Raw genomic sequence first — 60,948 nt, forward strand, 5'->3', positions numbered from 1 at the left:
TGGCAGGGCTTGGGCTTGGTTGTTCAATGGTATGCTAGGAGCTCTGTCCCGCTGGACAGCTTGCCTCCCATGGCAGCTTCTGGTATCCATTTGCGTTACAGTGTTGATTTGTTACTTTGTTATCGTTAGCGGTGCTTTGTAGTTACAATGATGTTTGCGTTATGATTTCAGAACCAAACATCACCTTAGTCCGCTTTGTGGAGGATTAGGGCTACCAACAATTCTCAACTTCGTTAGTGCCCCAATAACTAAATGTTTAACCTCATTACCAGTCATATGACATATCAACAATGTTATGTTTGTGAATGGTCATGATGTTAGAGCAATATAATACCATGTTCAAGCCTCAGTGTTTTTACTACTAGCGCTGCCACCATCTCGGGCTCTGGTGGTCTCCGACACTGCCGTTGCCCATCCCCACCGATTGCTCATTCACCTTTCTCCCCGAGCCCTCCTAAACTACTCTAATTTTGCCACATACAATTAGCATAAACCAATTCAAATTTTGCATATTTTGCAAGTGTGTGGATGGATGACTGCTTTCTTTCCGTTTGATTGCAAAGTGATCCATTTCATGGAATATGAATGGGTCAAGCATGCATATTTTGTTCACATTACTAAAAGCTCTCGACATTCTCAAAAGGGGTGCCACGCTTGAGCATGCCACCTCCCGTGTGAAAGAAACCGAATTTCATCTCTACTATAATGGACCAAACAAAATTATACTAGGTCCCCTCGAAAAATGTCCCCCGCTGAGAGCTTCCAACCATTAGGCACCTAGGAAAATACACACAGGAACTCATCTCCATTAAAACCAAGGGCTAATAAAACACCTAAATCAAATCCAATGGCCATGATTCAACATGGGATACTAGCCTTCTCACGCATCCACACACCCGCACACCAACGCCACGCCCTCGCTCCTCCCCGCATCCTACATGCCCAAGTTTGATTCCTACACCCACTCGCATACTCCAGATTCCCACCGCAATGGCGACTGCGCTCTCCAAATCCACTGTCAAATCCCACCCTAGGTCGCCCACCACAGCGCAGCTGCCACCACCGCTGAAACCCAGCTCTAGCACCGCGTCGGCTGGCGGTGGGGCGGCACCATCGAAGAACACAGCGATGGCGGAGCTCAAGTCATGCGTGCTCACCATGCTCGCCAAGCTCTCAGACCACGACACGCACCACATCACCATCGAGGAGCTAGACCGCATCATCCACACGCCACCGTCGACCGACGTCGTGCCCATGCTGCTCAACGCGTTGGCATCCGACTCCCTAGGGCTCGCCTCCCCGTCCAAGCGCGAGTCGCTGCTCCTCCTCACCATGCTCTGCGCGTCGCATCTAGATGCGGCCGCGCCTGCCCGCAGGAACAGTGGTCGTGGCAGTGGTGATCCAAGGCCTGAGTCCCCAGCGGCGCCATGGCCAGGCCTATGCCCGCAAGGCCTGCACCCACGGCGGACCATGGCGGCGGTTTAGCTCCATCCGTAGTCCACCCCTACACTCAAACATGACGCGGCTACACAGATCAAGCACAGTCACGTAGGTCGTCCCTGGCACCAATAGGCAGGCGTGTGCATCTCTCATCCTCCTTCCCTTCTCCTCCTCCTTCTCCTCCCCTTCTTGCTATGGTTGAATCCATTGGTCCTGTGCTGGATCTACAGCACCAGTGTATTGTAATATGTGCTTATTAAGTGTTCGATGGTATTCTGCTGAGAAGAGGCCTAGGTCCAATGCTGTGTGCATCTTGGAGGTACGAGATGTAGAATTTGGTCTCTTGCTTGCCTGTAGTTGATTTTTTAGAATTGAATACTGATGTAGATGCCTATTTGTTGAATAAACTAACCATATTTGTCATGTATAGATTACAGCTCATCCCTGTATTTATGTGCTTGATACACCTAGAATTCTTGTGCCAAGCATACAAGATATGGTCTAAAGCTTGCTTTGACAGGTAATATTTTAGTTCAATTCAATGGAGTAAACTGGCATACTTGTTCTTTCTTTAAATTCTTGGTACTAATGGTGCTGTTTTAAGCTCTATATCTTCTCCCTACCTTGACTATTACAAATCAGAGATCGAGAAAATTGGGAAAGAAGTAAGTTGTAGTTTCTGTACAACTAGATTGTTAGCTCTTGCATCTATGCTTTAGCGTATACTTTATATTGTTTATTTTGATAGGGCTAAATGCTGATATTGCGTTTCCAAAATTCATTAGTGTTTATATATGCCGGTATAAACAGAACATGAAGCCCTGCAAGTGATGATAATTTCTCTAGAAACTTCGAACTGATGTGACCTAGGTAAGAACAACCTTCAAGCTCGAATCTAAATTAAGTAGGGGGTATTATAGCAGCAAAGTTAGAACTATAATTTTTACCCATATGAATTTGCAATACAAACTAATGTTTAGTCATAAAAAAGATATATCCTTTTGCTTGTCAAAGGAAAGTAGTATTATCTTTGGCGATAAATTTTATTGATAAACTGTGTGTTAAAACTATTTTAGCATTTTTCAAAAAGCAGTTAGCTTTGGAGAAAAAGATCAAATAGTTTTTGTAAATGGTCCTATGTATCCTTTTCCTATAGATGAAGCATATGTGCATGCTTGGCCAAAGCGGTGGAAGGGGCGGGGCCTAGGCCTGGTGCCATCGGGATGTTTGGGAAGCTCGGTCCTAGGATTTGCATGTTGCTCGGTGGGTAGGTCGTGCAAGCCAAGGCGGCATTGCTCGGCTTCATGGGAAGTTTGGTGCAGGTGGGTGCTCCCTTTCTAAATTTTGTTGTGCGTGCCTTCTGTTCCATGATTTTACTCAAGGAATGACAGATATTAGAAGGCCTTGCTAATTATTGGTCATGCCGTATTTTAGGCAGGAGTTTATCCTAGACTGGGGGTAGGGGTTATTTTGAAGTCTCAAGTTCTTAGTTTGAATCATAACATTGTTTTGGTTGTGGGCTGTGCAGTTCCTGTTAACTTTATTAGGTATGAAAAATACAGGCAAGGTTTTGGTCTACAGGGAGCAGGTCAAGAATTTGCTATTTGGTAGTAGTAGATTACTTGTGGTGTGGGGCTATGAATGTTATCCTCTACTCAGGTTAGGGCTTCCAGCAGGTTCACTTCTTCTTTGTGGTACTATGGCTTCTATATCTCATAGAAAAGTGTAGGGTTGACACTTGTAAGTTTTCAAACTGCTGGTGAATCATTACTGAGAATGGCAAATGGAGATATGATTTTAAAGCATGAGCACTGTGATCACAATGTGACTCCTGATAGAGTGAATGTAGAAGTTCAACGCTTGATGTCATCCCGGAGAACAAAGAGTCTGGGTTTACTTGTTTCTGTTTGACTTGATGGACAATGGAAAATATCATATTGTTGTGATTTTGTGAGGTCCATAAATAGGAGCTTAATTGACCTTGTATTGACATCTCTCCCTCTTTATAGTTTCACCATGGATTATGAGACAGAGATATGACGTAGAGTTCAATTAAAATGTTTTTTTCTCATTTATTATTTAATGTATTATTTCAGAAGGGCAGGCCTGGTGCAAGCGGTAGAGTTTTACCGCTGTGACCGGAAGGTTCCGAGTTTGAGTCGCGGTCTCCTCGCATTGCACAGGCAAGGGTAAGGCTTGCCACTAACACCCTTCCCTAGACCCCGCATAGATCGGGAGCTCTCTACACTGGGTACGCCCATTTGAGACAGTAGAAGACAGTCATTTTATCTATCCTCTTACTTGTTGGTAGTGTGAGCCATGTTGGATGGTGGTCGTGTATTAGTCTTTTGATTTATAGTATTGGATCGTGTTTGAATGTTTTAGATATTTTCTAATCTTTTTAGACTTTGATTTACAAGTAGCATGTAGCTTGCTAGGTTGGACTGTACTTGTGTCTTTTGTTTTTATTATTATTACATTTACATGATTCATCTGTATTACGAATTATGATAACATGGATCATGAGTATAAGGTTAAGGTTCTAGCTTAGCTCTTTGAGTTTTGTTGGTTATCTAGCCTACCATATAATACACCAGTTAGAATAAATCTACAGCCACACAACAAATGCCTACTCCATAGTCATGACCTATGCTACATCCACACCCATGAATGCATCTAGAAAATATAACACCATCAAAACGGATGCACCAGATTTTTTCTTAGCCATTCTCTCTCATTAGTCATTGCTCATCCAAATCCGATGGCTCATGTTTAGTGTGTCTGCCCTTCATCATCCTCCCACGGACCTCACATGCGCACACGCAGGCTCACATTGATTTTGGTTGCCCCATCCACGATCATCACTCTCCCATGCCCGTGCCTGGCAGCCATGGTTGGATGCTCAGATTCTCTTTTTCGTCTATTCTTCACTCGAGTGTGTGGAGAGAAACTGATCCAATCGCCGGCTGCGCGACGGCGCTGCGACAGGGAAGCGGCAGCAAGGGGCGAGCTATCTCTGCACTAGGCGAGGCCACGGCGGGGCGCATGGTGGCCTGGGTGCCGCTGCCTAGCGAGGCGCGAAGCTGGACGGGGCCTGCCACGGCGAAGCTTCTATGCTCCCTAGCGTTAGGTTCGAGACGTCGTCGGCCAGGTAAATCTGCCCGCAGGAATGGTGGTCGTGGCGGTGGTGATCCAAGGCCTGAGCCCCCGGTGGCACCGTGGCCAGGCCTGTGCCCACGGCGGACCCTAGCGGCGGTGACACGGCCAGGCCCATGCGCACGGTGGACCATGGCGGCGGTTCAGCTCCATCCGCAGTCCACCCTTGCGCTCCAACGTGACGCAGCTCCGCAGATCAAGCACAGTCACGTAGCTCGTCACTGGCACCAACAGGCAGGCGTGTGCATCTCTCATCCTCCTTCCCTTCTCCTCCTCCTTCTCCTCCCCTTCTTGCTATGGTTGAATCCATTGGTCCTGTGATGGATCTGCAGCACCAATGTATTGTAATATGTGCTTGTTAAGTGTTTGATGGTATTCTGCTGAGAAGAGGCCTTGGTCCAATGCTGTGTGCAATCTTGGAGGTACGAGATGTAGAATTTGGTCTCTTGCTTGCCTGTAGTTGATTTTTTAGAATTGAATACTCATGCAGATGCCTATTTGTTGAATAAACTAACCATATTTGTCTTGTATAGATTACAGCTCATCCCTGTATTTATGTGCTTGATACACCTGGAATTCTTGTGCCAAGCATACAAGATATGGTCTAAAGCTTGCTTTGACAGGTAATATTTTAGTTCAATTCAATGGAGTAAACTGGCATGCTTGTTCTTCCTGCAAATTCTTGGTACTAATGGTGCTGTTTTAAGCTCTATATCTTCTCCCTACCTTGACTATTACAAATCAGAGATCGAGAAAATTGGGAAAGAAGTAAGTTGTAGTTTCTGTACAACTAGATTGTTAGCTCTTGCATCTATGCTTTAGCGTATACTTTACATTGTTTATTTTGATAGGGCTGAATGCTGATATTGTGTTTCCAAAATTCATTAGTGTTTATATATGCCAGTATAAACAGAACTTGAATCCCTGCAAGTGATGATAATTTCTCTAGAAACTTCTAACTGAAGTCACCTAGGTAAGAACAACCATCAAGCTCAAATCTAAATTAAGTAGGGGGTATTATAGCAACAAAGTTAGAACTATAATTTTTACCCATACGAATTTGCAGTACAAACTAATGTTTAGTCATAAAAAAAGATATATCCTTTTGCTTGTCAAGGAAAGTAGTATTATCTTTGGCGATAAATTTTATTGATAAATTGTGTGTTAAAACTATTTTAGCATTTTTCAGAAAGCAGTTAGCTTTTTTAGAAAAAGATCAAATAGTTTTTTGTAAATGGTCCTATGTATCCTTTTCCTGTAGATGAAGCATATGTGTTGCTATTACTTTCTCAGTGTTCACTGTTCATTCATCTTTAGATTTACCTGGGTTTACTTGTGAAATTTGGTGCCTTCTAAAAGTTTTTTTTTGGAATTCAAAGAGGTTGGTTGAGTTTTGGTTTTCAAAATAATTTCATTTTACTCTTGAATGCAACATGATATTATTATTTCTTTGAACTTCACTAAAATTCTGGTACAGGGGCCATTGAAAAAACAGGGGACATATAAGAGTAGCTGAAGGATTATGAACAAAAGCAATTCTGCTACTTGTTCATTTAGACATCAGCCTAGAAAACTTGAAAATTTATTCTCTTTTTGATCTCTATCTTCACTGATGGATGTGTTGAGGTAAGTCACCTCAAATTTGATAGGTTTAGTCAAGAGCTTGCAAATATTCTTCTCATGTTTCCTATCTTGGAGATTGGTTAAATTTCTTTATCTAATTAAAGCATACATTTACTGATATAATTTTGGCAACCAATAGGTGTTGGCTGCAACGCAAATGCCTCGGAAGGCTGTTGGATGGTTATAGGGCATAACAGATGCTGTTAGAAAATTTATATGGGTACTTGAAAGTGCATCTAGCCCTTTAGTGGGTTTTGGATGATTGAATGACAACGCGATTAAAGGTCTAACCCATTTGCTAAGTATAAATAGGTAATAGGTTATCTCACAGGTACTTAATGAAAGCCAAAATGATGTGTTATTGTATAAACAATCTAGTTCAAGCACAAGACGACAGTGCAAATAGAATTCATGCAAAGGCTTAGTTATTGTGGGATTCCCATATACTATGTGAAAGCAAGCTCAGTAAGAATTAGTTGATGAGACATGAGGAATTGCATATGGAATGGTCTCATATTTGAAGCTTGCTAAATTGAAATGAAAAAGATAACAATACAAATGAATGGATGATTCAACACAAGATGTGACTTGATGGCTTGAGATGGTGAAGATAGCAAGGAAAGGCTTCGAGATACTAAGCAAGGGTGATGGGCAAGCGACGGCTTGACGGCCGAAGAACCTAGCTAGGGTAAAGAAGGAAGTACTTACATCTAGTTGAGGTACTAATCAAGCTATGATGGTCATGTCAATATGGAGGATCAAATCACTATTGGAGTGTTTGATGGAAGTGACTTGATACATTTGGGATTATTCAAAATTGATGAATGAAATCAAGTCACATGCTCAAGATAGCTATGCTCAAGTGAAAAGATCAATATCAACATGTTGGCACCCTCACTTGATGAAGATTGGAATACACGACTTTGGTTGAAAGAGATCAACTCGAAAGGTTTAAATTCGTTATACTTTTAAATTTGAGTTAATAGGAATGCCGTACTATTAAGAGGGATACATCATGTTGATAGATAATGTTTCATAAGTACTCAAGTCAACCCATGTGAGTTTTGAGTGTTTTAGAGACAAAAGAGCTAATCTATTTTTGCTGGTCTGGCAATGCCAAACGTGTCCGGCATTGATATCGGACATGTCCGGTATGTGCCCAGCCATGATAAAATTCTTGTTGTTCTTGGGTTGGTTCGTTGAAAGTTCCGACGGTCGGGAGTTTCAACAATGGTTGGGAGTTCTGACATCTCATGCTTAACTGACTTAGATGGTTCACTGTCCTGGACATACCAGACGTGTCTGGTATGGATGACCAGAGGCCAGCTAGTTTTCAAATGCCTTGAGGGTCGGGAGTTCCAACGTGAGTCGGAAGTTCCGACGGTCGGAAGTTCCGGCATGCGTCGGGAGTTCCGACACCTCACAAACTGCAACTCAGTTACTTAGTTTTCAAATATGCTGAGGGTCAGGAGTTCCTACGTGAGTTGGGAGTTCCGACAGTACGAAGTTCTAGCATTCATCGGGAGTTCTGACGCCTCACAACGTTACTGTAACTCAGTTACCGTTGGCGCAGTGTAAGTCATACCAGACGTGTCCGGTATGACAACGGCTATAAAATGGCTAGTTTTTCAAGGGGGCTATAAATACCCTCAAGCCTCCACCTTTGGAGGCTGCCGATTCTACTAATACACATACATGTTTTTGAGCCTTGCCAACTCTCCCAACCCTCTCTTATTGAGTGATTGATTAAATTTACCAAATCAAATTGTGGGTTGAGTGAAATTCAAAAAGAGAGCAATCCATCCACTTGAGCACTTTTGCATATTATGAATCTTGTGATTTGCATTTGTTACACTTGGACTCTTTGGTCCTAGACGGCTAGGCGTCGCCGGAGAGCACCCAAGAGATTGTGGTGTGCCTCAAAAAGTTTGTAACGGTCAATTCCGCTGCCTTGGAATCAACTAGTGGAATAGGGAAAATGAGTTGGAAAGGACTCCGGCTAGAGTGACCTTCATGGTAACCTCTAGGGCTAACCTTCGTAGGGTCGCCCGCAGCCCCCTCAACGGAGAGTAGGACTCGAACGAGTCCGAACTTTGGTAAAACAAATATCGTGTCTTAATTCGTATTTCATTTGATATTTGTGTTGCTCCAGCTCTTGTGCAGGTTCTCTGTGTATATTGACATCTCTTTTAGGTACCTACAGTTTGGCTAGAAGATAGAAATCTAAAGGAGCAAGTTCGGGGTTGCTCTACAGAAATCGTGTATACCGGACATGTCCGGTATTCATACCATACACGTCCGGTATTTTGTACTTGTGCTAAAAATATTTATTCTCTGTTCTAACTTTGTATTGCAGGATTGTAGCTTTTAGATATATTTTATATACCTTGCTTACTCCTTGTTTAACTTGTGAGGGGTGGTATTACTCTTAATTTGGAGTTTCTATTTTGGAAACTCTATTTTCTAATTGTTTCCGTATTTAAAGATGTTAATTTTCAGAAATACCTATTCACCCCCTCTAGATGGCATCCTAGGTCCTTTTCAGTACTTGAGGTAATAATTAGGGACTCTTGCGTTTGTACCCTTATTTTGTATCGAAATTATGATTTTGCCCCTGTTTTTTTGACTTTGTGAATTTACCCCTACTGTGCCATTTACGAAGCACCAGTTTGCCCCTGCTCCGTCATCCACCCCTAACGGTGTTAAACTTTGTACAAAAGGACATGAATGCCCATGCGAATTTGTCCCTGTTTGTTATGCCTAATTATGATTTTACCCTAATTTAGAATTATATTTTTTTTATTGTATGCTGCCAATTGATTAAATTTGGTCAAACATATTTGGCACAACTTGCAATTATTTGAACTCAGATTTAATATTGATAACAGATGTAACGTCATAAGAAATATTCCGATATAATCTTTTGTGTGGGACAAAAAATCTTCAATTTATAAGAATGCATGTAGAACATCAGTTAACAAACTGTATAAGTAGATGCATGCACTGATAACCTTAGTGCCTTACCACATAGGAATGTCATAAGTACATGTTTTTTCAGCAAAAATAACTGCCATACAAGTTGGTTCATGTAACACTACAAGCCCTAAAACTACACAGAAGTATTTCTTTCCTTCTGCAATGCTGGCCATAAGATGTAAACTGAAAAAAATGGAATATTCCTGCTGCATGTTGCTATCGTCCGACTCCCGTGGTCCAGCCTGACGCTGGACGCCCTGACCAGCCGCACGCGAGCCAGCGGCCAGGCGCAGGCGCGCAACGCAACTAGCCACCCACTGTCGGCCGCCCAACGCGGCGCCGCGCCACAGCGGCCCGCCGACCTCCGAGATTTGGAAGGACGAGGACCGGATGAGAGCTGCCGCCTGCCACCGTACGCAGGTATAAAATGATTTTACCAGTCTTCAACCAGTATTATAGCTCCATTGAAAGAAATTGTTTGCACAGGAAGCAAAAAGATACTAAAAGTGATTGGACGCGAAGGATCACAGACAAAAAATACTTAAAGAATCAAGCATGAAATAGTTCTTATCCAATGTGAATAACCCACTATAAAAGCACTAAGATTAATTGCAGATTATAGGCCAGCACAACGGAAAACCTGGGAAGCAAAGGACAAATCTATCCAGTACAGAAATCCAGGGAGGATGCCCTTACCACTTTTGAAGATGAAGCAGATGATTCGGTTTCATATATTTGCCTCCCTGAGGTGCTTGGCGTATCATCTTCGGTAGCATCTTCAGGCTTGGAATGCTTTGCGTTGCAAAGCTGCAATTCTGTAACACAGAGCAAGAATATCAAACTTTTCCAAGATACATGTGAAATTAATACAGGCATTCAGCGACAAGGAAGATGGACTACCTATTTCTATGTCAGTATCAGGTCCCTCAAAAATTTGATTTTGGAAAGATGGTGGTGCAACACTTTCATAGCGTCCATATTTGCAGTCATCCTTCACAAAATCAGCCTTGTAGCACTGTATCAGCTCATTTAGATGTGGCCACTGATCTAAGCTTTCATTAAGCTGAAAATAGAAAAGGCGCTTAGTTTTTTCAGATGAAAAGATACTTAGCTCTTGACATCACCTGAAACTCTTAAAATCAGGCATCATTACTTGATTTTGGAGCTACAATAAAAAGGAAGAAAATGAATTACTAGCGACATAATGGACTACACTAATACGCAGGGAATAATAAATGCTTTTAAAATCGCCCAAGCTGCCTCGACGATCCTGGTCCAACACATGCGCGAGCACAATGCATAATGCCAAGTAACTTTTGAAACGGTTGGGTAATTCTATCTCAAAATGCCATGCGCACAACAAAGCAAAAAAAAGGCATGGTGTAGCCCTCTGTTTTCATGCTAAAATTATCCATATGTACAAAATAGTGCCAATCCAAAACTAATGATACACCCTTTGGGTACCGAGCACATAAAGCTATTATTTATCCAACATGGATAACCCAACTGAAGACTCAAAGCAATTCGAAGATTCTAGTGCAGCACAATGCAGGTTTCACCTCAACAATGCGATACTCGTGGCACTGCACCACTAAGCGTCACTAACATCAGTTTACACTCCTGAGCTCTCACCAAAGCATTAACGCATTCAGAAACCCCTAAACCCTAACCGCCAAGCAGCATGACATTAAGATCCTGAACACCATTCCACCACATTTCAAACACCTCGGGCGTCCCTCGACACTACATTGACTACACAACAACACAGCAATCCCCAAAAAAAACCAATAAAATCACACCGGCACCATCAAATCAGACACCCCGGGTCAGGGTCACAAGCACGGATGAGCAGGGAGCTAGCGAGACGTACCAAAGGATCCAGTTCGAGGTTCCCCAACCACGCTTGCCGCGGAATCCGCTTGAACCGCTGCCCTTCACCCGCTGTAGCCACCACGGGCTCCATCGCCGTCACCTGAGCTGCCACTCAACCAGCAGACCAGTTAAGCGCGAATCAACACTAGTTCAACGCAACCAACACGCATCAACCGACCGAAGAAATTCCCACCCGGAGCATGGGAGCTCTCCAACCCGGAGCTCAGGATCTCGCACGCGCGGCCTAGATCCGGGCGAGGGAGGCGTGCCTGAGAAGCGACGGAGCTCAGGATCTCGTGCCGATGCGGGGTTGCCGGAGCGCCATGACCGGCGGGCGAGGTCATCGAGGGCCGCCGTCGCGCGGGCGCGGGGTTGCTGGAGCGCCATGGCCGGCGGGCGTAGGGGCACGTGGGTGCAACAGTGCTCGGCCGCTGGTCTTCTATCCGCACGGAGCTTTCGCGTCAGTCGCGAGCAGATAGCAATGAAGCGAACGAGTAGATAAGAATGAAGAGGAAGGGGCATTTCAGTCATTTCGCATCTGATTTTATGTGTTTTGTTTTTCTAATCATTTAATCAGCCTCTGAATAACGGACATCCAAACTAGGGGCAAACGGCTCCTTTGTTTCAAAATAACAAGGGTAAAATCACAAAGTTGAAAAAAACAGGGGTAAAATCACAATTGAACCTCTGGACAGGGGCAAAAACACCGTTTTCCCTAATAATTATGTCTAGGGACCCCCTTAGTACCCTTATCAAATGTACCAAGCTCGAAGAGCACACTTCTTATTAATGGAAGCGTAAATTTCTCTTTATAGTTTTTATCACCAAATCAATTGTTTAAGTATTGTTTCACATAGCGTTAGCACGGACAATATACTAAAAAGATTTGTTACCTTGCACTTATGTTCGTCATAAGATTTGTTGGTTATATTCATATAAGATTTCAGTGCTAAACCTACAGGAGCTTTAGGTAGTTTTGTCATGATTCAAGAGCATTATGTAGTTTTATCATGACACCACCGTAGCGTTAGCACGGGCAATATACTATTGTGGAAAAGTTGAACTATGGAAAAAGTTCATTGTTAGGTTGTTTCATGTGCATCCCCAAGATAAAGCCGTGGCGTTAGCACGGGCATTATACTAGTAATGATAATTAGATAGTCATAACATGAACAAGATTAAACAAGCAACATCTCAGTATTAACTAGGTTTGGAACATGAACACACATAAGAACATTGACATTTGGTCTTTCTGCACAATGATCATGCAGAGGCCATTGCATCAATATTGAAAAGCGAAGAAGCATTTCCACAGGCTCCTAGGTCTCCTCCAACCATAGTTATTAGGACCAGACCGGACATCAAACTAATAAGACCATCAGGTCGCTAATTCACTGGTCCAACTACTACGAAATGATTGAACCACTGGTTCGATAGTTTTAGACTAGATTAATTGGACCGCCCATAAATAATTCAAACCGGTGCAATATAATGATATACAACAAATAATTGGCAACATATAGTTGGTCACATATACAAATAAGCTCATAAAGAACACAATTACTCCAAAAGCGTTGGTAGTCTTTAAGTTCAACTTAAATAATCCTACCGCCAAAAGATAATACAATGACAATATTTTATAATGCATCATAGCAAGATAGATCTTAATTTAATAAGCTGGTACTTTAGAGTTGTTTTGCTGGATATGACAAAAATATGAATGAAAAAGAATATATGGAGCGCTTACAAATTGATTAAAAAATCTAAATAGTAATTCAAATATTCATTATTATAAAACAATCTCAAATTCTAAAATAAGTGAACCATTGAGAAAAGCTCATCGAGATAGTCGAAATGGATACATTATTTGCTTAACTTAGAGCACGTAAAAAATATGAAATTTTGAAATTAAAAAGATATCACTAACGCCATCTGATGTTATGAAGTTAGACCTACCAAAGGTTAGAAGACCTTTAGTCAGGGTTGGTAACATCAACCGCGACTAAAGGGTGGCTCTTAGTCCTAGTTGGTGTTACCAACCGGGATAAAAGGGCCTTCGGTGCCTGTAAAATTTAGACCTGGGACTAATGCTCACATTAGTCCTAGATTCCAACACAACCGAGACTAAAAGTGCGAACCGAAAGTCGTTTCTCTACTAGTGGCGCTAGCAGTCAAGCGGGTCCAATGGCAGGTAAACAGGCGGACATCAGAAGACAACACACGGTAGGAGCACACGCGACACAACCCACAGGCAGACGGTTCATATCTAACCAGGCCGGTTTGCTGGTTCCGTAAAAAAATGGTTTGACCAGTTTTTATAGGTTTGATTGCATATATGACAAAGGGGGAGAGATACTAATTAAAGATTCAAGATTTTTGTTTCTGTTTCATTTGCTTATCTTTGTACCTGAAGATATGTACTACAAGCCATAGTTTTTTTAGCTTTATTAATGTATCTTGAGTTTGAGATGAGACTTACTTATGCTTTATCTATGTATTTGTATCTCCCGAGACATGGTCTTTATTTATATATTAGTGGCTTGTGGACTTGAGAAAATGTGTAATGAGTGCTATGTGTGACATACATGTGTTATATTTATTTTCATAAGAACTATGCATGCTAGAATGAAAATATTTGATGTGATGCCTTTATATTTATTCTTGTGTGATATATCTTGTCATATGCATCATGGTTTTACTTTATCACACACATATGCACCCCACGGATGCAATGATTTAGTGGGAGTCTCCTATATGTTTTAGTATGTGCAATTAATATTTGAGGTCATTTTGTGAATTCTAATCATACGCACATATTAAGGGGGAGCCTCCCATAAATCATTGAACCCAAAAGCTTAAATGTTTATATTATTTTGTAAGCTTTAATTAAGTTTTCATCAATCACCAAAAAGGGGGAGATTGAAAGTGCATCTAGCCCTTTAGTGGGTTTTGGATGATTGAATGACAATGTGATTAAAGGTCTAACCCGTTTGCTAAGTGTAAACAGGTAATAGGTTATCTCACAGGTACTTAATGAAAGCTAAAATGATGTGTTGTTGTATAAACAATCTAGTTCAAGCATAAGACAACAGTGCAAATAGAATTCATGCAAAGGCTTAGTTATTGTGCGATTCCCATATACTATGTGAAAGCAAGCCTAGTAAGAATTAGTTGATGAGACATGAGGAATTGCATATGGAATGGTCTCATATTTGAAGCTTGCTAAATTAAAATGAAAAAGATAACAATACAAATGAATGGATGATTCAACACAAGATGTGACTTGATGGCTTGAGATGGTGAAGATAACAAGGAAATGCTTTGAGATACTAAGCAAGGGTGATGGGCAAGCGATGGCTTGACGACCGAAGAACCTAGCTAGGGTGAAGAAGGAAGTACTTGCATCTAGTTAAGGTACTAATCAAGCTATGATGGTCATGTCAATGTGTAGGATCAAATCACTATTGGAGTGTTTGATGGAAGTGACTTGATATATTTGGGATTATTCAAAATTGATGAATGAAATCAAGTCATGTGCTCAAGATCGCAATGCTCAAGTGAAAAGATCAATATCAACATGTTGGCACCCTCACTTGGTGAAGATTGGAATACACGACTTCGATTGAAAGAGATCAACTCGAAAGGTTTAAATTTGTTATACTTTTAAATTTGAGTTAATAGAAATGCTGTACTATTAAGAGGGATGCATCATACTAATAGATAATGTTTCATAAGTGCTCAAGCCAACCCATGTGAGTTTTGAGTGTTTGAGAGACAAGAGCTAATATGTTTTTGCTGGTCTAGCAATGCCGGACGTGTCCGGTATGTGTCCAGCCATGATAAAATTCTTGTTCTCAGGTTGGTTCGTCGGAAGTTCCGACAATGGTCGGGAGTTCCAACGTCTCATGCTTAACTAACTTAGAAGGTTCACTGTCCTAGTCATACCGGACGTGTCTGGTATGGATGACCAGAGGCCAATGGCTAGTTTTCAAATGCCTTGAGGGTCGGAAGTTCTGATGGTCGAAAGTTCCAGCATGCATCAGGAGTTCCGACACCTCACAAACTTCAACTTAGTTACTTAGTTTTCAAATATGTTGAGGGTCGGGAGTTCTGACATGAGTCGAGAGTTCCAGTATTCATCGGGAGTTCCAACGCCTCACAACGTTACTGTAACTTAGTTACCGTTGGCGTAGTGCAAGTCATACCAGACGTGTCCGGTATGCATACCGGACAGACACGTCCGGTATGGCAACAACTATAAAAGGCTAGTTTTTCAGGGGGGCTATAAATACCCCCAAGCCTCCACCTTTGGAGGTTGCTAATTCTGCTGATACACATACACGTTTTTGAGCCTTGCCAACTCTCCCAACCCTCTCTTAGTGAGTGATTGATCAAATTTTGTCAAATCAAATTGTGGGTTGAGTGAAATTCAAAAAGAGGGCAATTCATCCACTTGAGCACTTTTGCATATTGTCAATCTCATGATTTGCATTTGTTATTCTTAGACTTTTCGGTCCTAGACGGCTAGGCGTCGCCGAAGAACACCCGAGAGATTGTGGTGTGCCTCGGAAAGTTTGTAACGGTCAATTCCGCTGCCTTGGAATCAACTAGTGGAAGGAGAAAAAGGAGTTGGAAAAGACTCCAACTAGAGTGACCTTCGTGGTAACCTCTAGGGCTGACCTTCGTTGGGTCGTTCACAGCCCCTCAACAGAGAGTAGGACTTGAACGAGTCCAAACTTTGGTAAAATAAATATCGTGTCTTAATTCGCATTTCATTTGATATTTGTGTTGCTCCAGCTCTTGTGCAGGTTCTCTGTGTATATTGACATCTCTAGTAGGTACCTATAGTTTGGCTAGAAGATAGAAATCTAAATGAGCAAGTTCAACTAGTGGAAGGAGGAAAAGGAGTTGAAAAAGACTCCAGCTAGAGTGACCTTCGTGGTAACCTCTAGGACTGACCTTCGCTGGATCGCCCGCAGCCCCCTCAACAGAGAGTAGGACTTTAACGAGTCTAAACTTTGGTAAAACAAATATTGTGTCTCAATTCGCATTTCATTTGATATTTGTGTTGCTCTAGCTCTTCTGCAGGTTCTCTATGTATATTAACGTCTCTAGTGGTACCTGCAGTTTGGCTAGAAGATAGAAATCTAAAGGAGCAAGTTTGGGGCTGCTCTATAGAAATCGTGTATACCGGACACGTTCGGTATTTCGTACTTATGCTAAAAATATTTATTCTCTATTCTAACTTTGTGTTGCAGGGTTGTAGCTTCTAGATATATTTTTATACCTTGCTTACTCCTTGGTTAACTTATGAGGGGTGGTATTACTCTTAATTTGGAGTTTCCATTTTGAAAACTCTCTTTTCTAATTGTTTCTGCATTTAAAGGTCGTTTTCAATTGGTATCAGAGAAAGGTTCTCACCTAAAGCTTCACTGTCATAAGAAAAGGATATTGACGCCTATCGAGTTGGAGCCAGTGCTTCTCCAAAATAATGGTTCAAACTTTCTACCTTGGTCAATTCATGTACTCAATGCTTTTAGGGATATTAGTACTCTTGTTGAGCATATTGTAGATGGAAGCATACCTCTTCCTATAGTTGATTGGAGCAACTACAAAAATTTGTAAAAAGAGGAAGAGATATGTGTGCAACTCAATGCTCAAGCTATTAATATCATTTTGAGTATATTAAGTGTAGAGGTTCAAGATGAGGCAATCTTCAATGGACAACCACCTCTAGAGAGTGTTCATCTCATTTGGACTAGACTTTTTGATTTATATGGAAAATCCAAATGTGATGATGCAGTTGAGATCAAATCAATGGAGAGTATGTCCATTGTGTCTTCATGCAGCGAAGAAGCGTTACAAGACCTCAAGAGTGCTGAGCCAGAGCAAGAAGTGCAAGCAGCGCATGACCTGTTGTCTGCCTGCACATACCAGATGTGTCTGGTATGTCTACCGGACATGTCTGGTATGGCCATGGCAGCAAGACAGCAGGCTGTCTGTGATGATGAGGCTCAAGCCTGGTGGTAACCAAGTGATGAGTCAACCTTAGTATCTCATGATACTCATCACTTGTGTCTCATGGCAAAGAAAAGCAAGAAGAAGAGTAACAAGAAAGATCAAGAAAAGGAGAAAGCACAAGTAGATGATCAAGATGACAGTGATGTTGAAGTTGAAGACAACTACAACCTTGATCATCTCAACCATAAAGACAAGTTCATCATCATGAAGATAGTTGAAAAGAATGATGAGCTTGAAGAAGAGATTGAGAAGCAAGAGCAATCACTTCAAAAGCAAGAATTGTTTCTCATCTCCAAGATGGAAGAACTAAAGGCTCTAAGTGAAAGGTATGAAAAATTATCAATTGTGCATGCTTTAGTTACTAACTCCTCTTCTAGTGTTTCACAACTAGAGAAGGAAAACTTGGAGCTCAAGGCAAGGCTAGATGAACTATCAAGCAAGTATAATGTGCTACAAGCAAACTATGTTCATCTAAAGTGCTCTCATGAGGAAGTAGTAGAATCAAGCATCATGCTTGAGGTAGCTCATGAGGTTGTGATCATATCGGTAAAATTTTCTCAACCTCTTACACATTCACTCACTAGTACACCATCTCAATTAAATATTTCTTGTAGTAATGGGTGTGCTCCTCAATCAAGCCAATCTTTGATTGAGCTAAATCTCATAGAAAACATAGAGCTCAAAGAAGAGGTGAAAAGATTAAAGAAAGATGTGATTCGGTTGAAGGGTAAGGAGAAAGCACAACCTTCTCAAGATAACCATAATAACATGGTGAAGAAGCTTGAGAAGGGTTCAAACCTTGCTTCCTCAAAATCCCAACAAAAGAATCACATCTCAAACAAGTTGGTCAACCAAAAGAAAAGTGATGGACAAAGCACTTGTCTCATGAGCAAGAAATTGGGACATCCTACCAAGAAATGCCCAATGTACAAAGAGGCAAGAAAGGAAGCCCAAGTTGCAACAAGAAGATGCTATGGATGCAATGAGATGGGCCACAATGTTAATAGATGTCCATATAAGCAAAGCAAGCATAGAGCAAACAAAGGTCGCATATGCTATGCTTGTAGAAGAAAGGGGCATTTAAGCTATGAATGCCCAAATGGTAACACACCTAAGCCAAACACATTTGTTTATAATGACATGCTTAAGAAGACCACAAATGGAGTTAGCACTAGCAAGGTGATGTGTTCACCACAAACTAGTGCTAAAGCCATTTGGGTGCCTAAGCACTTGTTGACTAACTCTAAAGGATCCAACAAGAGTTGGGTACCAAAGTGTGCTTAGGTTAATGATGTAGGTACTTGGTGATAAGATGAAGGCTTCGGGTTGGTTGAGCAAGTAAATTGATAATATTCACTCAATCTATCAACCAACTCTTATCATAATCTCTTATATGGTTGACCCAAAGATAATTCAATACATATATCACCTATTTCATCCTCACCATTGATAACAAGTACCTAAACCTTGTAGGATAGCCACTTTATTTGTTTTGTGCTCAATGACTCACAAATAGGCATATTTGTGAAATATTGAAAGTGGCTAATTTGATTAAATTGAGAAGTATTTTATTTTGCCATATGATGCTTTTAATGGCTCTCTAGTAGAGCAATTTATTTGTTGAGATGCTGGGCATAAAATAAATACTATAGCTAAAATGAAGAATCACAAGCAGCAGGTTAATTATTTCTATCCTGCACCTATTGGACGTGTCTGGTATTAGTATCAGACGTGTTCGGTATTGCCAGGGATATAAAGAAAGTGTTTCTGTTCTATGTATTCTAGACGTGTCCGGTATACTACCGAACGTGTCTGGTATTGCAGGAACCAGAACACTAATTGAATTGCAACTAAGTCTTTGATCCATATATTTTCATATATCCTTAATGTACTCAGAAGCTTGTGGTTTATCAAATCTTAATGGATTGTGAGCATCTCTTGATCTCAAATTTAAATATGGCAAATTATTTGGTTGTGGATCAAAATAGAAAATTGACTCTCAAATTCTTAATAAAAAAGGTGCTAGATAAAAGTCATTCAAATTACTTAAAGCACTTATTTAGGAGGGGCTCAGTTTCTATTTTGCATCTTGTGGACTAACAAATTTGTATAGCATTCTTTGTAGTCCTTTGGATAAAAAATTGATTTCGTATCTAGCATGATTATTTGGCAATTAAGGTCAACATAAAGACTATCATGCTATATATCTTCTTAGGGGAATTCTTGTGGGCTCAAGGCAAAGGTATGTATTTACATACATGCATTGTAAGTGCATCTAAGGCCCTTTATATGTTAGAATGTGCATTTGTGTGACACGGGAGTGATGTTTTTCAAAACCCCTAACTAGCATGAGTAGGTAGTGTGAATTTGAAAACTATTTGAATCTTGGTCTTTGTGACCTAGCCTTGTCATGTGATGATTATAGCTCTCCTTGATTGTTTGATTGGCTAATCACACATGACATGGCTTTCTTAAGTCCACAATCTACTATGTCTCACAATATCTCTCTCAAGTAATCAAAATCTATATATGCCAAATATTTGAAAAAGAGAAGTGACACTCATGGCATTTCGATAAGAAATGATAGAGACGGGTATTGGAATTAAGTGAATGAAATTTGGAACAAGCCAACCCGCAAATATCGGATGTGTCCGGTATCTATAGGGTGGTCAGAATAAGTTACCCCTTCGACCCAGTTCCGAGGCCCACTCTTTCTTTCCCATCCTCTTCACCAAGCAGTGCCACCGCTCGCCTCGCTCTCACCCTCATCGTCAGTCATGCCTCCACGCCCTCGCTCTTCCTTATCTCCTCGCTGCGTGCCCTCTGTCCTTCGGCTCACCCTTGTCCTTAGCCACAGCAACGGAGTGCAGGCCCTCAGTAGGACCCATTGTAGCCCCCACTGTGCCCTCTGACCGCGGCCAAGCAAGGAGAAGAAGGGAAGGAAGAAGGGGAGAAGGAAGAAGGATTGGAGTACCCCTGCAGCAAGGATCAAGGATCTTCACTGTGGATTTGAAATCAATTTCGTGTTCTTCAACTTAGGTATTTCAAATCTCAGAACCCGTCCGATCTACTCCTTAGTGCCTCATTTGTAAATTCATTTGGTCAAGATGCTACATTGGAGGTCTAGAAGCCATGGTTAAAATTTGGATTGAATTGGAGATGAGATCGAGCATGAGCCCCTGGTTAGGGTTGCTGTGTACATATACCGGACGTGTCCGGTATGAGCCAGCAGTGCAGATTCATCTGCAACCTCAACTCAATACTCATTGATTTTTGTCCCTATATATATGATTGTTTGTCTAAATTAATTTTGCAAACCTTGACCATAGATGGGATAGGTGATTGTGAGATTTTGGATAAATAATTATATATATATATATATGGATGATGATATAAGAAATATTGTTTGGGCATGTATCTTAGATTCTTTGCAAATCATTTTGGATATAGGGCAACAACCATGAGTGGAAGACAGGAGCCTAGATCCAAGCATAGGAATGATCTAGCTTTAGAGAAACACAAGAAGGCAAGGCAGGACTTGCATCCCAGATTCAGTCAGCAGGAGCAGGGCAGCAGCAGGAGACCCTCTAGAGCCACTAGGGGCACTCCACAGTACAGAGAGGGTGGTAATGGTGATAGCAGCCCCTCTTCTGGTGATGAAACTAAGGATTATAGACTTGAGCACAGGAAAAGGAAGAGCACTGATAGAGACTCAGACAAAGAGTCAGATGATGGTGATAGCTCTAAGGAGATAGAGGAGGAGGAGTAGGCACCTCCAGTGCATCACATAGGTCAGGGCATGGACTATGGCCTTCTTGAAGTACATGCTCTAGTTTTGCCCAACTATGTTGTCAGAGTCAACTACAAAGGAAAGGGTATGACTGAGAGAGTAAGAGATCAGAGGAGGATTGATCCCAGAGGTTTGCCTAGGAATTAGTATGATCATCGCTTTCACACTATGTTCCACCTAGATTATTACACTAGTGTGATACTTGCTAGGAATCCTGTGGTAGCCAAGTCTCAGTGGATAGATTGGAAATATGTCAGAGAGCTACAGAAGTCCTCCATTGACTATGCTATTGCCACTTGTCAGCGCATAGGTGTATACACACTCATGGAGTTTGTGCATGATTGGAACTCTGAAGTCATTGCATAGTTTTATGCCACTCTGTTTGTGGAAGAGGAGCCGAGGCATATGCATTGGATGCTTAAGGGCTAGTGGTACAATGTTGACTACGACACCTTTGCAGCTTTTCTTGGCTTCTCAAAGGAGGACCTCCAGAGAGACAGGATCCACACCAAGCAGGTGCTACCTCCTGAGCAGCTCGCCTACATGTATCCACCAGGAGGTGAGAGAGGAGCAGTGGGGAAGGTTCTAGGTCTTCACCCTACTTACAGATACCTAGACAGGATGTTTAGGAAGACTATTGACTGCAAGGGTGGAGACAAGGGCAACATTGCAGATTATTCTAGGAACCTACTCCACAGGATGGCACCTGATGCTCAGCCATTCAGTGTTTTTTACTTTATTTGGTTAGAGATCATGAGTGTGGGAGAGAGACCCCTCAAGGGCTGTGGATTTGCACCTTACATCATGTTTATGATTGAGAAGGTCATAGGACACACATTTGAGTATGACAAGAAGCATAAAGTCCTGAAGATAGTAGATGACTTGACGGAGGTTGGAGTACCCCCACCTGGTCTAGGGGGAGCCATAGAGGTAGATGCACCTGAGAGTGGTGCAGCAGCAGGAGGAGCTTCACCTCCACCACGTGCTCCTTCACATTCTTCTTCATGCCATGATAGTCCTCCCTCGCCTATCCATAGGCTTTTGAGCTCCATATTTGAGATGGGCAGAGACATCCAGACTAGGCAGTAGAAGGAGAGGGAGGCTTGGAGGAAGGACACTCAGACTTTGAAGCAGATTGCTTCTAAACTTGAGCTTGGTCCTCCTAGGTCTCCACTATCAGGTGAGGCAGCTAGTGAGCCTGAGACTAAGGAGCAACAGCAGGCCAGGTACAACAGAGAGTATGCTGAGTTCCTTTAGCGACAGCAGCAGGCAGCAAAGCACCCTGACACTCTACCACTATAGGCTCGTGTGCCTACTCACTCTCAGCCATTTCCTAGTACTATAGACGAGTATGCTTCAGACTAGTGGAGTGACCTCACAGGTGGTGGTGGTTACTACGGGTCTGGTGGCTATGACCCATCTGGTGCGGGTGATTCTCGTCTAGCCGGTGCTACATGCTTAGATGATGAGGATGCTGGTCGAGATGAAGATGATGATGAGTGATCATAGCTTTCAGAGACAGCTTGTAGCCCCTTTGTCCTTAGTATGTCATTGTTGGACCTTTGTGGTGATAGATGACAAAGGGGGAGAGAGACTGATTAAAGCTTCAGGATTTTTGTTTCTGTTTCATTTGCTTATCTTTGTACCTAAAGATATGTACTGTAGGCCGTAGTTTTTTAGCTTCATTAATGTATCTTGAGTTTGAGATGAGACTTACTTATGCTTTATCTATGTATCTGTATCTCTCGAGACATGATCTTTATTTATATATTAGTGGCTTATGGACTTAAGAAAATGTGTAATGAGTGCTATGTGTGACATACATGTGTTATATTTATTTTCATAAGGACTATGCATGCTAGAATGAAAATATTTGATGTGAAGACTTTATATTTATTCTTGTGTGATATATCTTGTCATATGCATCACGGTTTTACTTTGTCACACACAGATGCACCCCACGGATGCAATGATTTAGGGGGAGTCTCCTATATATTTTAGTATGTGCAATTGATATTTGAGGTCATTTTGTGAATTCTAATCATAAGCACATATTAAGGGGGAGCCTCCCATAAATCATTGAACCCAAAAGCTTAAATGTTTATATTATTTTATAAGCTTTAATCAAGTTTTCATCAATCACCAAAAAGGGGGAGATTAAAAGTGCATCTAGCCCTTTAGTGGGTTTTGGATGATTGAATGACAACATGATTAAAGGTCTAACCCGTTTACTAAGTGTAAACAGGTAATAGGTTATCTCATAGGTACTTAATGAAAGCCAAAATGATATGTTATTGTATAAACAATCTAGTTCAAGCACAATACAACAGTGCAAATGGAATTCATGCAAAGGCTTAGTTATTGTGGGATTCCCATGTACTATGTGAAAGCAAGCCCAATAAGAATTAGTTGATGAGACATGAGGAATTGCATATGGAATGGTCTCATATTTGAAGCTTGCTAAATTAAAATGAAAAAGATAACAATAGAAATGAATGGATGATTCAACACAAGATGTGACTTGATGGCTTGAGATGGTGAAGATAGCAAGGAAAGGCTTCAAGATACTAAGCAAGGGTGATGGGCAAGCGATGGCTTGACGACTGAAGAACCTAGCTAGGGTGAAGAAGGAAGTACTTGCATCTAGTTGAGGTATTAATCAAGCTATGATGGTCATGTCAATGTGGAGGATCAAATCACTATTGGAGTGTTTGATGGAAGTGACTTGATACATTTGGGATTATTCAAAATTGATGAATGAAATCAAGTCACGTGCTCAAGATAGCTATGCTCAAGTGAAAAGATCAATATCAACATGTTGGCACCCTCACTTGATGAAGATTGGAATACACGACTTCGGTTGAAAGAGATCAACTCGAAAGGTTTAAATTTGTTATACTTTTAAATTTGAGTTAATAGGAATGTCGTACTATTAAGAGGGATGCAACATGTTGATAGATAATGTTTCATAAGTGCTCAAGCCAACCCATGTGAGTTTTGAGTGTTTTAGAGACAAAAGAGCTAATCTATTTTTGCTGGTCTGGCAATGCCAAACGTGTCCGGCATTGATACCGGACGTGTCCGGTATGTGCCCAGTCACGATAACATTCTTGTTGTTCTCGGGTTGGTTCATCGGGAGTTCCGACGTCTCACGCTTAACTAACTTAGATGGTTCACTGTCCTGGACATACCGGACGTGTCTGGTATGGACGACCAGAGGCCAGCTAGTTTTCAAATGCCTTGAGGGTCGGGAGTTCCAACGTGAGTTGGAAGTTCCGACGGTCGGAAGTTCTGGCATGCATCGGGAGTTCCGACACCTCACAAACTACAACTCAGTTACTTAGTTTTCAAATATGCTGAGGGTCGGGAGTTCCGACGTGAGTCGAGAGTTCCGACAGTATGAAGTTCCAGCATTCATCGAAAGTTCCGACGCCTCACAACGTTACTGTAACTAGTTACCATTGGCGCAGTGTAAGTCATACCAGACGTGTCTGGTATAACAACGGCTATAAAATGGCTAGTTTTTTAAGGGGGCTATAAATACCCCCAAGCCTCCACCTTTGGAGGCTGCTGATTCTGCTAATACACATACATGTTTTGAGCCTTGCCAACTCTCCCAACCCTCTCTTAGTGAGTGATTGATCAAATTTGCCAAATCAAATTATGGGTTGAGTGAAATTCAAAAAGAGAGCAATCCATCCACTTGAGCACTTGTGCATATTATCAATCTCGTGATTTGCATTTGTTACACATGGACTCTTTAGTCCTAGACGGCTAGGCGTCGTCGGAGAGCACCCGAGAGATTGTGGTGTGCCTCGGAAAGTTTGTAACGGTCAATTCCGCTGCCTTGGAATCAACTAGTGGAAGGAGGAAAAGGAGTTGGAAAGGACTCCGACTAGAGTGACCTTCGTGGTAACCTCTTGGGCTAACCTTCACTGGGTCGCCCGTAGCCCCCTCAACGGAGAGTAGGACTCGAATGAGTCCAAACTTCGGTAAAACAAATATCGTGTCTCAATTCATATTTCATTTGATATTTGTGTTGCTTCAGCTCTTGTGCAGGTTCTCTGTGTATATTAACATCTCTTTTAGGTACCTACAGTTTGGCTAGAAGATAGAAATCTAAAGGAGCAAGTTTGGGTCTGCTCTGCAGAAATCGTGAATACCGGACACGTCCGGTATTTTGTACTTGTGCTGAAAATATTTATTCTTTGTTCTAACTTTGTATTGCAGGGTTGTAGCTTCTAGATATATTCTTTATACCTTGCTTACTCCTTGGTTAACTTATGAGGGGTGGTATTACTCTTAATTTGGAGTTTCTATTTTGGAAACTCCCTTTTCTAATTGTCTCCGTATTTAAAGATGTTAATGTTCAGAAACGCCTATTCACCCCCTCTAGACGGCATCCTAGGTCCTTTTCAGTACTTGAGGTAATAATTATATCTAGGGACCCCCTTAGTACCCTTATCAAATGTACCAAGCTCGAAGAGCACACTTCTTATTAATGGAAGCGTAAATTTCTCTTTATAGTTTTTATCACCAAATCAATTGTGTAAGTATTGTTTCCCGTAGCGTTAGCACGGGCAATATACTAAAAAGATTTGTTACCTTGCACTTATGTTCGTCATAAGATTTGTTGGTTATATTCATATAAGATTTCAGTGCTAAACCTATAGGAGCTTTAGGTAGTTTTGTCATGATTCAGGAGCATTATGTAGTTTTATCATGACACCACTGTAGCGTTAGCACGGGCAATATACTATTGTGGAAAAGTTGAACTATGGAAAAAGTTCATTGTTAGGTTGTTTCATGTGCATCCCCAAGATAAAGTCATGGCGTTAGCACGGGCATTATACTAGTAATGATAATTAGATAGTCATAACATGAACAAGATTAAACAAGCAACATCTCAGTATTGACTAGGTTTGGAACATGAACACACATAAGAACATTGACATTTGGTCTTTCTGCACAATGATCATGCAGAGGCCATTGCATCAATATTGAAAAGCGAAGAAGCATATTTCCACAGGCTCCAGCCATAGTTATTAGGACCAGACTGGACATCAAACTGATAAGACCATCAGGTCGCTGATTCACTGGTCCAACTACTAAGAAATGATTGACCACTGGTTCGATAGTTTTAGACTGGATTAATTGGACCGCCCATAAATAATTCAAACAGGTGCAATATAATGATATACAACAAATAATTGGCAACATATAGTTGGTCACATATACAAATAAGCTCATAAAGAACATAATTACTCCAAAAGCGTTGGTAGTCTTTAAGTTCAACTTAAATAATCCAACCGCCAAAAGATAATAAAATGACAATATTTTATAATGCATTATAGCAAGATAGATCTTAATTTAATAAGCTAGTACTTTAGAGTTGTTTTGCTGGATATGACAAAAATACGTATGAAAAAGAATATATGGAGCGCTTACAAATTGATTAAAAAATCTAAATAGTAATTCAAATATTCATTATTGTAAAACAATCTCAAATTCTAAAATAAGTGAACCATTGAGAAAAGCTCGTCGAGATAGTTGAAATGGATACGTTATTTGCTTAACTTAGAGCACGTAAAAAATATGAAATTTTGAAATTAAAAAGATATCACTGACGTCATCTAATGTTATGAAGTCAGCACTACCAAAGGTTAGAAGACCTTTAGTCAGGGTTGGTAACATCAGCCGTGACTAAAGGGTGGCTCTTAGTTCCTGTTGGTGTTACCAACCGGGATAAAAGGGCCTTCGGTGCCTGTAAAATTTAGACCTGGGACTAATGCTCACATTAGTCCTAGATTCCAACACAACCGAGACTAAAAGTGCGAACCGAAAGTCGTTTCTCTACTAGTGGCGCTAGCAGTCAAGCGGGTCCAATGGCAGGTAAACAGGCGGACATCAGAAGACAACACACAGTAGGAGCACACGCGACACAACCCACAGGCGGACGGTTCATATCTAACCGGCCGGTTTGCTGGTTCCGTAAAAAATGGTTCGACCAGTTTTTATAGGTTCGATTACATATATGACTGTCTTTTAAGTGAACCGAGTCGTTATAATCTTTGGTTCGGTCTTTTATTGGTCTAACCGCTGATCCAGTCCAACCCTACTAACCATGCCTTTAGCACCAGGTTTCGCTCCTAAGTGTCCTCCAGCAGCAGGATGGAAGATTCGACTTGGGTAAATTCCACATCCACCACGAAAAGGTGCTGTTTTGGGATCATCTGCAACAGGAGAACGCCATCAATTGCCACAAGTTATTAATTTGCGCCAACCAAGAATTACAGTTATAGTTTTGTAACACAATGAATCTGGTATTGAGATAGTCACGCAATCTAAGTCCAACGCAACAATCATTTCAAAGGAACCTGAACTACAGGAGAGTTAATGAAAAACAAGCTGAAAATGATGCAAAACAGCACTGATAATTAGCCACCAAAAAGGCTCAACATTCCGGCACATCATCAACAAACAGTACATAACAAGGAAACAAACCCCCAAACATTCCTTTGTGGCTCGTCTACAGATACACAGGAGAGGAAACAGTAAAAGAACCTCTGTCAATGAACAAAGAACAGGCCTATTTGTAGTGTAGTCACCAAAGAAAGAATACAATATATCGCACAGAAATAGAAAATAGAAAGAAAGTCCTTCAAAATCAACACACCTGGGTCCATCTCAGTGCAGATGGCACATGATATTTTCTTCTTTCCTTCTATTTTCAGTTCAGCAAAGAAGGATTTGGGAACCCCCTGTTCGGATTTTGCAAGGAAGTTTGCATGCATCCACTCGCCATTGTATAAATTAAAAGACATAGCCGTCTACTGCTTTTACCAGTTCATGCACGTCCTGTTAACGCAGTGGGGATTCAGACGATGCAGAGAGGAACTGATGAACATGGAAAGTTTTTTAAAAAAGAGCAGACCCCATTCAATCGGTTGTAGTGTTCCAGAGCAACTTTCACGCATGCAGGGATCTTCCATGATACATCATACACAGGTTTCAACCTGCATACAACAACGGATAACCTCGTTATATCAATTGTGCAGCCTCATTATACTTTCTAGTGTACAACAGTGTTAAAAATATAAAGAAACAGTCCAGATGTATGGATTTATGTTAAGTAAAGATCATATCTAAGGATGTGTGAGGGTAGCAATCCATGGGTATCCACCGAAATCGGTGTTTAGGGTTTAGGATTTATGGCACACCGATTTTGCATGAAGACACAGGATATCAATTTCGTGGAAATCTTAATCAGTTTAATGCCCATTCGGTCTTGAAGATGTAATATGGCTCAGATAACCAAAGTTCAGACGATGGTCGATGGAGAAATACAAAGCCCATCTCAACACTGAAACACATCGCAAGGAGAGGAGGGGGCTTGCAACCCAAAATCGCATAACACAAAGTAAAATTGCAGAACAAGAGGTATAAAATCTGAGTTCGATGTTTACCCTTTCCTGAACCGCAGAGGGCCAGGTTTGTTCGTGTTTAGGACCAAGACCCTGCGGAGGGTGTGGGCGACATCAAACGCCATGATTTCCTTCGTGTGCACGCATCCCGCGCTCCGCCGCCGCATGGGCTGGCCGGGAGCATCGCCTGTCCGAGACCGGCCTTGCGCTTGTCACGGGGGCCGGCCATCGCAATGGCACCTCTCGCTCTCTCCTCGTCGCGTCGAAGGAGAAGGGAAGTCGAGAACGAGAAGGGGAGAAGGGGTTTTATTGTGTCGCTGGGGAGACTATGCGTGCATCTGACGCATGGGTCAGCACGGCAGACTCACGCGCACGCAGGCCGCAGGCGAGTGCTCACTCGGGCCGGGTCCATTCTGGGCTAATTGTCTGGGCCGGGTCTCAGTCGTCGCCCTCCCGTCGGTCCGATGACGCGGCGGCGCCTGGTCGACGACATGCGGCATGCCGGGATTCCTCAGGCTTTTCCGCTCGTGGAAGCTCGCGCGCATCATTTTAATGTGCTTGTCGAATTCTAGAGCCTCTCGGACTCGGCCGGTAGCATGACACGGCAACACGAGCCGGCTTGTCAGACCCCACAAGAAGAGGCCAGAATCGGCACGATGAATCCGATTCGCCAGGGCCGTAGCAACACGCGCAGCAGGCTAGGCTTGTGGTTGTGGGGATGCAAACAGATGGATGGAAATAGGCGGTAAAAATCCTCTTCCCAGCATATAGTGTCTACGTTTGATCACCGGATACAGGGCCGAGTTCAGAATAGGCGTGTATGGAAACGGGAGCGGAAACAAATAAACAGGGACGAAATTTCAACGGAAATGGACGAAAAGCGGAAACTTCTACGTTGGGATTACACGCTCGATATAGCCATTGCATATACTTCAATATTGTACACGGAGCTATGAGCTATGCAAATTGCACTAGCAACCGACTGACAGTTGACAATATAGATAAGTGCATAAATCACATACACAACTCACAAGTGCACATAGGAGTAGATCTTTGTTGCACAAGACTAGATACAAGCACCACAATTCCACAAACCACATTTATAGTCGTTGATACAAGTACCATTAATATTGGTCGCAGACTCGCAGAGAACAGCCGCCCTGAGCACGCCGGCGATGTCCCGCACCCACCGTCTGTTAGCCAAGGCCTCCTTGACCGAGCGTCCATGCGCCCTCCTCCTGGGCACCGCCGCGAACAGCGCCGGTGCGAACCGCCTGATAGGCCCAGCGGGCAGCCAGGAATCGCACCAGAACTTGGCCGAGCTCCCGTCACCGAGGACCACCATGACTTATATAAGGAGAGATTATTAGAGTTTCGTCAGGTAGAAACGAGGCGACAGCGTTTCAAACTGTCTAGGAAACCGGGTGAAACTAGTCGTTTCATCTCTAACCTTTTTTTCCCGATCGGCTGCAACTACTGCATGCGCCCTGCCCCCGGCTATCTCACCTCCTCTCCTTCCTCCGGCTTGCAACCGCAGATCTGAATTTAGTGCAGCCTGAAGGTTTCTCCAACTGTTTCCCTACTAGCACATGTTTACTGACAACATGCAGCAGACCTGCTACTCCAAACATGAGCAATTGTTAGCCTTTTCCCCCCTCAAATTGTTAAGCTTTGCCCATTTGGCAGCCTCCCCCCTCTCCAATCCAGAAAGTATTTCTCCAACTTTGGAAGTTCAGTGAAAGGTTTCTCCAACAGTTACAGTTTACCTGCAGTTCAGAAAGTTCAATGCAAGACAAGTAGTGATAGCACGTTCTCTCTTCAATCTTGATCTGAACATGCTAGTGTTCTGGTATCTGTCTTCGTCTCTTGTACGGTTCTACCTGACCTTGAGTGATAGCTTATCCTGTGAATAGATCGTGTGGGCCCAAATTCGTGTGATTTGTTTGTCCGGATTGGAGAGAAATTAATTAGCCAACGTGGCATGCTTGGAAACCGTGAAATAAAATCCACCACTGTGATTGATCTCAGTGGAGTGTTTCGTAGCCTTATTTTCAAGACTATCATGTCACACACACACACATATATATAATAAAATAAAACTTAGATGAAATATCCACTCTCAATGAAAAGTTTTATCCTATAGTTTAGAGACATTTAATTTCATGACTCATATAGAGTTGGTAATCGTACATTCGTGCCAAGAGAGTTCTCATTTCTTTAATCTCTTCTTAAAAACGTTGACATGTCATAAAAGATGTCTATGTGAAAGCCTATTGTCGGGGACCAATACGAGGGTACCCGAAGAGAAGAGGCTAATGATCATCAACATTAATTCATCCGAACAGTCAATAGCGCGACTACGGCTCCAACCGACCCCAGGTGCACGGGCTCTGCCTCGCCCGACCTCTGGGGGCGGGCTCCGCCTAGCCCGACACCAAGGCCGCGGGCTCCGTCTCGCTCGACCCTTGGGTTTGCCCTCCGCCTCGCCCGGCCTCTGGGGGAAGACTCCGCCTCGCCCGACCCCGAGGCCGCGGGCTCCACCTCGCACGACTCCAAGGCCGCGGACTCCACCTCGCCCGATCCTTGGGTTTGCGTTCCGCCTCGCCCAGCCTCTAGGGAGGGCTCCACCTCGCCCGACCCCAAGGTCGCGGGCTCCGCCTTGCCTGACCCTTGGGTTTGCGCTCCGCCTCGCCCGACCTCGAGGCTGCGGGCTCTGCCTCACTCGGCCTCTGGGGGAAGGCTCCGCCTCGCCCAATCCGGAGGCCATGGACTTCGTCTCGCCCGACGGAGACCCATGCCACCGCCAACCACTCTAGGTCCAAGTGTATGGGCCTAGGTCAAAGCTCTAACACTAGGGAGGAGACCGACACGCCCCGATGTAACCCGCATGAAGGAGTCGGCCTAACCAGCGTGGGGCATCCTGCTGCTCCCTACCCGTCTCTCGACAGCGGCCCGAGCCATCTGATCGACCTGGGCGAGCTGCTGGCCTCTCCTCGATGGAGATTCCGCAGGTGGACCCCCCACACCCTTCCTGGGAAGGCGGAGGCTAAAGCTCAGGGTGCGGGGACAAAAACTCTGATCACGCTGGTGAGCAAAAATGCCGTAGCCGTTGGGGCGTAGGTTTCTTGCAGTCCGACTAGTTTTACTCAGAGTTTGTTTCCACACACCTTGCCTTTTATTTTTTTTAACGTGATAAAGGGTCAGGCATAGAGAATGTCTACCGAATAGACCCTCTTGGCAGACCCTGTGTGAGGCCCGACCCCTTGCCATTGCTGGGGTCGAGGGCTCAATAGCGAAATTAATAAGAGAAAACGCGCGTAAATTAAGGGTGACCCGTCTCTCGGCAGCGGCTCGAACCGTACGATCAATTTGGGTGACCTACTGGCACAGGACTTACCTCGATAGCACGAGTGATGGGTTCGAGGAGCTCTTACCGGATATGTTCGAGTGGAATCCGGGTCCGTCATTCGTGACGGAGTCGGCATAACCCGCATGGGGCATCCTACTGCCCCTTACCCATCTCTCGACAACGGCCAAGCCGTCCAATTGACTTGTGTGACCCGCTGACATAGGACTTATGGCGCCTGGTGGACCAACATGTCCTTATCGGATCGCTCTGAGGGCGTGCGCTGACTAGCGTCGAGCTCGCGTCGTCGGGACAGCGAGCTCTCGGTCTGCTGCGCCGGAGTGGAGCGTCAGGACGGAGTGGAGCGCCATGACCGGCAGACGACGCTTGCGCATGGCACCGGTGACAAACAGGGCCACGACATGGAGCTGACCCTGTTGACATCTATAGGGTCGGCGGGACCCGCATGAAGGATAAGAAGGACCCGACGATCCTAAAGGACTCTCTCTCTCTCATTCTTCTCCTTTCCTCCGCTGTAACTCATGCTTTCCATTGGCCTATAAAAGGGAAAGCAGGGAGCCCCATGAAGAAGATCGATTCAGGCCAGACCCGATTGAACCATCACGAATCCATCAAACCTCGAACCGATTAGAACACGACATAAGCACACGGCTGAGTAGCAACTGAGCTCTCGGCACCCGTTCACTCCTTCCATCAGAGACCTAGGATCATTTCCCTCTCTCGCCCGTTTGTAAACCTTACTGCAAACTTTTAGTGCTAGTAACACGAGCAGCGACGATGAACTGGACGTAGGGACATTCTGCCGAAACCAGTATAAACCTCATGTCCTCTTAGCACACTATCCGAGCCAAATGCACAATATTAGAAATTTACTCGTTGGTGGTAACTCGAAACACCGACACCTATTAAATACAAATGAAACTCATATGAAACTTTCACTGAGACTAGTCTTAGAACCATGAACATTACACAAAATAGCCCTTAGAAGAAAAGTTAGAAGAACATATAAAAGCCTCACAACCATATAAAAGAGAAGTTAATGTCACGCAGGGATACACATAAACAACTACTCCCTCCATTTTCAAATCATTATGAGTTGATCTAACTTTTCTACATACATAACATTTACTGTGTAGAAAAAGCCAGAAAGACTTACAATTTGGAATGGAGGAATAAGATAATAAGCAACTACCTTATGATGGAACGTGGTCCTCGTGTCAAGAGACCATACAAGGCTAGAGGACCAATGCAAAAATGGAGAGATTAGCGCTTGAATGTCTAGAAGCTCGCGTCTGCTGCCCGTCCTATTCGTTTCGCTGAAATTCGGCTTATTTTGATGCTTATGCTATTTTTTATGAGAGAGAAAATATTGTTTATTCACTGAAAAATGCTGCTAAAGTAGTTCAAGCGAATAGGGAGGTAGCGTGATTTGCTTCGCCTCATGCTCCGCACCTGCTGCCTGTCCATGGATGCTGCTTCGTGCTCTGCGCCTGCTATCCATCCATGAATGCAGCTTCGTACTCCGTGCCTACAACCACGCTCATGGATACAACTTTGTGCTCTGCGCCTGCTGCTGTGCCCACTTCGCTTGCCACGCGCACACAAGGACCGCTGCGCCCATGAGGACCACCTTCGCCTATGCCTCTTTGCTGCGGCTGCTCTTGAAACACTTGCAACATAAAGCATTTGTTGCAACATATATCGAAAAAGATGAAACATTTATAACATACACTTGCAACATATGTGTATGGGCACTATAACATATGTAACATCTAGATAAAACACTTGCAACATACGTTTGTAATATTTGAAACATACACTTTCAACATACGTATATAACCAGTGCAACATATGCAACATCTAGGTAAAACACTTGCAACATACATTTAAAACAGCTGAAACATACATTGCAACATACGTGTATAGTCATTGCAGCATATGCAACACCAGATCTACTTTTGCAACATCCAGACGAAACATATGCAACATACATCTAAAACACATGAAACATAAGATTGCAACATGTGCTCATCTACTTGTTGCCCCCAATGGATGCTTGTTGATGTGGAGCTTATCGTCGGCACGAAGTTCGATGCCACGACGCGGAGGTCGGACCTCGGCTGTGGCGCAGCGTGAGTCCGGGTGGGAGGCGCAATGTGTGGCGGAGCGCAGCACGTGGCGCGAGGCGTGCGACGCGGGTGACGCGAGTCGAGAACCGCACGCAGCGCGAGGCACAAGTGGGGCGCGCGAGGCACGAGACCAGTGCGCGCGAGCAGGCGTGTCTGTCCCGTCAGGCCAGACGGACTCTCGGTAGAGAGCATTTCCGATGCAAAAATTAAACCAAAAATACATGATCAATAAAGTTTCATGGCTACAAGTATAGAGGGCAAATCGATCTCGTGCAAACACGCTTCGATTTTCTTCAACCCATCATGTGCGGCTTCAATTTCCTTGAACTCACCATCTGATCCCAGGACGAGTGCCTCTTTCGTTCTGAGGTTGATCCGAACGAGCCCAACATGATGCATTAGCAGTACCACCGTGCTGCTGAGCTCCCCGAACCCCAAGAAGAGGTCCCGGTGGTCCTTGTAGCGCCCGGTCGGAGCCCTGGAGATGGCCTCCCTCCTGATCACCACCTGCCTGGTCCACCTCGCCGAGGCTCCCTCCCCTGGCGTGGCCGCCGACAGATTCCACATGGATATCACGCAGTGCTCCGCGATGATCAGGCTTAGCTTCCCGTCCATCGACGCTGCCAGCTGAAGTTCGTCCACCAACCGGTCGACGCATTCCGGCGGCAGCGTGATCAATGTGGGCTTCGCCTCGTCGATGTCTAGACGGACGATGCACCAGCCGGAGTAATTATGCAGCCAATGGACGGCGGTGCCTCCTCCGAGGACAAGAGATCCCGGGCGACGTCTGGGAGCGTACCGTGTGAGCTCCAGCTCCCGCGTGATCTCGGTGATCTCGGTGACGGGGCCCCACCTGCCGTCGTCCTTGGAGTAGATCTGCGTTCGCAGCGACATCGAAGGCCGGGGCCAGCTACTGCTAACGACAAGCAGTAGGTAGGAGCGGCCTGCGTCGCCGACGGTGAGCAAGGCGACGGTTACCAAGGCATATGATGGGTAACCACCAGCCGTGGCGACGTTCGCGGTAGGGAGTTGGACCCACTGTATGCTTCGGGTGACGGTGTTCCAAACGAAGAGCCAGTGAGGGTAGGAGCGCCGTTCAAGCAGGACGATGAGACCGCCTCGTGAGGCCACGGGCTCGGAGTACCTGAGCTTGCGGCCGGCGTTGAAGCCGAGGTGGTTCTGTCGGGGTGCCTCCCCGACGAAGCTCACCCTGATGTCGCGGTAGATCTCATATTCTGAGATCGCGTAGGACACGCCCAGCAGGAGCGCGCCGTTGGCCTCGACGCGGCGGCCGATGGTCGGGTCTCCCAGGATGGCGCGCCGGACGGTCTTGGAGGTCGCGGCGCAGCGGACGACGGTTGCCACGTCCACGCGCGCCAAGATCTCGAGGAGGAGGTCAACAGGGATGGGCGGCGGCGGCTCCACGGCCGTCGTGCCGTCGTGGGAAGTGCAGACACGCTTGGGCGACGACATGGCCGTCCCGTACGTTCAGGCCGGCCGATCTGTTATGGTTTTCCTGGTTCGCGTGTCCTTCGCCATTAGCCCATTATGTATGCGCGCACCGGGCGCCCTCATGATCCGAGGCTGCCGTGCAAGAGTCAGACTATAGGAGTAAGTAGTTGTTAAAATCTAAAATTTTGCTTTGTGTGCACACCGTACCCATAGGTCGCACACCTTGGTTTTTTGGTAGTAGAATGTTAAAAAAAACTTCTTCCAACAATTCTCTTTCTTAGACACTTGAAGCCACATTAAGGTTGGTCGAAATTATATCTCCGGCCACTATTTCCAAACATAAGGATGGATTTTTTTTAATAGATTTTAGACTTCTGGTTTTGAGTTAGGGTGTCCGTAGTTGGCCATAGATGCTTGTCTGACCATCGCTCGGGTGGTTTACCAAAATTGAATCTTTTTTTTTCGAGACCGTGCGATTACACATGTTTCATTAAGAGGAAGTAGGATTTTTTTAAATTCAACTACGGAGAATTACCATCGGTTGCCGCACATTGAAATAACGTTTTGCGATATTACAAACCAGTGGGCTGCGCATTGAATCTCCGGCCATTATTTTTAAGATATGACTATATTATTGAGAGGTAGAGGAGGCAATTGAGATTTCATTTTAAAATTTCTAGTGTGAGTTATCTCTAGCCGATGTTTTAGGTCTAAGTATAATGAGAGGTAGAGAAGGCATTAGAGATTCTATTTTAGAGGTTGTGATGTGAATTAGGTGCGACGGCGACCAAAAATCTTAAGTAGATCTTTTTTCAGTTTTTCAGGAGCAAGTTTTTTGCTTGCTAATATTTATTGAAACAAGCTTGCTAGCACCCGGACATCCGCGCTTGCAGTCATATTCCTATGTCGTTTTGGGCGCCCACGGGAGGTCTGTGCCGCCCCGAACGTCACCCGTATCGAGAAGAGGGGGAGAGGGCGACGTATGCCAAGCGGCGCTGGGAGGAGGAGGAGACACCGAGGCGAGGCAGTAGAAGGCGAGGAGGGAGATGTAACACCCGATCTACTTTTGAAACATTTAGACGCGACACTTATAATATACGTCTGAAGGCAGATGAAACACTTGAAACATGCACTGAAAAACTTGCAAAAACACCTGAACCCATTGCAAAATTATACGCAACATTCAGATAAAACACTTGCAACACATGTATGAAACATATGCAACATCCAAAATAAACACACTTATAACATACGTCTGAAAACTAGATGGAACATTGGGAACAAAAGCCTGCAACATAAGTGTACAACCATTGCAACATATGCAACATCCTGATCTATTTTTTGCAACATTCACACGAAACACTTGCAACATACCTATGAAACAGATGAAACACTTAAAACATGTGCTTCTTCCTGTCGTAGTGTCTTCGGCCAATCGCGAGAGATGATGTCCTAGCCGGCGACGACCTTCTCCTGGTGGCGTCGGGGTGGCGGTGGCATGGTCCACGCCGTGGCCGCGTCGGGCGAGTGCTGAGTGGGGCGCGGCGCCACGGATGGCTGCAGCGGCGAGCTGGAGTAGGAAAGCGCAGCGAGGGATGGCCGTGGTAGCATGGCAGACTGGGGCAGCGCGCAGGATGGGGGGGGGGCGCGGCAAGATGGACACGGCGGCGATGCAGAGTGGAGCGAGCGGATGGCCGCACAGCGCAGTAAAGCACGCGACGGGCGAGCGAGTCGGGAGATATTTTTGAGATAGGGATGGGGGAGACGTATAGAGAGGCAGGCTTGTTGGGCTGGTACGGTAGCGCGTAGGCGAAAGAAGGCGGCATCCGACAGACGCATGCCCCTAAGCATTACCGTTATATTGAAAAGTTTGCAAAAGCAATTTTTAGATTATTTTTTATACTGTTCGAAATGCTCTAAAGTGGTTCCCGGACCATCATATGTGGCCATTTTTTTTATGTTTAATAGTATTGGTGGTTCAATTTTAATCATGACTTTTTTTATTAAACATAGATATAATATTTAATAAAGTTTGTGATTATGAAAGGGTTACTCGAGATAAATATAACCATACCATTTTGTGTATTCGAGAAAATTTTGTCGGTCCTTCTATCGGTGTCCAAATTTGAAAATTTTCACCAAATTATAGTTAATGTGTCATATATGTGACCATAGAGGTACAAGTTCGATGAAATACAAGCTCTGATTGCACAATAGAGTATGCCCCGATGAACGAAGATCGGTCGGGTTCGCATTCTGTAGACAGTCAAGAAAAAGGCTGAAAACCATCAATTGCGAGCCATGGTCCTTGTATGTGAAGGCGGAGATTAATTAACGTAATTGCTGCCATAACAGACGCCTATCTGTAGACAGATTGGATCGATAAAACTTAAAAAAAAAAATACTAGAGCCGGCGGTACACGAAGGCCAATTCGGTGCAGGCACAGGTGACAGATGTGCTCTACTCTGCCGCTGCAGGCTTATACCATGGCGCCCTGAGCGGCCTGGCAGGGCGACGCTGAGGGTGGCGGAGGCAGTTGCAGAGGCGGCGGAAGAAATCGACGACGGGCTGGATGCGCGACAGGAGCACGATCACCGGGCCCAGCACGCCCCCGGTCACCGTCACGATCGCCATTGGCTCCATGGCCTTGCCCTGTGTCTGATCCGATCTCCCTGCAAAGATGGAAGGAAAACCTTCACCTCAAGCTTCTGACAGTCTCTTGGCCGACCGAGAGCGGCACAGCACAGGAGGCGCAGATTTATGCAAGAGGTCAATGACCTGGTGTTGGAGACGTTCCACGCGGTAACTGTGGGGCGGCCTCCACGCCGGTCGAAACGCCTATTTTTGGGAGCGAGCGGTTAAGGATGCATGGTTGAGGAACAACCAACGTCTGAGCAAACTTTAGTGAACCAAACAGCTAAATAGCAAGGAAAAAAATTCTGGTCACAATATGTACATTTCAATTATGCTGCATCCCTAACATTACTCCTACACAATGCAAAAAATGGTGATGCTTCCTACACCAAACATGTTAGCAGTTAGTAATAAAATACAAAATACCCGGATGGTGAGCCACCCATCTATGTTCACAGTACAAATCACTATGCCACATTCCACATTGTTTACAGCACAAAATGTATGAAGCTAAACATGGCTCATCTCCATCTGTTAAATTCGCATTGGTGAGCTTGACAGGAAAGGCTTTACCGTTATCTTAAGCTCCGCATCCCCTAACTGGCCCAGTACACTAAGAAACGATCTGCTTAGCTATGCTGAAACATGTTTTCTCACTACACGAAAACATGAAATTCAAGTGGATCCACTACTGTGCTTGGAGAAAATTTATGAGGCCCAACTGAATCAGCTATTTCCGATGCTTCCTTTTTGTTTCAGTTCTTGGTCGCTTTTCCTCTTCCCATTCCCTCTCGTGCATTCTGCAGTTAAACCAAGTTAGGTTCGTTCGAGAAACAGAACTAGCATAATAAATTGAATTGCTCTTAAAACACAATTCAAATGTCGTTAAATAGTAAATAATGTAAACATGTGCAAGTGAATAGCACCAGAAAGCATAATACTACAAAAGTAATTCTTTTATGACTACAAAAGTATAGGAGAGAAAAAATGTGACTCACTGATTTGCTGTTATATTTGCCTTTCATTTGCACAAATGTAATACATTTATTGAAAACGATTCAAACATATGAGGTAGGATGCGATTAATATTTTCCTTTTGTTACGAAGGATCGCCACAGTTTAAGGAAACTTAATGAATACGTAAACCATGCTGTTACAGGGGGGATTTGCTTTCAAACCTAGCAACGACAAAGCCAGGGCTTGCCAAAAACACCACCAATCATGCACGGCATGCAGTTACCACCAGACAAGGCCCCCCTCATCATTGTCATGGTTGGAACATTGGGCAATTTTCTATATGTTAATCATTTGGTGATCTCCTGGAAACAGCCTCTTGCAGAAATGCAGGGAAAGGCTGCATACAAAAGACCCAAGTGGTCGGACACTTCCCCGGACCCTGCGCAAGCGGGAGCTTCGTGCACTGGGGCTACCCTAATCATTTGGTGATCTATTATATACCAAAACTACTACAACAACCAACATTTGGCTAAAGATACATCATTTTAGTCGGAAGTTCATCAAGGTCTCATCACAGCCCAAGAAATCATTTCCATCTTCCGCCATAAGACTGTAGCAGCTTTTCAGCAGGGCAATGTCAAGCCAACTAGGTAGCATTAGAACGTGTATATGTAATTCTAGAGGATCCAGATTAGATGGGGGCATACGTGCTGCGTATGCAAGATTTTGGATGAAGTGATACAAGTGTGGTTTGCTAGGTTGGTCTGCAACAGCAAGCACCAGGGCCAAATGACACTATCTTTACTGAATGGTGGCGCCATGCTAGGCATCAAGTGGCTAAGCAATATCACAAGGGCTTCAATTCTCAAGTTGAGTTAGTTGCTTGGTGGATTTGAAAACATAGAAATGGTTGTTTTTTTGAGGGGGGGGGCTCACCTAGTCTTAACACCTAAAGAACATTAGAGATGAGTCCTTTTATGGTGTATGGCAAGGGCCAAAGGTCTCGAGGGCATTTTGCCATATGAGTTGGATATGGATCGTTGGCCGTAGTTTTTATTCTTTCTTCGCGACTCTTCTGTACAAGAACTTGCCCTATTGGCCTTGTTTGAGGCTTCTTAGGGCAGTCCCAACACAGCGTCCATGGTAGTTTCTATAGCATTGATTATCCTGCCATGTAGATGTTTTGCTGACGTGGAAGAACAATTAAAGAAGAGAGGTGGAATATGTTTCTCCCCTGAGAAAACGTTTCTCGGGCTCCAATGGGCCAAGAAAACACCATCCTGCGTTGGGGCGCCCATGTCATTTCCATCGGCTTCACTTCGCACCACAGCAGGATCCCGTGCACTTTTCTCCTGGCCGCCTTCGCCCCCCTCACCCGAGCCATCCGTGAGCATGCACCATCGATCCTCTTCTGCGCCACTATCCTGGGCGGAGAGGACCGGCTCCAATCGACCCTCTTCTGCCCAACTGATCCCCACCCGATGCCCAGCTCTACCCCCTGACCTCGATGTGCTATACTCATCCCCAATCGATCCGACTCCACCTGCTTCTCATCCTTCATCTCTACAAGGATGGATCAATAGGGAAAGGGAGGTGTGGAATGAGACAAAAGATCGAAGAAGTCTTCTAGCTCCAGACGACGCACTAGTGCAAGCAGCAGGTGCTCCTGCCTCTGTTGCCTCCGTCGGTGCTCTTATGATCCTCTCTCTTCTGGCCCAGTCTCCAAGCATAAAGTGCTACTGCAGCCAGTGGATGATGGTGATGTACCGCCCAACAGCAACAGCTCAGAATGGTATGGTTCTGGGTATAATTGTTCACCTCATTCTTATCTGCAGTTGATTATTTGCAGAAGTGTACATCAGTGCATGTACCTGCAGAGTATCGTGTGCACAGTTGGTACTTGGTCGCTGGATTTGTCTCACGTGTATAGTTGAGCATCACCTAACAGTAAATATATGATGGCTACGTGGATCATGGATGCTTGTTGTAGCTGATCGACTCCATTTTGTGATGTATGCATGTGGTCATTAAATTCCCTAGGCTCCTTTTCTCTCCTTAACATAGTAACATAATGATGCTGTGCGTTCGAGGTCCCATAACGTAAGTTTGACCCTTGATTTTTATTGTAATATATTTGTAAACTCTGTGAATTATAATATCACGCGACTACTCTTTCGGATGAATCTATTCATATCAAATTCAAATGCACAATATTGATGTCCAAACATTAGAATGATTCCATAAAATACAACACACAAGCCACTTTTCACGGCTGAGGGGACAATTGTTGTTGATTTCTGTAAAGTTCAAATTATTAGTTATTTTTACACAGCCTCATTTGGTAGGAAAAATAACATCCTATAGCGTTGCAGTTTCTGTGTAGAACATTGGAACTTCTGAGAGAATGTAATCAAAGCTAAGACATTATGACTTTGATTTTGTCAACAGAATCCAACAAACCAAGAAAACAGAAAACAAAGATTAAATCGCAAAGCGGAAAAGAAGATATTTGTTAGAAAATGTGTAATGCATATTTGAACAAGAAATTATTCTTTATCAAACTCACTGGTCAAAATCTCGACGACTTGACTTGCTTGTCGTGTCCTTGCCATGTGTCCTAGGAAGGTCATCAATGTGTGAGGTACGATGCTGTGAAATTACCCCTTTCCTTTCTCTTTCTCGTATGTCAGACAATTGTAAGCCGCCAGATCCATGGGAGGGAGGCTGTGGAGCAGAAGGTGCATATTCCCCAGCTTCTAAAGAAGTCTGGTCTCGCTTGATCTTTCTCCATTTATAAACATTATTAGGGTCACTGTCTTCTTTCAAAGAAGTCCCCTTTTCCCTATCCCTGTCATCTACCTATACAATCAACAAAGGATCTGTAAGTCAAACAAGTGGTTCTTGAAGTTAAAGCCACCTTACAACGCAGCATATGTGAAATTACAGCTATAGGATTCTTCTGCTGTCAAATGGCAGCTAACAATCATGGAATACAGAACAAATGTAAAATTGTACTGATACAACAAAAAAGAAGAGTACACAGTGGTCACACACCAGATGCAGGACATAAATTGGTAAAGACGTCTTTTACCTTGTTTGATAAAGCATCCCTATCCTCACGCTTTCTATCACGAATATCTTCCTCTCTTCTGTGCTTCCCATCATCCTGAAATGACCAAGTATTCTCCTCTGACTGCCTCCTTTCTCTCTCATCGCGCCTGGGAGATGACCTTTGAACATGCCTGGAGCTCCCACCCCATAGGTCAGCATCTTCTTCACGTCGGTTGTGATATGAACGACGTATAAGAATATGAAGTAAAGAATCAAGCCACAGAGGAGACACACGATTTAACGTGGAAAACCCCTCCGATGTGAAGGGGAAAAACCACGGGCACCAGCCAGCAACAATCTCACTATCTCAAGAGTTTTGGGTTACACGCCTATGGCGGCTTACAAGAGAATCAAGTCTCCACGAAACCCTAGCAAGGGTGTATATACCGTACCGTACCGCGGGGGGCTCCGCCCCCCGCACCCCCCCAAACACAGGGGCGAGACCCGATGGGCCAGCTTCAGACTCCGCTACGCTCCGGCCCAAGCCTCCGGCGACGGGCCTCCGCTTCGCTCCGTCAGAAGCCTGGCCTATATCCTGGAGTGAATTTGGAACAACTCCAACAGGTTGCGCGCCAACTGATTGGGGTACAAAACTTGCAGGAAGAGGTGGGGGCGGTGGCAAACTTTGCCCTCGGAATCGTTCATCAGAAGAATGTGTCCGGTCCACCGAAGGTTCAGCATATTTAACTTTATTCCTCTCATCCTTATTTCTATCCTCTCTACCTTTTTCAATGGCTTTGTCTGTAACTCTCTCTTGCATCCTTTCAATAGAACGTTCTCTCGTCTCCGACAATCTATCTGTTGATCTCTCAATGGCATCTTCCCCACGACGCCTTTCACCTCGATCTAATTTTTCCCTAGGATCTCTGTCGTATTTATCATCAGATTTCTCTTTCATTTTGCCTGCCCTACTTAAGTTTTGTTCCTCATTAGGAATCTTCTCATAATCCACTGAACGAAACTTATCTCTGCCACATGAGTCCAAAATCTTTTCCTTGTCTACATGGTGTTCACTCAAATCGGGTTCATTTGCTCCTTTCCTCCGTTTACCTGATCTATCTTGCTCCTCAATCGGAGGTCTTTTTTGCTGTCTCACGGTAGAGTCAATCAGATCAGTAGACTCACCAGAAGGATTAGCTGCTCCATTATGTGTAACTGCATTTCTTTGAGAAGATGACGAAACCTTCCACGGCACTGGATGCAAGTTACCATTGCTAATAGTGGTACTGGTTTCTTGGGCAGCATCAGCTGAATGAGACAATGCTTCTCTATCAACAGTAGAGACTTGTTGATTTACATTCCAGCTGGTAGATTTCCCAGCTTTTGCATCTTCCTTTGCAACATCATGCTTCATTACCTTCACAGCATTGCCAGCACGCTTTTGTGTTGCTCTTGTCTGTTGCATAAAAGAACTGAAATAAATTCCAAAAGCTCATGTCCCGCACAACATTGCTCGCTGATATGCATACAAGCATAATGATTAATGATATTTATTGATTATAAGACACCTTTAGGACAAGCTACGCCCACGAGGAATTCAATAATTAAATAATGAGTCAAGAAGCTACCCCCCCCCCCCCCCCCCCCCCCCCCTCCTGTTTAGCCATAGCCAGGTGTTGCCTAAAACTATGAGAACCTAGACTCTTTCCATGCTATACATATTAAATTAGCTTTGTAATTAATGATCAAATATCAAACATCGAGTACAACCTGACAAAATCCAAATAGCACAAGACTTTGGCGGCAAACAGTGCCCATGAAAATATAGAGGTCAAAAGTAGGCACTAATGACCAGGCATTCAAACAAATAATTGAAATCGTGACAAAAAAATATGGAGAGAAGATATTACTATTCAATCAATTAATATAGTTTCACCAAATATAAATTGACATGGATTCAGGCAGGCAGCCTTTTAAAACTCAGTACTACTGAAAGAAAGACCACAGATTGAGCAGACGCAAATAATGATAAAGACGCATAGTCCAACAGAAAACAGGCATATATTTGGTGATGGGAGTGTGTTGGCTAAGTGTTCTAGTGTTTTCTTTTCCCTTGAATTCAAGTAATAATGTATGATAACCATGCAAAATAACAAAATATAAGCTAAAGACATGAACTGACAGATACCTCAGATTCTGAAGTAGGTTTTGCAGAAACTTTAACCCCCTCATCAGACACAGGTTTCGGAGGTTCATCCACTGCACGTACAACCACTGAAGATTTCCCTTGTACGGAGGAAGATGGTATTTGAATATCAGATCCATTTGCAGGCACAGAGCTCTTCTTTTGCTGAATGTCAGGCTTCATAGCACCCTCTGACCTTTCATGCCTATTCTCTATAGACTTTGCACGGGCATTTTGACCTTTTGCCATCGAGGGATCTGCTGACTGGTTTCCTGCAGGAGATCCAAAGATTAGTGATGCTCAAGCTAATGATAAAACTTACACAAAAAACTTCTAAAGATTCCATTTACCAAGCACAGATCTTGCTGTTGCTGGCTTCAGATCAATGTGGCCCATGCCAAACTCTTCTTCAGATAGCCAAGAACTCTGCACAATAGAGAGCATTGCGCTTGTACATATTGTACACAAATAGATGTCTCCTACTGGAGAGGGGAAAACATAATTGGAATTATTGTAGAACTAACCTTGCGAGCAGCTAAAGCAGCAGCTACACCAGTGGCTAGTACTTTAAGATCTTCTCTGTCATCCCCTTTTAGTTTAGCCACCTGTTCAAAAAGGTTGGTGAGAAATATACCAGCAGCATAACATTAAGGAATAAATGGTAAGGGACTCACCCGTTTCTCAAGATTGACACCACTTTTACGAATCACCGGAAAGACACTAGAAATCTTTGTAAGCACAATAAGGGCATTTCGAATTTCCATGTATTCTTTTGATTCCATGCATTGGTTAAGTGCTTTGGTGATTTTTAAATTCCACCTCCAATGAACCTTTAGAAAATAGAAAAATACAAATTAATAAATATGGTGAAAACCATTCAATACAGAGAACAGCGAATAACACAATCACATAAGTATCATACACTTCCCGATTTTTCAGATCAGCATGACCAAACATATAGAGGGAATAGCAAGATACTAAGACATATACTAATACTAAAGATTATATTAGTATATCATGGATTAGTACATAGAATTACTAAGACATATACTAATATACATAGAATTAATATCGTGGATTAGTACAACAGAAGCTCCACTTAGAAAAAGTGGCGTTAAGCATGGCCAATTGTACATAGAGAAAATAGCAGCTACCAAAATAAAACTAATTCCTCTGAAGAAGTCTATATAACCCCCTAAACTATCTTTGTTGGTCTACTTCGCCCCCTAACCTACAAAACAAGGTATTCTACCCCCTCACCTATCCAAAACCATGTAATCAAGCCCCTAGGGGTTTAAATGGGTGGTTTTGCCACTATGGCTTTTATGGTAAACAGTGCTCATGAAAAGCTGAAAGTATGGCCTCCACATAAATTTGGAAAAGAGCTCCGTTCACCCGATCAGATGCGACGAGATAGATCTAGACCATGTTCTAACCTCCTTCGCAGGGATCAGGGGCTCTTTCCCTTGCCGTTACCTTGGCCTGCAGCTCCACACGCGTTCGTTACGGAAAGTACACGTCCAGCCGCTCATCGAGCGGATCGGCCAAAGATTGCCTGGATGGAAAGGAAAATGGCTGAACAGAGCCGGTCGCCTCGCCCTGGTTTCATCCGTTCTCGCAGCAATGCCAACTTATCATCTAACGGTATTCCCATTGGCGGCTTGGGCTCGAAAAAGCATCGACAAAATTAGAAGGTCCTTTCTCTGGAAAGGAGAGGAAAACACCAATGGGGGGCACTGCCTTGTTAATTGGCCGACAGTAACTAGGCCAAAGGACCTCGGGGGGCTTGGAATACCTGACCTTAACAAGTTCAGCAGGGCATTGCGCTTAAGATGGTTGTGGCAGGATTGGGTGGACACTTCTAAACCTTGGGCTGGAATGGAGCTTCCCTGCAACGATCTAGATCAGGCACTTTTCAATGCATCTACGACAGTCACAATTGGTGATGGGCAAAAAGCTCGCTTCTGGCATGACAGCTGGCTGGACGGTGAGGCTCCAAAGCATCTTGCGCCCAGTTTATTTGAATTAGTGAGATGTAAAAATAGGTCAATCCATCTTGAGCTCCGTAACAATGGCTGGGTCGCCGCTCTGAGAGGCCAGATCACTACAGCATCGCAGGTGGAGGAATTCATCTCGTTATGGATCAGGTTGCAAGATATCCACCTAACACCGGGCACTCCAGACACCATTACCTGGAAATGGACAGCCAACGGAGCCTATTCCACCCGATCGGCCTACAGAATACAATTCTGCGGTTCCTACAGAGCATTTCGGAGTGATCTCATATGGAAAGCATTCACTGAAAACAAGTGCAAAGTATTCGTCTGGACCATGGCGCGAGAGAAAATCCTCACTGCGGATAATCTACAAAAGAGAGGTTGGCCACACCAAGACCGATGCGCCCTATGCAACGGCCCGTTGGAAACGTGCCTCCACTTAGCCTTGCTTTGTCCATTCACCAGAGCAGTATGGAATCTCATTCTACATTGGGAACACTTCGATGCGAGCATAATCCTCCCGGCCGAAGATCCAACCCATTTGATCTCATGGTGGGAAGAGGTCCAATCCAAGATAACCAAGGACGACAGAAAGCGCTTCAACGGCTTGGTAATCTACACCGTCTGGAACATTTGGAAAGAGAGAAATAGAAGAATATTCACAAACACCCACGAAACGGCAATGCAGGTGGCCTCAAGAACGAAAGAGGACATACTTCAGAAGAAGATGGCTCATTCCTGGGGAGAGTAATCGTCCTAGACGACTCTACAATTTTTTCACCTCTTTACCCCCTTGTCCTGCTCGGGGATCTCTACAGCTCTTGTATATAAACTCTCTTTCCTATCTTAATGAAAAGGCAGAGCTCCTGCCATTGCGTTTCAAAAAAAAAGCTGAAAGTACGGGATTAGATCTGTAAAGCAAACAGGCTTCAGCCATAGTGGTGCTGACATGTGGGCCTCGGTTGTGCCAGCAAGGCAAAACCACAGATCGGAACCACCTAGGGGTTAGATCAGGTGAGCAGATAGAATACCTGGTTTTGTAGGTTAGGGGGTGAAGTAGACCAACAGCTATGGTTCAGGGAGTTATGTAGCTCTTTCCTAATTCCAATGTATAAGTTCCCCTTCTACTCCATACCTCACACATTCAGATTCAGCGAACTATCATTATTACTGGATTGAGTATGCACGATTACAAAGCCACTTTATAAAAATTATTGTGTTCGAAGCATATAGCAAAGGTCTGTCATGACCTTTTCTTCATTTATTACATGAGAAATGATAGAATGTACAGGGAAAGAATTTCAAGCAACAGTAAATATAACTTTAAGAACGGATAAAACCTACCCGAACAAACTGACTATAGGATACACGCTGGCTGTTTGGGTATCTCAAGTACACTGCAAAACCTGGTTTGTTTGCACATTCACGCTCATAAACAGATTCATCACTCTGCAGTGTGTTGGAGGTAAACAGTTAAGAAGCACTAAAACAATAACCGAGACTCCCATTCTTTACCATGAATACAGCAATGATAAATGTGTGGTAACAGTTGAGGGGGAAAATACCTTCCAATAGTAGGCCATCTTCAACGTATCATGAAAAAATCTTCCAAGCCTGCCAGCTTCAAATTCCGTGCAACAGCATATCATTGGCTGTAGGGTTTTACAGACGAGAACATCGATATGATTGACTGTGTTAAAGAAAGGAGTCCCAAGCTAGGAAGTGTAGTGTTTGGACAAATGTAGCACAATACACTGCATCTTGCATACTAAAAACACATCGTGGGAATATGCAGCGCTGTAAGAACTCCATGTTGATTTTCATTGTATCTGGACTCGAGCTCAACCACTTATCCTTTTCACGGGCTAACCTTTGGACCACAGATGCAATGTGCTGCTGGTGCTTCTGAGATTCACTGTTCAGCTTGTCAAGTAAATCTTGGATTCTCTCCTTGTCCTTCTTACGTCTTGAAATTGCAATGCTAGAATTATCTGAGTTGTCCTCCAATTGTTTGAGATTCTCATGCAGCTTCTTGATTTCTGTATCATAACGGTCTTTTAGAAAGTGAAGATCATAGAGTGTTAAGCCCCAGAAAGTAGCATATAAATCTGGTGAAAGACTGTTCCAAGCTTTTGCTGGCAAAATTGACTGGACTGTGTTAAGAAGATCTGACCACCTGTAGCAAAACAGGATATTCATGTGAGTTGGTAACTTAAATTGCCATGGACTAATAGTCCGGTAATCATGCACTGCAGATCTTCAATAAACATGTATCGAAGTTAATTATCACTAAATCTGAAAGTTACGTAAATCCCAGCCGATTATTAAGCCAAAAAGAAGGCATGAGTATAATAATTCAACATTCAAGCATTTAAGAAATTGCTAGTTTCCACAAGCCATCAGGGATGATAAAGAGACCTCTCACCGCGGAAAAAATGAAAAGATATTTTGAATGGGAAAATATGAGGAAAAAAATTCTGTATTTGTGCTTTGACATTTTGGAAGAAGTATATATTTCTTTCAAAACAATCCTTTATTTGCTACTCCCTCTATTTGAAACTATAGGTTGTTCTGGCTTTTCTAGATACATAGTTTTTATTATGTCTCTAGACATAGAAAAAGCTAGAACAACTTATGATTTGGAATGGAGGGAGTATTTAACTTCTATATTTGTACTTCACCAATACCATGACAGAACACTGGTGTAAGACATCGTTTGAGAAGCCTAACAGTTGTGAATATTAGATAACGGTGAAGGGACACAGGAACTCTTAGCCACCTTTGTACCTCAGTATTCAATAAACATAGAATGGCAATTCCCCTACAATTTCGAGGGTAAAAATATGGAAATTAACAATATAACATTCATAATCCATGCAACAGAATAGATAATCGAAGTGAAGAAATAGAATCTGAAGCATGCATCGTACGGATTCGAATGGCTCAAGTTACTAAAATAAGAATACAAATTAATACAAGTTATAGGGTGTTCAGGGATTAAACAATACTGGACCAAATCATCTCCATCAAACCAAAACAAATGTAATGAGAAACATGCATACTCGTCAAAGACAGTCAAATTAATCATGGAACTATGGAAGACTTGCATGATTGGTTCCTGAGACGAGTCAAGATCTAAGATAAGATCATCAGATGATACAGATTCTCCTTCCTCGTTATCATCAAGAGGCCAACAAGTGTCACCTCCATTATTGCTCTTAAAAAGCTGCATCACTGGGCGGTATATAAGGAAAGCAACCTGGATTTAAAGATAAAGACCACTATGTTACCCATAATGAAGAACAGAACTGAAACAAGTAGCACCACCAACACCCACACACAAGGCAACAACAAAGGTGAGCAAAAGCGGTGGTAGAAATCGAAATATACTACCTCTGGCTCAATGTGGTATTTATGGACCAGATCTTGCAAAGGAGGTATTAGTTGAGCATAGGCGGTTGGAGTTACAGCGCTTGAAAGAAACTCAACATACTGAAGAAGTATTCCATGGCATCTATCAAACTGCTCACTGACCATTTTGATATATGTGGCATCAGCATTTATTATGATCCTGAGAACAGAAACAGTTTTATCAAGGTTTGAAATTGGTGCATGAAGCTAAAATTAAATATGACAGGATCTATTGCCAACACATGAATTTTCTGTAGGGAGGGCATAGGCCAGACTAAGGGCCAATTTGCCAGATAAAAATATAAAAAAAGGGTGTACCCAGTGCAGAGAGCTCCCGCTCTGTGCGGGGTCTGGGGAAGGGTGTCAGTGGCAAGCCTTACCCTCACCTGTGCAATGCGAGGAGAACCCGGGACCTTCCGGTCACAGGCGGTAAGACTCTACTGCTTGTTAAATTATTTTTTTTTTTGCCAGATAAAAATATAATTTAACAAATAATCTCAGCCGATGCTTGACCCCTACCCTACTCCAGTGCTTATTTCATTTGGTGGTATAAATCATTAGTAATCATGCCATTCATATTTCTGCATCGCCATTTGCCTGATAGTGGCTCCACTAAATTAATCAAAAATCTTACTTGGACTGATGCTGAGCAAGCAGCAGTAACATAGGAAGTGCAAGTTTGGGCTCTTCTTTCGGAAGCAACGAATCCCTTAGCCTATTTGTGGACTTACTCAACACCTGCAAAAGAATTACATTTTCCGGTAAGGAAATAGTTTGATCTTAATATGCTGCTGAGATAGATGAATGTCCCCTCAACCTTATAGTTTCTTGTTGCTCCAAACAGTGAAGCTTGCTGCCGCAAAGTCTCACTTCCTGCCATAGCATCGACCTGTTCCTCTGTCATGTTCTCTGTGTGCTGCACATTCACCATTTGCTGAATGAACTCCTGCATGGCTAATTATGTTAGGCATCTGACTCATACAATTTGAAGGCAGAAAGAAAGCTTAAAAAGAGCAGCCAAGAGACCTCTAGGACAACAAGTTCCCCACGCCCTTCTTCAGTTGATTAACAAGATACTGCAAAAGGCTTTTCAGTTCCACAGCATTATGCTTCTTGCACCTGTAAAAATGAATTGGATCAAAACAGAGTCAGCAGCAGAGTATACTTTATCATTAATGATTGGGAGCATGGCAATTAAAAATCTGAAAACTGAATACGAGAACCCTTAATAAATGTAATGAATTTGCAAAGAGTAATCAAGTGCAACAAAGTAATATAAATGTAGGGTACCAGAATGTAATAACAGTTTCGGAGTCAAAACGTACATACAGGTGCCCCCAAAAGGATGCAAGACATTGAAGCCAATCTGAGAGATTAAGTCCATCATCTTTAAGTTTCGCACGACCACCTTGTACCAAGCGTTCAATGACAATATATTGCAAGATGTCATACTCCAGCTGTAAATGAAGTATACGATTAAACAATGCTGTAAATAAAACAGATGACAATCCAAAGGCGTGTTAAAATAATTGTAGCTGATACAGTAAAAGGGTAGTGCTAGATTCATAAATCACGCAATAATTACAATTGAACATAAAAAATATGCACAATACATAGATAAAATAATAGTTACTACCTGAGTCAAGTACTTAAAAGCATCCACAACTGGTGTAATCATATCCCTGTATGCTTCAACCTGCAAATTTTGGCGTGCAACTGTAAATAAATCTGAAAAATACACAAGAATTTAAGGCATAGCATAGTGCAAACAACCCAAGGTATGACTATAAATTTTGTTCCAGGATCACTGAATTGTAAGCATTGATTTCAACACTAAAGAAAAAGTGTGATAATAAATATTACTCCCTCCAGTCCGGTCTCTTAGGCCAGTCTCAATGGGGATTTCATAGAGTTTTATGGGCATTAAATATGCTGACATGGCACTGTCTTGATGAAGAGAGAGAAGATAAAAGTTTCATGGGAGTAGAGAGAGTTTCATGGGGATGAAACTCTTCTGCACTGTTTCCAAAATATGGGTGTGTTGAAAACTGGGAGATGAAACCCCCACTAAGACTGGCCTTAGGTGTGAGAAGTAGAAAAACGTATACCAAGACAGAGTGTCGATCATTGCGCTAGTAACTCCCCCGACTGTAACAGCGCTCATGGGCCGACGTCTCGCCGCATAAATGGCTAGAGTTCTGTGTTTTGCATGGATGCATGCACGGCATACCAACTAGCACAGGAAGGACCACATGCAACGAGCAAAGGAATATGAAGTTATGGACAATGCCCTAACTACAGTATGCAAACAACCGCTTAGGCTTCTGTGAGATTGATTAATACTGAGCCCTTTGGACTCTTCAGTACCCATGTACACTGTATAAACAGGCCTTTTTTTCCAAAACCCACTAATGCCTAAGAAACTGGTCTGGAGAGAGGTGGATCTAGAGATCCTCTGACGAACTGTGTCCCTGCACCTCAATTACCCTAACATGACCAAAAATGATTATTTTGCAGTGCCCACAAGTGCAAGGTTAGTTGAAAATTAGGGGTAACAGTAGCTAATTTCCTTGTCAGTTTTGTCTGGATTCCTTGTATATTAGAGATAAGTTTCCAAAAGTCAGATATTATCTCCTTGGGATCATGTTCAGTCATCCCTACAAAAGAGATAACCATGCTCCCAAATGCAGTCCATAACGAATTACAAATAGTGAATGTCTTAAAATCTATTCTAAACTTTTCACTCCATTCACACCAGTTCCAATACCGTACCCTTCTCGCCATATCTTGTCTTTCTCATGACAATAATCATCCCATTGTCAGTTGGACCAATTCTAAACAAGGAACAATAACCTAGAGGTGAGTTCACACTAAATAGATAAGCATACTTCCATAACGTTTATTAGGCAGATGTACAAACAGCTTAACGTAACTAACCTTTTGCGTGTGTGTGTGTCGGGGAGGGGCGGTCTCCTCGCATTGCACAAGCGAGGGTAAGGCTTGCCACTGACACCCTTCCCCAGACCCCGCACAGAGCGGGAGCTCTCTGCACTGGGTACGCCCTTTTTTTGTGTCGGGGAGGGGGGGGGGTCTAGTTATGCAGGGCACCAGTGAAGCATGGCAGCAATAGCCATACCACTACGGTATATCAAATAGCATGGAAACAGGAAAGAACACCATGGTCCATGGCTATTGGCAGATGCCATGCATGGCAAGATGATATTGAACTATGGAGTTACATGATTAATTTGAAAAGGCTAAACAGCACTCATTCGAAAAAACATCAGTTGCTGGGAAATAGGCATGGTGGTTCAGGTTTCCCAAGGAAATACGATGTTTGGAACTTTGCATATGCAGCACATGATATTTTCTAGCTGAAATCGAATAATTACCAACCTAAAAAACAGTGAATACATCACACAACTTCTGTTCCACATACCTGTTGGACAATTGTCCCAAGCACGGTCATAGGATTCGCATGGGCAAGTTTAGCCACCATGCATCCAAGTGGCTTCAGGTTTTCCTTAGCCAACCGTTTTAGGAGCCTTCTGGTGTCCAGCTGATTAAAAAAACGATGTGTGTGAATTCAAAACTTAACATGAAGTGATAGATTAAAAAAACATTAAACAGAATAGAAAGGTAACCTTTGCAGTTTGCCTTGCAGCAAGGACAATTGGGTTTTGTTCGGTCTCCTTCTCCCATTCACCATATAGACGATAGCGGGCCTGGAGACTAAGGATAATCAAGGTACTAAATTGCTAAAAACATGAATAGAGCACTACAAAATTATATAATATAAACTTCATATGGAAGAAGGGAAAGAACCCCCCATATCTCCATATCAACAGCAGGATTAGCAGGGATAAGCTGCAACGAAGGAAACAAGCACGACCCAAGTGCTTCCTCGATTCGAGATTCTGGTGAAACTACATTTGCTGCACGGGTTGACTCTTTTGATGAGTGGTAGTACACTTTTAATACTCTGCAAACCTAAAAAGTAAACATGGACGATGGATCACTAAGTACACGATGTTCAGCATTTTCACTAGTATTCATGTGAAACTGGATACTTGCAAATTCCAAGCAAAGAAACATTTTGCACTGCAACTGCAAGGCTGCAAAACTTGGTTGTTGATTTGTTATAACTACTAGGCAACAACAGTGACATTTTGGTTTATCGCAACGAATGGAGGAAATTCTAGTCACGACTATAACTAGATGCAATGCAAAGGCTAGTGTGGTGCTTCTGTAAGAATTCCAATGCCGCAATCAATAATGTAGCATCTGTAAGCTGAACTAAGCCATCAGTTTGGCAGCGGCAAGTATGCATGATAGCGAGCAGTGGTAAAAGATTTAAGTCACCTTTTGAAGTAATTGAGTATCACGGTGAAGATATGGTCCACAAGCGGTGAGCATTTGGAAAAACTCCTTTGGTAGATCAAATGAACTTACAGACACAGCAGATGTGCCTGTCTTGTTAGCATCATTTCTAGGAGGCAAGTAATAGTACAGGTGACAAACTATATGATAGGCTGAAGACATTGTCTTTTCAATCATTCTGCATAAAGGAAAAAGAATAAAGGCGAATATAAGTTAAACTGCATAAACCTAAGAAATATAATCATTGGATCAAAAGAAATACAACAAACCTAAATAATTCATAACAGATTTCAATGTGCTCAACAGGATTTAGGTGCGCAAGGCGCTCAAAGAGTAGTTGTGCATGATACCTAGGAAAGAACAGAGGGAATCAATCAGTAATATTTACAACAATAAAGCATTTTTGTCCCAACCAAGTCAGTCTAGACTAAAAAGTGCTTTTAAATATCTTATTATCTTCACAATATGATTATACAACTATTATGTTTACAAAATGCGCAAAAATACTGGTGCATCTCCTACAGAAATGTGATTGCAACCTATGAATAAAACAATAAAAATACATTTAAATTTATTTAATTTAATTTAAAGGCTTTGTTGTTGTTGTTGATAGATCAAGTAAAAGAAACAATGGAACATATGTATATTACCAGTCATGCACAGAGAGAGAACCAAGAAGCAGCCCAAGTTTCTGGTTCTTCTCCATCTCAGGGGCTCGCTCCCCAACTATATCAGTTTCCATCTCCAATGCTGTATACATATCAATAGTAATTTCTTGTTTCTCGTCATCCATAAGGTCCTTTCCAGTAGCAGCAAGGTTGATTTTGCCAATTTTATTAGCCTGAAGTCAAGAAAAAGAGGAGTAAGTTCGTTAGTCATAGCTTCAATGTCCTATATTACTTAAAGAGAAATCAATATGGCCATATTGTCAATGTAAGATCAAATTCACATGTGGAGGTAGAAATTGTTCCAGTCAAGTATATGTCACATGAAGGGATTGTCGATGCGGGACCCATAAGGTTCCCCACGGAGAAGAGAGAAGAAAAACTAGTCCAAATAGGATTCTCTACATGTAATCCTATTAGGACTAGTTACACGTAATCCTACTAGGATCTCTACTTTGTAACCGACTAGGACTCCCGCCTCTCCTGGACTATATAAAGGAGGGCAGGGGTCCCTAGATCGGCAGAAAAGAAACCACAACATACCTCACAACACAACAAATAGCGCAGGGCGCAATATACTATCCACACCAGACTGGACGTAGGGCGCCGTGACTTTCCGGCGTGCCGAACCAGTATAAATCGTTGTCTCCCTGCGTTTACCATCGAGTTCCTGCAAACGCCGATACCCCTCCGAACAAATCACCGTCCCGGGTACCCCGTGGCGGGTTGCCGGTGGTAAAACATCGACAGCTGGCGCGCCAGGTAGGGGCCCTCGGCGCTTTGCGTTTGAGAGCTCGGTGGACCTCAAGATCAAAGATTTGTTGTGGCTCTTGTTGGCCCTCATCGACAAGTCGCTGCAGCTCTCGTCGACCCTCAAGATCAACAACACGTTCTCGGCGACAGGACCTCAAGATCAATATTCGCAGCCCTCGTCGACAACTCGCTGCGGCCCTCATCGGCCCTATCTAAGATGCATCTTCAGCACCGTCCCGCAGAAGCTCGACCTCTCCATGGTGATCCCCGTCCTACATGGGCAACTCGTCCACGTCAACTCGTCGACTACATCGACCCAGATGCGTTTCATCACGAAGCTAGCCAATGTCTCATCTGGATCGATCTTACTCTGTCCGACACGGGATGTGGGGTCCCCGATCCCAACGACCGCATTAGGCACGGCACTCGCACGGGATTCCGACTCCAGCGAGCCTATCAACGAGCGCTGCAGCTACAAACTATAGCAAGCTAGCAGCCTGCAAGTCAAAGAAATCTCGGAAATCCATAGCGCTTAATCTCTGCCGTTACATGCAAGACGACAAGCCCGGTCTACAGAGGCGGTCCTTTGCATCTACTTTTTCCTGGAGCAAGTCAATCAACTCACCGCAATCTATCCGAGTCCGATCAGCAACAGACTTGTCAAATTCAAAGAATTCTGCTACGTATAACAAAGAAGCTACCAAAGAGATTCCAAGACCTTCGCTCAACATACACAGAAGACGTACGCGAGCATTACTACCCCAACGTCCCCGACGACTACTTCAAATTCGCGAGAGCACTCGGCGACCGGCGGACGACTACTTCGACTACTCCTCTCGTCGAGAAAACTAGTCGAGGGCGGATTCCACGTGATCGACAACTAGTCGGAATCGACTCCGACTAGTCGGCTTCATCAACGACCGCCACGGCTTCGTCGACAACTCCGCCATGAACCAAGCTAAGTGACGCTTTAATTTTTAAATACATTCCAGATATTATTCGTATACCTCTGTGGCCATATCATCTTCCCTTAATGGCTGTTAATTTACTCGGATAGTAAGCCTTAATTCGTGAAGCTTGTTTTCTCGATTGGATGGTCACGTCAATGAACCTCTGAACCATACGGATGGTCACGTCAAAGAACCTCTGAACCATACGGATGGTCACGTCAAAGGACCTCTGAACCATACGCGAGATTCAAGTGCTTAAACGTAACAAGCTACTGCCCAGGAAATTAACCGACCTAGCAAGGGAAGACACAAAAAATCATCATGCAAGCAAACATAGTGCTCTAGGTCTTCTCTTAACGGCCGCCAAATTCCTCAGGCAGAACACGCCTTAATCCGTGAAGCTTGTCTACTCACATGGACGGCCACGAACCGAGTGCCAGGCTCACATGGTCACGTCATGAACCTCTGAACCATACGTCAGAGATTCAAGTGCTTAAACGTAACAGGACACTACCTGAGGAATTTGCATGGCCTAGCAAGAGCAAGACGCAAAAAGTTTATATGCATTTCATAATGCCGGGGCCCGCCCCTGATTGATTATTCAAATATGGGACATGCTCCCCACTTTATATCCGGAATGTTATTTACAACATATTTTTATGTTTAACATGCAGGAGAGCTACATCGGTACCATGAGATCAGGAAAAACACGCTCCTGAGAGCTAGCCCAGAAACAACCCGGATTGATCAAAAAAGAACCCCGACAAGGTGCGGCAAGAACCAAGACAAGTTCAAAAAGAACCCGGATTGATCAGAAAACAACCCGGACAAGGTACATACAAGTTCGGAAAGAACCCGGATTGATCAGAAAACAACCCGGACAAGGTACATACAAATTTAGAAAGAATCTGGATCAGAAAACAACCCCGAAGAGATGCTGCAAGTACCAAGACAAATTCAGAAAGAATCCGGATTGATCAGAAAACAACCCGGACAAGGTACATACAAGTTTAGAAAACAACCAGGATAAGGTACATACAAGTTCAGAAAGAACCCGGACGAAGTGCAAACAACCTGGAAGAGGTACATCAAGAACCAGAGAGGTCTAGAAACAACCCGGATGAATAAAAACAACTCGGAAGAGCATCACGGCTTAGTCAAATACTAAGCTCGGGGGCTCGGCATTCACTTCAACTACGCCCGGGGGCTCGAATTCAAGGATGAAAGACCAAGAATACAAGTACTCAAGACTACAACAAAGACAACACATCAAGACCCTTCATCCGATTTCTATTCTAAAGAAAAGTACTCGGAGAAGGCTCAGGGGCTATGGGATACATAACCCCAAGAAATTTTTTGAAGACAAGAATCTGGAGGCGGGATACATAACCCCAAGAAATTTTTTGAAGACAAGAATCTGGACCCTCCAACTTTTGCAAGAAAAAGAACTCGGAGCAAACAAGAAGACTAAAGGGACCCTCTGGCTTCTTGTCCCAATAAGCAAGAGGCTCGGGGGCTACACTCACTGAGTGCACTTTTGTCTAAAAGTGCACATCAGCCAAAGAAAAGACAAAGAATACCATCTCAAGATCTCGCTTTAAGAAAGAACCCGGAACAAGTCTACAACAACCCGGCCCTTGAAGCTCAATCATGAAATGCTCGGGGGCTTATCGATGCGGGACCCATAAGGTTCCCCACGGAGAAGAGAGAAGAAAAACTAGTCCAAATAGGATTCTCTACATGTAATTCTACTAGGACTAGTTACACGTAATCCTACTAGGATCTCTACTTTGTAACCGACTAGGACTCCCGTCTCTCCTAGACTATATAAAGGAGGGCAGGGGTCCCTAGATCGGCAGAAAAGAAACCACAACATACCTCACAATACAACAAATAGCGCAGGGCGTAATATACTATCCACACCAGACTGGACGTAGGGCGTCGTGACTTTCCGGCGTGCCGAACCAGTATAAATCGTTGTCTCCCTACGTTTACCATCGAGTTCCTGCAAACGCCGATACCCCTCCGAACAAATCACCGTCCCGGGTACCCCGTAGCGGGTTGCCGGTGGTAAAACATCGACAGGGATGGCTGTACATAAGGCTTTTAGTTCAAGAAACTTCTAAATTTTTCCCTCCATCAACCTTCTTTCCTTTATGCCACTCCCATTCATGCTACTCTCCTTGGCCAGTTACAAACTTATAAGGAATACCAACCTCATCAATTCTTCTTGAAATGAAAGAATCAAAATGCTCAAACGCCTCGTCGTCATTTGGAAGCAAGTGAGAATAGCTGGAGAAAACAATTGGTCATGACACATCCCATTTGAGAAACAAATAGATCCAGCGCCAATCAAACTATATATAGAACATAAAAAAGAACATAGAGAGACTACAATCAGTGAAATCATATATTCATACGTGTTCCCTTTGGTTCAGTAACACCTAAATTTGCACAGCTTGAGGAAAATGAACTGATAGAAATCTAATAACAATGAAAACAGTGATAAAATAGGGAAACTAGGAAATGGCCACCACAGTACAGATAAAAGATTGAAGAAGGAACAAATGAACAATGTTTTTTGTTGGTTACACCTTGAGAAAACCAGAGTTAGAAAACCTCACAGCATAAAATAAAAAACAAAAGATCTGACAATTGTTTAAATTACAGGTTTATAATGATCAGCACAAACTCACATATCCAGTACTGTCAATCATGGCTAAAGATATTTTAATTGTTCCTGTTTCAACCATATCTTCAGAATCCACTTTTAGTATGACTGGCAGGATCATCGAGGAGCGGCGGAGGAAGCTAAAGCCTGAAATGGTGGAGATGTTGACCTACATCAAAGATTGGGAGGCTGCTGAAGCTCGACTGCAACACATGGTGGAGGATAAGGAGCTTGAAGAAGCATTTGAAGAACTTTATCTTGATTAGTTATCATTTATGTAATGGGACTGTAATATTATGGACTATGGACTGGACTTTGATAAACTTTATAATTAGAGCTGGGCTATACTCTTTTTTCCTGTTTAGGGTTTCTCATAAGGGTGAGTTTTACCTAGACAGGTTTTTAATGAGGCAGCCATTGCACTAAAGCTCCCAATAAAATGTTATTTTGTTCTCTGTTGTGTTTGTGTGATTATGTGACTTTGAGTCTTTGATAAGTTCTCTGAACATGTAACTTTGTGTGACTTAGACTCTTTGATAAGTTCTTTGATTCTGATCAGTTTGTGATTCTGATCAGTTTGTGTGACTCTTTGATTCTGATCAGTTTGTGATTCTGAACATTCAGACTTTGTGATTCTGATCAGTTTGAAGTGTTGATCACTTATAGTGCCAGTGTCGGCACGGGCACTGCTGGGCCGTCGTGCCCAGTGACACGGCACGGCTAAAACCTGATAGTATCGTGCCTGGGCCGGCACATCGGCACGGCGGCACTAACAGGCACGGCACGGCTAGTCTACCGTGCCGCGTAGTGCCATGCCTGGCCGTGCCCGTGCTAGTGCCGTGCCGTGCGGCCCGTTTGGCCAACTATAGAGGGAGGGAGGGAGCTCGCAGCAGCTTAGGCCTTTGACAGAATCACAACCGTAACAACCTCTAGTTCCACGCTGAATCTCCGTCCCTGGATAAATATTGCACTTTGCCATGTTTATTTATTTTATTAATATATTTATTACAATAATAACTTTTGGGAGGGAAAAAAACAATGCAGGGAGTCTGTGTGGCAGAACTAGAGGGGCTAGTTGGGCCCAGCAAGAAATTTTTATAACACACATCCATATAAATATTGAATCTGTCTAGCATACACCCGAGTGTTTTAGGGCCCAAAACACTCGATTTTATTTTTCACACATCCTCCCGATGCACCGTCGCCGCCCACCGCCTGTTGCGACCTCCTCCTTTCCCTCTCCACCTCCACCGCCATGGCCATGGCCGCCTCCGCTCCAACCTGTCCCGAACACCTCCTTTGTCGCCCGCTTTGACAGCAGCACCTTCACCTCCACCTCGCCGCCATCTCTCTTGTCCCCCACCACTGGGCCTACGTACCCCTCCTAAATTTTTCTCTAAGCCCACCGGAGATGGAGAAGAAGAGACGAAGAGGAAGAGAAGAGTGTTGGAACACTCGAGCAAGCGTTAGCTTTTCTGAGCAAGTCATTAATTTAATGTCATTTTCAATCATAATATTACAATTTTTACTATAAACACAAAACATCTATATAAGCATTGAAAAGCTATTGAGACCTTGATGTATATATTTGTCACACTTATGAGCTGCCATCATGTTTGCTCGGCCCCTTTAATCAAAATTCTTGGTTCCACCACGGAATCCGTGGGCAAGGGCACATCCCGCCCACGCTCACTCCTAGCTTTCTCTTGTTCGGTCTGTTCCTCGCTCAATGCAGCCGTTGATGTGGAGGAGCAGGACTCACCACCAGAGTCAATAGCAACGCCCGAGGAGGAAGCTCCGAGGACTACAGCTCACGTGTAGCAATTTGGATGGGCTAACGGACTTTATGCTTTTCCTAAAATCATTCTCTATATTATATTGTCTAACCTAGCTCAAACATAGAGCATGGTTTAAAAAAATATGAAACTATTTTCATATTTTTTAAGTTAAAATAAATTTTCCATGGATTTTTAATATTCAATCATATCTTTAGTATTTTTAACTGCATATTTATCTAGAAAATATTAGAACATTTTAAAAAAA

At 43.4% G+C, this 60,948-nt stretch overlaps 2 protein-coding genes and 1 pseudogene across 2 annotated transcripts; all 3 read right to left on the reverse strand.

Moving 5' to 3' along the window:
- Positions 1-26,934: 26,934 nt before the first annotated feature.
- Positions 26,935-28,531, reverse strand: LOC136537916 (uncharacterized; annotated as a pseudogene).
- Positions 28,532-42,190: 13,659 nt separating this feature from the next.
- LOC136536092 (THO complex subunit 2-like) lies at positions 42,191-43,370 on the reverse strand. Its single transcript, XM_066528496.1, has 2 exons — positions 42,346-43,370; positions 42,191-42,206 (listed from the first exon to the last, which is right to left on the reverse strand). The coding sequence occupies exons 1-2, from the start codon at positions 43,356-43,358 to the stop codon at positions 42,191-42,193; spliced, it is 1,029 nt and encodes a 342-aa protein (XP_066384593.1). The 5' UTR covers positions 43,359-43,370.
- Positions 43,371-43,623: 253 nt separating this feature from the next.
- LOC136536093 (THO complex subunit 2-like) lies at positions 43,624-60,168 on the reverse strand. Its single transcript, XM_066528497.1, is given in 25 exon segments — positions 43,624-44,350; positions 44,429-44,504; positions 44,603-44,683; positions 44,753-44,908; positions 47,420-47,524; positions 47,641-47,790; positions 47,792-48,251; positions 49,183-49,334; positions 49,469-49,646; positions 50,121-50,224; positions 50,304-50,432; positions 50,513-50,529; positions 50,532-50,605; positions 50,816-50,943; positions 51,123-51,182; positions 52,926-53,045; positions 53,131-53,211; positions 53,288-53,476; positions 53,849-54,044; positions 54,136-54,216; positions 54,517-54,707; positions 58,451-58,526; positions 58,827-58,882; positions 58,931-59,052; positions 60,105-60,168. Coding segments are annotated over 25 exon segments (3,339 nt in total). The 3' UTR covers positions 43,624-44,057.
- Between the last annotated feature and the right edge of the window lie 780 nt (positions 60,169-60,948).

Source organism: Miscanthus floridulus, chromosome 2 (genome assembly GCF_019320115.1).
Source record: "Miscanthus floridulus cultivar M001 chromosome 2, ASM1932011v1, whole genome shotgun sequence".
Classification (NCBI taxonomy): Eukaryota; Viridiplantae; Streptophyta; class Magnoliopsida; order Poales; family Poaceae; genus Miscanthus; species Miscanthus floridulus.

Bases quoted from the DNA above. Each gene is read 5' to 3' on its own strand.
- LOC136536092 (XM_066528496.1), bottom strand. From the start codon at position 43,358: ATGCAACAGACAAGAGCAACACAAAAGCGTGCTGGCAATGCTGTGAAG.